The 71,051-nt window shown below is 50.1% G+C and overlaps 1 protein-coding gene across 1 annotated transcript; it reads left to right on the top strand.

Moving 5' to 3' along the window:
* Window positions 1-23,271: 23,271 nt before the first annotated feature.
* FAIM2 (Fas apoptotic inhibitory molecule 2) lies at window positions 23,272-57,453 on the top strand. Its single transcript, XM_030322555.1, has 12 exons — window positions 23,272-23,583; window positions 27,195-27,390; window positions 30,074-30,174; window positions 30,624-30,688; window positions 31,115-31,168; window positions 36,889-36,939; window positions 37,279-37,318; window positions 37,834-37,871; window positions 38,350-38,437; window positions 38,714-38,809; window positions 40,528-40,581; window positions 53,879-57,453. Exons 1-12 carry the CDS (start codon window positions 23,569-23,571, stop codon window positions 54,026-54,028), a joined length of 948 nt encoding a protein of 315 aa, XP_030178415.1. The 5' UTR covers window positions 23,272-23,568; the 3' UTR covers window positions 54,029-57,453.
* Window positions 57,454-71,051: the final 13,598 nt, after the last annotated feature.

The raw sequence follows: 71,051 nt of genomic DNA, 5'->3' as shown, positions 1-71,051 counted from the left end.
GCCTGCCCGGACGCGGTTTCTCAACATGGGTTGCCCGTCAGTCCAGGAAATCTGGGTCAGAAGGCCTTGCCCAGGCCCTAGCTGTCTTTTTACACATCTCCACAGAGGTTGCTCAGGGAAAGAGTCAGGTGGGGAGCCAGGGGGAGAGGGTGTTGGTCAGGGGGGCGGGGCACCCAATGGGAAACCAGCTCCACGTCTGGCATTGTAGGAAATGGCATGACAGAGGAAGCCCTGTCCCCTTCACCTCATCTGCATGGTCCCGCTTGACCTCCTTGCGATGTCTCACATTTTTGCCTCCCAGCCCAGAGGGAAGGGTAGGAAGTGGCAGAAAAGTGACTCTGTCAACCTCTGCTGTCCCCTCTGCTCAACATATCAGTTGAGTGTCACAAGGACAGAGAAAGCCATGACCTTGGGTCCTCCTCTTCCTCCACCTCCTCCTCCTCATCACCAGTTACCACTACTGGGTGCTACACAAGGTTCAAAAGGTGATGCCATTTCCTACCCCTGAGGCATCTCAGAGCCAGGAGACTAGGAGGTCAGACATGCCAGCCTCCACCCAGGGTGAAACTCGAAAAGATTTGGAAGCTGATTGGCCCAAGCAGAAGGGCTGAGGCAGAAGGGTGGAGATAAAGGCAGAGTTGGGTTGTGAGGCAGACTGACTGTTCTGGGTCCCAGCCTGGAGAGGCCTGAGTGATGGAGGCCCTAGGGTGTGGCAGGGAGAGGTCAGAGGCTGAAGCCATGCCCATTGCTAATTCAGTCCTCATGGGCATCTGCTACCTGCCAGACTTTGTTCCGTGCAAAAGTGGTCTCTTTCCTCACAGCCCTCATGTTCCTTTCAATTAAGAAATACATTTATCGAGCACCTACCATATACCTGGCTCAGAGTGGGCCATCAGGGTCTCAAAGATAAATACAGTTCTAAAGAGCTTACAATAGAGTGTCAGAATCACCTGGGCACAGGGGTGCCTGGATGGCTCAGTTGGTTAAGCGTCTGACTTCGGCTCAGGTCATGATCTCGAAGTTTGTGAGTTCGAGCCCCGCGTCTGGCTCTGTGCTGACCGCTCGGAGGCTGGAGCCTGCTGGGGTTAAGAAGTCAGATGTCAACCACCCTAGTTATGTTGTTGCTGTAATGGGCCATAAAATATGGCGCTGAGCTTCCCAGTAGCCAAGGCAAAGAGAGAAACAGAAAGGCTCATAAATTTACCATTATCTTGTAAAATAAAACATATCAGGTTTCCAGGAGAGATCATTTTTTTTTTCCTGGTAGTAAATAATAAACATAATTTGCTGTGTGGGTCCTTCCTTCCATCAGTAGTATAGATGACCAGAGTAGATAATGCCTTCAGGGGTAGTTTTTCCAGGACAAAACAATGTAGTGATTTTTATATGGTCCTTTCTTCTGCCAAACATCAACGATGTCAAGAGTGTAACGTTAAACTGGAACTGGGCCGAAGGCATTTTTGCGTATGGTCAGCTATGCTAACATGGCTCAATTGTACAGTTTTCTGCTGCCATGAAGTGATACAAAGATAGAGCTCAGACTATGTAGAGGAACGGTTACGGACTAGGACCCTTCCCCACCCCATCAGAACTTGAGTACTGACAAATGTTGCCAACCAGAGCAAAAGTGGCATCTAAATTCTCGCTTGACTTTGTATTTCTTCACTTACGAGTGACACCAAGCATCCTTCAAAATGTTTATTGGCTTTATTTATATTAAGTAAGTATACCTATATTCTTACTGATTTTGATACACCTTTTTCTGTAAACTGCTTGTCTATATTGTTTGACTCTCTTTTTGTTTTTTCCTGAAGAAAGCATTTAATGATGAACCAAATATAGAGTCCATATTCTTTATACTTTTAGGAAAGTTGAGCTGGTTAGGCCCACTTAAAAAAAGAGCAACAAAAGAATTAGTAAAAACATAAAACTTAATGTGAGTATGTATACTTGTGAATTCATTCAACAAACATATCTGATCATGTATAATCTTCTTCCAAACCATTTCTCACATGATGGGTAAACTCAAGGCAAATAAAAGATCACTTCCCAAGCCCCACATAGAAGAAAATACTCAGGCTCATCTTTCTCTCTATGTAATTTGAGAAATTACATTGTTGTGCATTATGCAATGGCTGTGTTTATTTTTCATTGGCTTCTAGGAACCTGTAGTAGGGAAATTTGCTTTGGCTTTGACTATCTATCATCTGTCATCTTTTTATTTATTTTAATATAATTTACTGTCACATTGGCTTAGATACAACACCCAATGCTCATCCCAACAAGTGCCCTCCTCAATGCTCATCACCCATTTTCCCTCTCCTCCACGCCCCCCCCCCCATCCACCTTCAGTGTGTTCTCTGTATTTAAGAGTCTCTTGTGGTTTGCCTCCCTTCCTCTCTGTTTGTAACTATTTTTCCCCCTTCCCTTCCTCCATGGTCTTCTGTTAAGTTTCTCAAGATCCACATATGAGTGAAAACATATGATATCTGTCCTTCTCTGACTGACTTATTTCACTCAGCATAATACCTTCTAGTTCCATCCACGTTGCTGCAAATGGCATGATTTCATTCTTTCTCCTTGCCAAGCAGTACTCCATGGTATATACAAACCACATCTTCTTTGTCATTCATCAATTGATGGACATTTAGGCTTTTCCATAATTTGGCTATCATTTTAATTAATTAATTATTTAATTTATTTATTTTAAATATAATTTATTGTCAAATTGGTTTCCATACAACGCCCAGTAATTTGGCTATTGTTGAAAGCGCTGCTATAAACATTGGGGTACAAGTGCCCCTATGCATCAGACTCCTGTATCCCTTGGGTAAATTCCTAGCAGTGCTATTGCTGGGTCATAGGGTAGATCTATTTTTAATTTTTTGAGGAACCCCCACACTGTTTTCCAGAGGAGCTGCACCAGTTTGCATTTCCACCAACAGTGCAAGAGGGTTCCCATTTCTCCACATCCTCGCCAGCGTCTACAGTCTCCTGATTTGTTCATTTCAGCCACTCTGACGGGTTTGATGTGGTATCTCAGTGTGGCTTTGATTTGTACTTCCCTAATGATGATGAGTGATGTTGAGTATCTTTTCATGTGTCTGTTGGCCATCTGGATGTCTTCTTTAGAAAAGTGTCTATTCACTTTTCCAAAGTCGTCTGCCCATTTCTTCACTGTATTATTTTGTTTTTTGGGTGTTGAGTTTGGTAAGTTCTTTATAGATTTTGGATACTAACCCTCCATCTGATATGTCACTTGCAAATATCTTTTCCCATTCCGTCGGTTGCCTTTTAGTTTTGTTGATTGTTTCCTTTGCAGGGCAGAAGTTTTTTATCTTGATGAGGTCCTAATAGTTCATTTTTGCTTTTAATTCCTTTGCCCCTGGAGATGTTTGACTATCTTTTTAAACTGCTTTCGGGATCTCATCTATAAAGTGGAGATAATAATAGCATCTATCTCATAGAGTTACTCCCTTTGAGAGATTTAAATGAAATAATCTATGTACTTAAATGATAGTAAATGATCGGGTATTAGCTATGATGATGATGATTAGACTTCTTTTTGTTCATTCGTCAGAGTTTCCTTGTAAATGAAGGAAATATCCCTTTGTCATATGTTTTCTTGGTTATTGGAAAAGTATTTTTTTATGGTGGATTTCCAAATAAAAGATTTATTTATTTATTTATTTATTTATTTATTTTTAAGCGTATTTATTTATTTTGAGACAGAAACAGCATGAGCAGGGGAGGGGCAGAGAGAGAGGCAGAGAGAGAATCCCAAGCAGGCTCCACTCTGTCAGTGGAGAGCCTGATGTGGGGCTAGAACCCACGAACTTTGAGATCATGACCTGAGCTGAAACCAAGAATCGGACGCTTAACCGACTGAGCCACCCAGGCACCCCTAGAAGGTTTATTTATGTATTTATTTATTTATGAGAGAGAGCGCTCATAAGTAGGGGAGGGGCAGAGAGAGAGAGAGAGAGAGAGAGAGAGAGAGAGAGAGAATCTTAAGCAGGCTCCATGCTCAGTGCAGAGACTGACATGGAGCCCAATCCCACGACCCTGGGATCATGACCTGAGCTGAAATCAACAGTTGGACACTCAACTAACTGAGCCACCCAGGTGCCCCTCTAATATAGAAGTTTTTTTTTTTTTTTTAATTATTATGTGGTCAAATATATCAAATTTTCCTTTATGACTCCTGGGTATTCCATCTTGATTAGAAAAGCCTTCCCACTCCCAAATTATAAATCGATCCACCCACACTTTCTTGTGGAACATCTATGGTTTTATTTATTGCACTAAAATCTTGTGGAACATCTATGGTTTTATTTATTGCACTTAAATCTTTGATCCATGTAGAACTTGTGTGGGCTACATCTTTATTATCCAGCCCCCACCCCCGACAATAATCCAGGTATCCCAACACTGTTTCTTGAACATTCTCTTTTCCCCATTGATTTCAGTGGAAATGCTTACACCTTTCAGTAGCATTCCCAGCCCTTTCCCTAACCTAAAGTTCCTTTTGGTCCTACTATGGCAGGATGGATGCCACTGGAAGAGACAGGCGTGGATACGAGCAGCGGAGAGCACTGGACCAGGAGGCAGACAACTTGGGTTCTCAGTCTCCATTAGCTTGATGAGGAATCCTAACAATTCATTTCTGCCTTCTGGGCTTCCGTTCCTCTCACTATAGAATGAGGAGGTAAGACTAGATGGTTCCTAAAGTCTCCCAGCTACAATACTGTTTGGTTCCAGGGATTACAGAGAAAGTGCGTGCATGAGAGAGTGAGTGAGAGCTGGAGATGGAGATATCCGTGGTGTGAGTCAGCCTCTTCAGTGCCAACCCTGCCCCCTCTCACCATCCATGCCCCCATGTCCTCTGCCCAAGGCCCAAAAGCCTGGGAACCAACTGTCTGCCATTGCTAGAGATACTAGCATGGAAGGCAAGGCCCAAGAGAAGCTGCCGATTGGGGGTCAGTGGGCAGATGGCACCAGCCCCCGAGAAGGCCAGCCGTGGGTGAGCACCACTGGAGTGTGCCCATCTCTAAGGCCCTGAATCCATCCCAAGAGAGGAAGGCCTGTAGAGAACTGGAACACCCTCCTCTGAAGGTTAGAAGTGACCATGCACGAGCATGCACACACGTCATTCCACAATGCACACGCACAAAGGAGGGCAAAATTATTTAGCCTTTGAGGTGAGGCAGACCTGGGTTCAAATCCCTGCTCCACTACTTAAACCCTGTGAACTTGGGCAAGGTACTTAGCTTTTAGGGTGTCCTAGAGTATGAACTTCACAAGATTTATTTTTCAGTGTTTATTTATTTTTGAGAGACAGAGCGCAAGCTGGGGAAGGGCAGAGAGAGAAAGAGACAGAGGATCTGAAGTGGGCTCTGTGCTGACAGCAGACAGCCTGATGTGGGGCTCGAACTCACAAACTGTGAGATCATGATCTGAGCCGAAGTGGGACACAACCGATTGAGCCACAGAATTTCACAAGATTTTTGTGACAACTCAATGAACTCTAACACAGTGCCTGGGACACAGTGGGAGGCCACTTCGGGATACTCCTGCTCCTTCCCTCACCATCCTGGATGCTCAAGTCTTTTGAATAGGCCATAGCATGGTGCAATGAAGAGACAGCTGGGCTTTGTGAGCTCACATCCCTAGAGCACCCAGCATGACACCTGGCCCTCAGTGAGCACACAATAAGTGTATTAATGTTACCATTCATTACATCCTCGGTGAGCCAGGGAGCTCAACCAGGGCAGCATCCAGGTAGGCGACAGAAGGACGGGACACCCAGACCTGGGGGGAAGAGAGACTGACTGGGAACCCCAAGCAGGCCTGAGTCTGAGGGACTCACTGACAGATAATGGCATAAGGCCATCATGCAGCAACCATCCCCAGTGGGAGTCTTGACACACATCCTCACATTTGATTCAGTTCTAGACAGCCTCTGCAGAGCTGATTCCTAGCCCCACATCCCAGTCATCCCCCGCCAGCCAATAAACTGTCATCAATAAGGTTTCCAGATAAAATCCAGGATGCACGGTTACATTCGAATTTCAGATAAGCAAGTAATATTTTTTTAAATATATTAAAAAAAATTTTTTTATGTTTTTATTTATTTTTGAGACAGAGAGACACAGAGCATGAGCAGGGGAGGGGCAGAGAGAGAGGGAGACACAGAATCTGAAGCAGCCTCCAGGCTCTGAGCTGTCAGCACAGAGCCCGACGTGGGGCTCGAACTCATGGACTGTGAGATCATGACCTGAGCTGAAGTTGGTCGCTCAACCGACTGAGCCATCCAGGCGCCCCTACAAATAATATTTTTGTATAAATACGTCCTGAAGCATGACAGAATATGCCACTCCCAAAGATGCCACTTTGACATGAAGATTATTTTGAGCTAAAGGCACTTGAAAAACAGCAGATGTAAGAAGAGCAGCCTCATCTGCCTTTTCTTCCTGGAAACAAGAGGCAATAACTCCTGTGTGACAGATGCCCTCCCTGTACCAGGGAAAAAAAAGAAACATTCTCTAAATGTGAGCCAAAGCCAAGAGACTTCTGTGCAAACAGACCTCGTTAAATAAGTTAGTCAACTTAGCTTAGTTAGTCCTTAGCTTCCGATATTTTGGTTTGGTCACTTTTCCACATTTGCTTCTCTTTGTTCAACCCAGTACGAGAGCATGTGGTTTCACCGTTTCTTCAGGTCTTCATTCCCTTATGAGGGTTCCTGTGTCTTGTAAAACTTAACATAAATGTGCGTGCTTTTCTCCCGCTCATCTGTCTTATGTCAGTTTCATTCTCAGGCCCAGCCAAACAACCCTACGAGGCAAGAGGTAAAATTCTGCCTCCCCTGCAGCCCCAAATATTGTGTGGGACATGTGTAGACTAAAGAAAAAAAGTTGTTTATCCGATATTCAAATTTAACTGGGTGACCTGGATTTTTATTTGCTAAAGTTGGCTACCCTAGCCATTGATCGGCCATCACAATGAAGTCCATTATGGCCATCACAACTTAATATTTGTAGAACATTTTAGCGACCATTGCATCAGCTGTGTGCTGCCCTTTGCAGTCAAAGTCATATCCAATAGCTGGTATGATCTTCCTTTCATCAGATATCACCTGGTGGCGCACTGGACACCACAGTAGGGGGACGTGCAGGTGCTGCTGAGGGGAGGGCCAGAGGCTAAGGAAAGGAGAGTGAACTTGGAAGTGGGCGGAGGCTGGCTCTGGGTGCCCTCATTCAACAATATTATTATAACTTCCATTTACATGCAAGGAAACTGAAGTGCAAGCATTTAAAAATATGGATATGGATAGAGCTCAGGGTGCTTGGGTGGCTCAGTCAGTTAAGTGTCTGACTTCGGCTCATGTCATGATCTCATGGTCTGTGAGTTCGAACCCCGTGGCGGACTCTGTGCTGACCGCCAGTCAGCGCAGAGTCCGCTTTGGATCCTCCGTCTCCCTCTCTCTCTGCCCCACCCCTGCTCACGCTCTCTCTCTCTCTCAAAAACGAGTATTTAAAAACTAAATAAATGATATAAAAATTTGGAAAGAGCTCCGTGCTTTCCAAGCCCTGGGAGGAGAAGTTAACAGATTTGCACAGGGTCCCCTGGTTGGTAGATAACGGCTAACTGAACTCTGTAACCTTGGGGGTCGCCCATCTTTCCTCCCTCTCAGCCACTGGATTCCGCTGTACGTGAATTGGAGTTTTCTGTGTGTTTGTCTCCCCTACCCAGCGTCACCCCTCCTACCCACCCCAGGCTGGGCCCCCAGAGGGCCCAGACAGTCTTATTCACCTGGAGATTCTCAGTCTGGAGCTGGGAGTTGGTGCTCAGTAAATGTGTATTCCCAGGAAAGGTTACTCACAGGGGTCCTTTCTGTCCTGGATGCTATCTCTGAAGCCACTGCTTCCTTGGGACAATGAGGATGACACTGGCCACAACTCTCCAGCTACTCTGCTCCCCTACCTCCAGGCCACAAAGACCTGGGGCCCCTTGAAGGAGTCAGGAAAGGAAGGGCAGGTACCCGGGTGAGACAGAAGACTAGGCGAGGTTGAAGACACTCAGGGTTCTGAGGAGGTAAAATACCAAACGCATACCTAGGTACATGACATTATTTCTGATTTAGCAGTTGTGGCATTTATGGGATGGGTAGGTCCCTTAAATTAAAGTTCAGTGGGGGAGAGGTAAGGGCAGGGATAGGTTCAGGGTCAAGATCAGGATTAATATACTCAGGCAGTGCTGAATATGTTTTAGCATGTCGGAGCAGCAAACCATGGCTGCCCTCTTCCCCACGCAGCCCCAACTCTTGCCCCCACCCCCCGGGCCAGACATACTGGCTACCGTTCGTGCATGCTTCCGAGGCAAGGCCTTTGCTCTAGCTGTTGAGTCTTCAGAATGCCCTTCCCCCAGATGTCCACCCAGCTACACCTTGTCGCCTTCAAGCCACCTTCTCAGTGCCGCTGGCCCTTGCTCGTGCTTCCAAATGGTGTAACTTCTCCTCAGACTGGCACCCCTCATCACCCTTACCCGGTTTTGTTCGCTAATGTACCCCAAACCTGCAGAATATCGCCTCGCATCATGGGTGCTCAATAAACGTGTGGGGTACTGAACTTGCTGAACTGGATTTGGAAGGGACCTTGATAATCTAGTTATTTCTATTTCAGAGTTTCTCATGGAGCTCATTAAAATACCCCAACCAGAGTCCCTTCCCTGAACCTTCTGAGTCAGCGTGAGATGTTCCCCAAGACTTCTGATGTAAAAGCTCCTTCTCTGGTGCAGTCCCCTCACTCAGCAAAGCAGGATCCCAGCAGGGCCTGCCTCGGTCAAAGTCAAAGCGTAGTTAGGGCCTCAGCCAGCAATCCAGAAATTCTCTCCCACTGGGGCCCTTTCTAACTCTCTTTAGGCAGACCTGGGGCACCTCCTACTCCTTTGTGGGGACCCTCAGGTCAGAATATTAGTTATCAGAGTCCCTGGGGGTATTGATCTCTGTCTAGATTTCTCCTAACCTAGCTAACCTAGCACATAGTTGGAACTCAGTGAATTGGTTCTTATTACTTACTGCCGTAGTCTTAGCAGCAATGCCTGGGACCTAGGCATCAACCCAGTCGATCTTCATTTTACACTCCCCAACGAGGCTGAGCAGGAGCAGGGCTGGAGGACTCAGGAGCTGAAGGATGCCTCTGCCTCTTTCTTTCATTATGCACTGAGTTTAGGAGCAATGTCTTATGGTGGCTAGAGCCCTGGGCTTGGAGCCAGCTGCTAATTGCCTTGTGGCCCGAGCACATACCATAACCATTCTGAGTCTGTTTGTTAATCTGTAAAATGGGCTAACTTCCAGGATTGACATGAAGCTTCCATCTGATAATATACCTCTGGAAGCTCCTTGTAAACCACAGATTATCACATGAACCCAAATTATTAGGCATCAGCCCTCTTGCTCCGTGCCTCCCCTGGCCCCCCAACCTTCCGAGAGCAAAGTTCCGGGGCCTTGTCCAGAAAGCTGAGGTTCTTCTACCTAGCACCCCCCAAACCCCAGCTCCATGTGTTGCCACTCCTCCTTACACACCCTTCACCCTGGCCAGAGTTAGTCACCACCCTTCCACGCCTACACACCTTTGCACAAACCGTTCTTCCTGCCGGGAATGCCCCCCTCCTTTGCTACTGGGAGAATTCCAGCCTCACCTGCTTCCCTGTCTCCCTATGCCTGATGTGGAGTCAGGCAGTCTGGGTTAGATTGTTGGCTCTGCCACCTACCGGCTGAGTGACCTCGGGCAAAGTTCCTTAACCTCTCCCGCGTCGGTTTGCTCATCTGCAAAATAGAGACAATAACAAGACCCACCTCTTTGGGGCACTGTGAGGATGCACGGAGATAACACAGAGCCTGACCCCGGCCTGGCACACGCCAGGTGCTCAGGAAATGATAGCTAACATCACTACTCTTAGTGTGATTATCAATAGCTCCCCTGTCCCAGCTGACCCAGGATCTCTGCACTCCCCACCACCCTGGGAGGTCCTGGCCTGTCCTCAAAGAACACCCAAGGGAAGTCTTTGGGAAAGTGAGGGAACTTTCCTGCCCTTACTGATTAACAAGGCAATTAGGACGAGAGCCAAATGACAGTAGAAATAGAACTCGCCAAGAAGAGCTGCGTTCTTAGAGAAGAGAGCTGCATCTCAGCGGGGGAGGGGAGCCCAGGGAGGGAGAGACCACAGCTGCAATAGGAGATTAGCCATGTGACCATCCTCCATTTTGGAGGGGAAGGGCCAAGGGACGGACAGCTCTGCTTGAACTCTGAGCCCTGCCCAGGCTCTTCCACTTGCCAGGGCCTGCCTTTTTTTCTGGTCAGCTCCTCACCCCATCCCTCATTCTAATGGTGGCTACTTCCACAACCACCGATAATTCTCGCTAATTATGCAAATACAGGCCAGCACTGTGAAAATAGGGTACCAACTAAGAGCGTGGGCTTTGGAGGCAGGCCAAGTATCTGGCATATAATGAATGATCACCATCATCCTCTCACATCTTCACAATAACCACTAGATGACAGTGAGCTTTGGAGCCAGACTGCCCCGGGGTTCAGTCCCTGCTCCACCACTTTCTAGGTGTGTAAAGCCTGATAAACTGCTCAACCACTCTGCTTCAGTTTCTTCCTCATCTCTGAGATGGGGATGACAAAAATAGCGCCTACCTCACTGAGCTCATTTGCAGATGAAATGGCATCGTGTCTTTGAAGCACTTAGCACAATGCTTGCAAGATGGGAAGCACTTGATAAATGTTAGTTACTGTGAACCACTTCTCAATTTGGGGCATGACGAAACAGAAGGAAAGAGAAATAAAGTAACTTGACCGAGGTCACCAAGATTGTCAACGGTGAAGCCAAGATTCCACCCTGAGCTGTTTGACTCCAAAGTCAGAGTTCCCTTGGCTCTTCTACGTTGTCCCATATTTTTATTACCCTCATTAAATACACTTAAGCCAGAAAACAATTTAAAAATATATACTAGCTATAATGACAATGGGTTGAAACCCTCCAAATATACTTAAATCCATGAGTTTATGATTAAAAAAAATTAATCACCTTTGGAGATGCTAAGAAAGTAACTCATTATTGTGAAAACTGTAAATAAAGGGAAAGGAATCAAGCACTGATATGTTTTTCCTGTGTGGCTCGTAAAAGTTCACTCAGGTTAACTATGTAGTGAAGAGAGGGAGGTTTCTGTTAGTAAAGGTGTTTCAGCTGTCAGATGCAGGAAGAATGACAGAATATCACTATTTTGCAACCCCTAATGAAATAATGGATCCAAGCATTGATTATCCACAGCTACTTACGATGTATCTCTCTTGATAGAAGAACACACCCGGGGAGTAATCTTCCCAGATGTTGAACCTGAATCACATCAAGCTTCTACATATAGAGATGCAACCAAACTCCAGGCTGTGGGAAACTCTACAAGACAAATGACCTTGTTTCTTCAACAAATAAATTGCTAGGTGGGGGGAAAGAGAAAAGGAGGTAATGGTAGTTTAAAAAACGCTTAAGCAACACCAATCATGTGCATTATAGAGACTGTATCTGGATCCCAATTTAAACAAATTACTTTAGAAATGAGACCATTGGAGAATTCGAACAGATATTTGATATTAACACATTGCTGTTAATTCTATAGGACTATTTTTTAAGTCCTTATCTCTTAGAGATGTGTACTGAAATATTTACAGATGAAATGATGTAATATCTGAGATTTGCTTCAAAAGAACCCCGGGGTAGGGTAGGCCTGCAGATGAAACTCAGTGGGCCATGAGTTGATAATCATTGAAGTGGGGTAACGAGTACACAGGAGTTTGCTATATTATTCTTTCCACTTTTGTATGTTTGAAATCTTCCATAATAAAAACTACAAGAAAAAAACAAATGAGGGGAGGACCAGAGTAAGAAGGAGAAAGAGAAAATCCCAAGCAGGCTTCGCACTGTCAGCTTAGAGCCCGATGTGGGGTTCCATCCCACGAACCGTGAAACCATGACCTGAGCAGAAACCAAGAGTCGGACACTTAACTGAGACACCCAGGCGCCCCTAGACTGTTTCTAACGCTGCATGTCTGCCATGTGCCAGGCACAGTTTTAGGTCCTTGATTTGTTCTCAGTCATTGAATCTCTGAGCCACCATAAGGTCAGGGAACCTGTATTGTGCCCATTTTAGAGGTAAGGATGCAAAGGTCTAAAGAGGTTAGTTAACTTGTTCCAGGTCACAAACAGCAAGTGGAGAATCTGAGATCTGAGCTCAGACATTCCAGCTCCAGAGCCCAGGTGCTTAATTAAGTTCTACTATAGGCCCAACATGCAGTGCTAATCATCCATCCACCTGAGCCTCTCTGGGGTCCTTTCTGCATTCACAGGCGCTCCCTGACCCTCCTGCATCCCTACCTCGCCCGCTGCCAGGCAGAAGAGGGCGGGGGGCTGTGGGAACCTGCCAGTGGGACCCCACCTCGAGAGTTGAGGTGCGTGAGAAGAGCACTCCTGAGAGTCTCTGACCCATGAATTTTGGGCAAGGACGGAGCCCTGGCTTGAGGTAGGGGCAGAGCTGTGCCAGGCAGGAGCAGCTGAACATTTCCTCCTTGTACTCGCAGCCCTTCCTGTCTTGCACTGAGTGTGGCAAGGCCTGATGGGCCCTCACCCAGGTGTGTGTGCCCACGGGGAGGACCAGCCGAGCCAGCAGGCTGACTGCAGGAATGGGAAGAATCTTCTCTGAGAGGGGGAAAGAGGCAAGAGGCCGCACACAATGACATCGAGGTGTCCTCATGGCCTGTTCCCAATTGTCTTCCAGCTACCGAGAAGCGATATGAGTTTGGCCTCCTGGTTCTCTGGAGATTACAATCTAAAGGATTTGAGGATTAAAATCTCCAAATATTCTGAATGCTTGTAGCCACCCCGGCAGGCCGGCACCCTGTCGGCATAGTTTTCTGCTATTTGAATCTTCTCCCCATCCTCTCCCTCACCTCATTCATTTTTTAAAAAATTGTTAATGTTTATTTTTGAGAGAAAGAGACAGAGAGACAGTGTGTGAGTCAGGGAGGGGCAGAGAGAGAGGGAGACACAGAATTTGAAGCAGGCTCCAGGCTCTGAGCTGTCAGCAGGGCCCTATGGCAGGGCTCGAACTCGTGAACTGTGAGATCATGACCTGAGCCGGATGCTCAACCCACTGAGACACCCCTCCTTCACCTCATTCATTGATTCGGCACTTACTCCATGGCAGGCACTGTGCCTGGCACTGAGGATATAAGGGTGGATAAAACAAGGTTTTATTTATCTCAGGAAGCTCACAGTATGCTAAGGAGGCAGACACAGGAACAGAGAAATTCGAGGGTGGAAGAGAAAATACCTGCTCCTCACTCCCTCTCCCCAGGAGCCCTGTGGGGCTTAGCTCCCCATCTCTGGCCTAGTCTGGGTGGGTCACAATCCCTCTGTGAGTCTCCCTTCCCTATACCTTCTTGTGGGCTTTCCTTTAAAAGAGTGGGGAAGATAGAACGGTTCAGTCTAGACAGACCAGCATAGTTGAACAGAAAGAAATATGTGAGACACAAGTGTGTGTCATGTAAGTAATTTAACTTGTTTTCATATCCACGTGAAAAAAAGCGAAAAGAACAAGAACTAATTTTAAAAAAAATTTGTTTGCATTTATTTCTTTTTGAGAGACAGAGTGAGACAAAGCATGAGTGGGGGAGGGGCAAAGAGAGGAGACATAGCATCTGAAGCAGGCTCCTGGCTCTGAGCAAGCGGTCAGCACAGATCCTGACACGGGGCTCGAACCCACAAGCCGTGAGATCATGACCTGAGGCAAAGTCATCGTGACCTGAGGCAACGTCGGATGCTCAACAGACTGAGCCACCCAGGCGCCCCACAAGGAGAACCAATTTTAATAATATGTCTTATGTAACCCAACATACCCCAAATATTATCACTTCAACCTGGAGTCAATACAAAAAATGTGAATAAGATATATTACATTAGATTTTCACGCTTGGAAAGGCAGTGTGTGTTTTACACTTACAGTATATCTCAGTTTTGACTCTTCACATATTAAGTGTTTGGCAGCTACCCGCGGCTAGTGGCTACTCCATTGGACAGCACACATCCAGATGATCAGTTTGGGATTTGGTCGGCCCTGGCCAATTTTGGAGCTGGAAACTCAACTCCATCACCCAAGAAACAGGCTGTGTCTACTGTGCCAGGAAGAAGGGCAACCGCAGCCTCATGTTCCTGCCCAGAACACAGACCCCCTGGGGGGGCCAGGCAGGAAAATGGGCTGAGGCTGCGCCCTGGGTGTGGCCCATTAGCCAATCAGAGAGCTAAGGGCTAAGGGGTGGGGGGAAGGGAGCCCCCTTCGTTGGGGCTCTGACAACCCCAATGTGGGCACAGAGAGAGCTCAGAGACACCGTGCCCTTATTCTGTGGTCTCCTCCTTGTCACATGACTTTCCATTCCTTCCTCCAGCTGCGTCTGCCAAAGTGCTACCTTCAAGATGTAGGGACAAAATCAAGGGAAAAAAGAAGGCAGACCAGAAGAAAACACACCAATATTTTAACCATGATTTTTCTCCAGGTTATGGAAGTAGATAACTATTTTTTTCTTCCCATTTTACCACATTTGCTTAAAATTTTTTAAATTATGAACACACTTTAATTATGTAACCGGAAAAGGAAATCTGTATAGATTTTGAAAATCGTGCTTGGTGTTCAAAGACCGGTTTAAATGCCAACTCCCTTGAAGGATTCCCAGGCCTCCCTCTGTGTCACTTTCCTCTGTTATGGTTCTTACTATACAGCCCTGAGGGTCCCGAGTTTAACCGTGGGCTTGTCTTCTCTCCTCTCCAGCATCTTGAGGGTGGCTTCTGCATCTTGCCATCACCATAAGGCCTGCCTCCGTGTCTTCTAGCCAGTAGGGGCTCTCTACATGTTGTGGAATGGATGACTGAGGCAAGCTGGAGCCTGCAAGGCTCCAATTGGGCTGGATGCCTTAGGGTTCAACAGAGTCCTGCTATTCCTTCTTCTTCCAGCCAAGCTGCTCTGCTCCCTGACTTCCATTTCCCAATGTATAAAATCACAAAGTCCACAGGTGGCAGGGGACACACCTTGAGAGTTCATACTGTCCAGTCTGGGTCATACTCTTCCTTCCTCTCCTCTCCCTGTTTCTTGATAGGTTATGTGCTTTATCCACTTGAGCCCAACCTGGTTGTGAACATGTCAGAATTTAAAGTCCCCTAGTGCCAAAAGAAATTGGATTGCCTAGAAGGAATGGATAAATTCCTAGAAACGCACAACTTTCCAAGACTGAATCATGAAGAAATAGAAAATCTGAAGAGACTGTAACTAGTAAGGAGAATGAATCAGTAATCAAAAACCACCCATCGAAGAAAACCCCAGGACTATATGGCTTCACTGGTGAATTCTACCAAGCTTTTCAAGAATTCACTCCAATCCTTGTCAAAATCTTCCCAAAAATTGAAAGAAGGGAACACTTCCAAATTCATTTTATCACACCCTCAGTATTCTGATATCAAAGCCAGACGATGCTATCACAAGAAAAGAAAACTACTAGGTGTTTATATCCTGATGAACATAGATGCCAAAGTCCTTAACAAAATACTAGCAAACCGAATTCAACACATGTAAAGGATCACACACCATGTCCAAGGAGGATTTATCCCTGGATGCAAAGACAGTTCAACAAACAGAAATCAATTAAAGAAATACATCCATGAACAGAATGAAAGATTTTTAAAAAATCACATTAGCATCTCAGTAGATGCATTTGACAAAATTCAGCATCTTTTCATGATAAAACTCAACGAACCAGGGATAGAAGGAAATTACCTCAACATAATAAAGGCAATATGTGAAAATCTTGTCACTAATATCATACTGAATGTTGAAAAACTGAGAGCTTTTCCTCTAAAGCTACTTTCTCTCTTGCCACTTCTATTCAACACGGTACTGGAAGTTCCAGCAAGAACAATTAGCAAGAAAAAAGAATAAAAGGCATCCACATTGGAAAGGAAGAAGTAAAAATATCAGCTTGCAGATGATATGATCTCATAGGTAGAAAACCCCCCAGAGATTCCAGAAAACCCCATCAGAATAAATGAATTCAGTAAAGTTATGGGATACAAAATCAACATACAAACCAGTTGGAGGGACGGATAAAGAAGTATAGTGTACACACAATGGAATATTATTCAACCTTAAAAAAGAGGGAAACCCTGCCTTTGGGATAACACGGATGAAACTTGAGGACATTATAAGTAAAATAAGCCAGTCACGAAAGGAGAGAAACGCTGTATGATTCCACTTTCATGAGGTATCTCAAGGAGACAAACTCATAGAAGCAGAGAGTTGAATGGTGGTTTCCAGGGGCGGGGGGAGGAGGAGGAAATGGAGAGTTGTTGTTTAATTAGTATAAAGTTTCAGCTACGCAGGATGAATAAGTCCTAGAGATCTGCTGTACGGCATCGTGCTTGTAGTTAACAATATTGGATTGCACACTTAAAAATATAAAAGCGTATATCTCATGGTAAATGCTCTTATCACAACAAAATGTTTCTTTAAAAAAAAAAAAAAAAAAAAGGAGGAAGAAGAAGAAGAATTCAAAGGCAACAGGCCCGGTCAACTTGTCCTCAATTCTAGCTCCAGCCCTGGCGGTAGAGGCACAGCCACTTTCTCTTGTTTTCTTTCCTGGGCTTCCTTCCGGGACCCCTAGTGTGACAGAGCCCTTGCCCGGCCCAGTTGATGGCTTGGGGCTGTGTTGGGGGTGGAGGAGCTCATGCCTGGTTGTCAGGCCTTGGCCACGGTCTCTTTTGTGAGATGCAACTCTCTGCTGGTTCATGTTCTGGCCTCTTTCCAGAAAAAGTGCAAATCTGTCTCACGCCAGTGACTGTCAACAATTCCGGGAAAAATTTTTTTTTTTTTTTTTTTAACATGAGGCTGATCAAACACTTGTAACGGGCCTGAGACATCTCCCAGACCTCACTGTCACGAGTGCTGCAGAGAACAGTCTTCACAGCCTCAACCACACAGACGCCACTGAAATATTTACAAGGTTCCTGGCTCATGAAACGGAGCTTTCCGCTTAGGAGAAAGGGAAGGGATGTGGTGCGTGCGAAGTATCTACAACGTGTCGCACTGTCGCACCACTCAGGGAGTTTCACTTTCGTGGTTTGTTTCTGTGAGGGACCTCCTGGAAGCTGACGCTTGCTCAAGGAAATGAACTTCTAATGGTGGCATTCTGAGCCTGGTGTAGTCTTGCTCGAGGGTAGAGGGCTAGGAAAGGGGTCTCTCCAACCCGCCTCTTGGAGAGTTGTCTCCTGTGCTTGTGAATTCAGCTGCCTCGCCTAGACTAACCTCCACCCTCACCGTGGACTAGGTCATCTTGGGATTAGGCACACAATTGGCGCCTCCTGTTTTCCTTCCTCCAAGCACTTATTTTTGTGCCCTTCTGGTCCCTTGAAGGGCCTCCCTTCCTATCTCTGCCACCACTCTCTGTCTGTGGAATCCTACTCTTTTCTTTCAGATGCTGTTCAAAAGCCACCTCCTCCAGATCCTTTCTGTCCCCCAACCAAATATAACCGCTCCTTTTTTGGAACCTCCTGAAAGCACATCAATCATGTGTGACTTAGTCTGTGGGGTACCAGGGGATAAACACCTGTCATGTCACACCTACTAGAATTTTATGGCTCTTTGTAGCACACGCTACAGACTGGTGCTAGTTATAAGCTTCTGAACAATGACGAGGGTAGTGCCCATTCAACACACATTAGGGGCATTAAACTGAGTTCCCCGAGGGTGTGGATAGCCATTCCACATCTTTGTCTCCTCAGCACCTAGCACGGAGCTGGCACACAGTAAGCTCTTGATAAGTGGCCCTGAATGGATGTTTACAACAGCTCTAACCTGTCAGGCCTATCACATCAGGCCCTGTGCGAAGCTTGTTCCTAATTAGCTCATCGAGTCCTCCCAATCACTCTTTGAGACAGGCACTAAGGTTCCCCACTAAAAAGCAAGGCCCACAGGGCAGGGATTTGTGTCTTTTGTGTTAGATGCTGTATCTGCGTGATTGCCTGAGATGTAGCAGGCCCTCGGTGAATATTGGTTGAATGAGTGAATTAATGAATGAATATCCATTTTACAGATGAAAAAACTAAGCTTGGAGAGGTTTAATGACTTGCCTAAGTGGTAAGATCAAAATCTGCACCCAGATAGACCTAATCCAAAACCTACCTGTATTCTTCTTTATCAGTGAGCTCTACCCGGTGGAAGAGGAGTGGGGGCTGGAAGGATAGTCTTACTTTTTTTTTTTAATGTTTATTTATTTTTTGAGAGAGAGAGGGAGATGGAGCGTGAACAAGGGAGGGAGGAGAGAGAGGGAGACAGAATCTGAAGCAGGCTCTAGGCTCTGAGCTGTCAGCATAGAGCCCGATGCGGGGCTCAAACTCACGGACCATGAGATCGTGACCTGAGCTGAAGTTGGATGCTTAACCGACTGAGCCACCCAGGCGTCCTGATCGAGTCCAGCCTTTAAGGATCTTTCCATCTGGTAGAGAAGCAGACGTGCACATATAAAAATCTCAACAGAACCCGTGGCCATGCTAGGAATCAGGGAGGGCCAGCCCCAACAGCAAGACCCAGGGGACAGAAATGACTTATCAAGGGTCTGGACACTGCTAAGAGCAACAGAGCAGATGGGGCTGGGTGTGAAGAGCCTGGAAACCTCAGCTCCTGCACTTGGCTCCCCCTGCCCCAGCTCCCAGCAAACGCCCAGAAGTTGGGGGGTGGGGAGGAGAGAGGGGGACTGGAATGTGGTTTCACACCTGTAAGCAGTCCCTGCAGCTGGGAAGAGGCTTCATGTCCCTGTGCTGTGGAGACATATCTGGGGAGGCCTCTTGTCACGGGGGAGGGGGTGAGGAGGTAGAATAGAAACCCTAGCATAGAGAAGTTGTGTCACCAGGCTGTGGCTGGCCACTCCGGGAGGTCAGGTTCTTTGTGGCAGGGCTGCTGGAGGGGGAGGTAGGAAGGGCCTGTAAGGACAGCAGTGAGAGGGGCAGGGGGCCAGGGACCAGGAGGACAATTTGTAGGAAGGCAGCCACTGCTGTAGCCCAGGTAAAGCCAGGAGGGCACATTGGTATGCCTGAGCTCACCTGGACCTCCACCTCTCATAGCCCACCCTAGGAAACCTGCTTGCTGTGAGGACCGGAGCTCTAGCCACTGCCTCGGCCCTTCCCTCTTACTGACTTCAAATGTGCAGGTTCTCTCTTCATCCCTGGGGGACAGGGGCTGTTGCGGGTTGGGGGGGGCAGTTATGGGTAAGGATCTGGGAAGAGGTACCCGGAAAGCTCTGCTTTTGCCCATCTAGGGTGCCGGAAAACCCCCAGCTCCCCCCACCACACCCCGACCAAGTGCTGTCACTGAAACACTCTTGGCCTGTTGGTCCTGGAGATGGGGTCACATCCACTCTTCTCATCTCAGCTTGACCCCCAACATGTCATGTAACTTTGGGTTTGTCACTCACCCTCTTTGGCCTCTTGCTTCTATGGCTGTAGAAAGAGAAACCTCGCCTCTGTCCACACCTCCGCCCCCCTGTCCCCCGTCCCACCTCCCAGGCGCTTGCTGCAAACAGAGCTGGCTGAGAAGCGGAGCAGAACAAGGATGGGGATGGGCTGCCTTGCTTGCGTTGGCCTGAAAGGAGGGGAAAGGAAACGTGGGGGCCCACACCCTCCCCTGCTCTGAGGAGCGGCCCCGGCCACACGGACTGGTGGTCTCTGAGTCTGTCCCTCTTACCTCAGCCTGGTCATTGAAGACGGTGAGGGGGTTCTGGGAGAGAGGGAAGAACTTTCTTCTGACTCTCCACCCCCCTCCAGGTGCTGCTCTGGGCCTCTTCCCTCCTTGGCCTCGCTCTGCAGGATGTCGTCATGTATTCCATGATTCAGCCACTGTCCACATGCTAACGACCAAGGAGCCCCAAACCTCCGAATCCAGACCAGTCCCAGCTGCCGCACTGCTCGACTTGATGAGGCCCCAGAGCTGGACTCCAGGGTGGGAAAGGGCATGACATTCCCCTAAAATACAATGCAAGGTGCCCCCTGAGCTATGTAAGGAAGGCACTGCCTAGACATCTCTTCTGGGCACCAGGAGCCTCTCTAGCTAACTGCCTAGGAGACATCTCTACCTAGATATCCCAGGAGCACCACAAACTCAACCTGACACCCCCCCCACCCCCCACCAAACACATCAGCCCCATCCTCCCTCTTACTAATGGCACCATTCTCCCAGGGTCTCAGCCTGCAAATCCCTCTGTCTTCAGCCTCTTCCCAAGTCCTGTCAATCCTGCCCCAAGCTGTCTGCCTCTCTCCATCTTTTCTGCCCCTGGATCATTTGTCTTATTTTTAAATTAGCAAACATGCATGGGGCACTTGTTATATGCCTGGCTCTGCTCTGAGTGCTTTACTAATACTAACTCAGTGAGGAAACAGAGGCACAGAGAAGCAAAGCATCTTGCCCAGGGCCGGGATTTGAGCCCAGGCAGACCGCTCTGCAGTCTGGGCTCCAGGCCGCCACAAGAACTCACAGAGTCTGCATTCTCATCAGCGTTGCCCTCCTTCAGGCCCTCCCCACCGTTCCTCACAGGCTGACCCTTCTTCCCTTCTTGTTCAAGAGAATGCTTTAACGACAAATATCACTACAGCAGTTTGGTCTTTCTGAAGCATGATTTCAAACCTATTCCCCTGCTTGAAAACCCTTGGAACTTCCCCCCGCCCCCACTTCTGATGCTAACAGAATAAAGCCCATTCTCTGGGCTAGAGAGTCAGAGATGTGACCCCAACAAGCTCCCGGCTCCCTGGGGAACCTCTCACTGTGCCTGGCACCCCTTTCTTTAGCGATCCTGCCCGAGCCTGCTTCCCGCCCTGGCAGTGCGCAGGGGTGAGCTCTGAACGGACCTTTTCCCGCCGAAGAAAGGCTGCATGTCTGAGTCCCCTTTGAACCACCAAAGCTTCTACCACAGTGTGTCACATAGAGCTAGGCGCGACACACGTGATGAAGGAATAACAGCGGAACTGAGCTGCCTTATGAGGGTGGAAATTATTTCATTAAACAACATCTATGGAATCCTTGAGGCTAATACTAACAGCTGACGCTGAGAGCTTAGAAGAGAAAGAGGGACCAAAAGTCTAAACACAAGATATGTGTCAGAGGTCACAATTGCCAAGAAAATAAAATAAAGCTGGGGCAGGAAAGAGACTGCCCGATGAACTGGGTGGTGGTACATTGGTGGCATTCCTACTTATATAGGATCAGGAAGACCTTCCCAAGAAGGTGATGTGTGAGCAGAGCCGTGAAATGAGTGAGGGAGTGACCCATACAGCAATCTGTAGACATTCCAGGCAGAGGATGTAGCAAGTGCAAGGGCCCTGAGCTAACAGTATACTTAGCCTGTCAAGGAACAGCCAAGAGGCCTGTGTGGTAGGAGTGGAGTAAACAGGGAGAGAAGGAGCAACTGAGATTCACAAATACATGAAAATGCTGAGGCCTACATAAATTCAGGCTCTGTGTAACACCATATGTCTGGGTAATAGTCACAGCTAGGATTTATCGAGTACATTCCACATGCCTGCCACAGTTCTCAGCCCTGCCAACGTGGAAACTGCTAGACAGGTTCTCTCAGAATCTACCAGGGAGACAAAGAAACTCCACAGTGTCATGTGATGGGTGCTAGGAAACTACAGAAAAAAGCACCAATCCCAGACCAGGGGCCAGGGAGGCTTCCTGGAGGAGGTGGCCACTAGAGCTGTCACGCAGGAGGAGAAAACTGCTCCAGAACACAGATTCTGGGGGGGGGGTGTGGGGGGGTGTGGGGGGGGGGGGGGGGGGCAGTGGTGGCGTGCAGGCCAGGCAGACCTTGGGCAGCAGTGGGGGTGGGGGGAACTATGCCAACAGTTTGCAGGAGGAAGGGGGCAGGAGAAGGGCTGGGAAGGACAGCGAGGGCTGAGAGAACCTCTAGACAGGGACACCCCGGCTTAAGCAAGCATGTAGGCAGTTGGTAGCTAGGGGGCGGGACACAAAGGGTGAACAGAGTTGGAGTCACAACTCAATAATCTAGCTGCACACTAAGCGCCCTGCTCTCTCACCGTCATTGGGTGGGTCTAGCTGAGAGACGACAGAGAAGCAGACGGTAAGGGGCCATCCCTGCATTGGGACTTGGTTTCTCATCTTATCCTAGGAAGTTCAGATCCTTTTAGGCAGATCTCAGAGTCCTCACCCTGGAGCGGCCCAAGACACTAATTCCTCAGCTAATAATGACTCACATGCTGGCTGCACTTTGTGGTCTTCAGTGCGCTTCCACCGCCATAACCTGTGTGCCTCACAGTCAATCTAGCATGGACAGAGCTCTTTCTTTCCATAGGAGACGCTGCAGCTCACAGAGATCAAGGCCTTGCCAAAGTCACAAGGCCAGAGGGTGATCAAGTTGGGAATCCAGCCCAGCTCGTGAGATTGCAAACTCCGGGGCAACACTGCAGCAGCTTTGGAAAACTGGGCCTGGCGATGGCCAATTCCCAAGGACAAGCCTGGGAGAGGGAAGGGAACAGGCTCTGGAAGGGGGCAGGGGTGATGGAGGCAGGAGTGGAGGCAGAAAGGAAGCAGCATCTTGGGAATGGGGATGGGAGTTGGAGACGCTTTGAGACAGAGCTAGAAGCCTCTCCAGAAAGGCCTGGTTAGATGGTCCAGCAGGGCTGAAAAAACAAAAACAAAAACAAAAACAAAAACACCAGCACCTGCATCCTCCCACACCAGGCCTCTGCGACAAGGCAGGGAGGGGCCCATTGCTCCCATTTCACAGGTGGGAAAATGGAGGCAAAGGAGAGGTGCCTATATGGCTTGCCTAAGGCCCATAGGAACTGAGGGCCCAAGGGGCCCTATTAGAAGCCAGGGAGGGTACATGAGCCAGCCGTGGGAGACTTTCCCCACTCTGCCGTGGATGATGAAACAGATGAGAGGGGAGGTGGAAATGGAGACAGAAATCTGGGACGCATCCAGAGGCAGGGAAGGGGGAGGCTGAGGCTTGAACAGAAAGAACCTGTCAGCGGCAGAGATGGTGGAGCGATAAGGCCCTGACACCCAGCTCCAGTTACAGGCAGGCAGCATCAGCTGGTCGGGTGTCACGGAGTCCCCGCGCCTCCTCCCGCCCTGCGGACCCATCCACTTGGGTGGCTCTGCAGCATGCGCTCCCTAGTCCCGGGATGAGGGTTCAGGGTGGAGGGGACGGGGGAGGGGGCGGCGCGCCTCCTCCTCCCTACGGGCTTGTAAATACGCAGCGGCCTCCGCAGCAGCCTCCCAGCCCGCCCCCAGGCCCCCTCCTCCTCCTGCGCCTGAATGGTACATTCCGGTCCGCCTGGCCCGGCTGCAGTGGATGTTGCTAGAACCCACGCGGAGGAAGGCAGAGACGCAGGCAGGCTGCGGTGACCCAAGCGGCCGCCCCTGCCTCAGGGACCCCTTCCCGGAGAGACGGCACCATGACACAAGGAAAGGTACCGGCATCTCCCCCACCTGCACCATCATCCTTCATCCTTCGGCTCCCCGCTCCCCGTCATCCCGAGCAAACTCTCTGGACCACTATAAGCATCCTTTCCCGGCGCTTGTGCGAAGGTCCTCTGTGGTCCTTGTTGCAGTCAGAGGACCAAAAGGCGCATTTCAAGTGATAGGTCAGGGCCTCTTCCTGCCCAACAGGCCCTCTCACCCCAGGGGCTTTGGCATCTCAGTACCCTTCACAGGTACCCAGTTACCCTTAAGGAATCAACCTGGGTGTCCAGGGTGTGGTGGGGGGACTAGAGGGGGGCACCTGGGTGAGCCCCAAGGAGTGGTGCCTATCCTGCCCCAACCACATTATGCTCATCTTTCCCACCTCCACAGAAACCCCCACCCCCACCCCCCAGCCAACTCATTCCACATCTGGACACATGCTTTGGGGGGGGGAAGGGGATTACTATGGCAACCCTGCATCAGGATGCTTTAATTTGTGTTTTTGTTTTGGCTCGACATGGGACTAGATGGAACCAGATAAAACGTCGTCTCTTTTTTTCTAGTTTTAGGCCTGAAATGGAGGGGAAGGGCTGGGGCAGAGACTTGGCTGGCCTAGTGTGGTTACATAACATCAACAGCCTGTGGAATTATACAACAATCAGGGCCTGGGGCAAAGGGGGAGGGTCCTCTGGCCCTCTGTTTTGGGGGTGCCAAGGATTGGGCAGAGAAAACAGAAGAGGAGCCTCCCCTACACTCCCCCTTCCTTTCTCCAAGATAAGCCTCAAAGCCAATGGCATCCTTCCCTGGGCTCTCAGACCCTCCTCTCTGTTTTTAAGCTCCTGAGACCTCAAAATGATGTCACTGGTGATACCACCTCCTGCCATTGGGCAGACCTCACTTGGGAATGAGGGTGTGTGTGTGTGTGTGTGTGTGTGTATGTGTGTGTGTGTGTATGGGGGGGGGCAGGGCCCAGGAGGCTCTGGGGCTGATCGGCAGGGTGGGGGTTGGGAGGAGGGCCCATTCGTGACAGGGCTGAAGTCAGAGGTGATAATTCTTTTCCTGGGTCTGGTTTCAAAGGACCTTGGTTCTGGTGGGCTGAAATGGGTTTTCCTGGATGTGAGCCTTCTGGTCTAAATGAGGAAGGAGGTTGGGGAGTGGGAGGGCAGCAGGTGAACCAGGGCCGCATTCTCACAGGCCTAGGCTCCTCAAGGCCCTTCCCTAAGGAGGCCTGGGGGGTGTTCACCGTGATGAAAATGAAAAGCCCCCTCCCCACACCTACTGCTGATTCCACCCCCCCCCCCCACCCCAGTCACTTTGCTGACATCGCCTCCTGTCCTCAATGAATGTAGCACATCGCCCCGCCTCCTCTGCCTCTGACCCCCAGCTGGCTCACAGGCTTTCTGAGGATGGAAAAGAACTTTCCAGTTCAGTGGTCCTTAGGGCTGAGTGGAGACAGAGATGTTCTGGTGCTCGCTTCCCTCGGGGCTGCCTCAGCTGGACGCAACCTACAAAGAATGAACTCAGCGGCCTTCTTCTGCGGCCCTTCGGGTTTAACACATTCTTTCTGAAGCCAGAACTAAATCCCATTCATTTTCTGAGGCTTAGTCTTTTTGTTGCCAGTCAGTTTTCATACACCCCCTCCCCCACAGTCTTCCCTTCCCTGGCGGCAGCACTCAGGCCCTTCCAGCTCACATCCTCTCCCCAAAGCTTAAGTGGACCCTCTGGGGCCTGGGGCAGAGCTGAGTGTAAATGGGCTTGAGTTTTCAACCTGCCATGGCACAATTCCCTCTGGGCCTCAGTTTCCTCATCTGCCAAATGAAGGAAAGGGTTGAGCTAGATACCTTCTGAGATCCCTTCCAACAGTGAAGGTCTGTGATTCTGTTCTGGTTTGGGAGAGAGGCTGAGGTTCACAACAGGATGAGGCCAAAACAGGACCCTTCACCAGGGACCTCTTGCCCTTTCCCCACTCTATGGTCCCCTTTCTTCCTCATATCTCCCCTCACCCCTCTCTGTTTCCCTGCTCGCCCATCCCCACCTTCCTAGTGTCATCTCCAGCCCAACAGAAGGAGGCCAGTCCCAGTGGATGGGGCCTGGGCTCTGCAGCCCAATGGGCTATGTGTGGCTCTGTGACCTTGCACAAGTCATCCTTCCTCTCTGAGCCTCAGTTCCCTCATTTTAAAACAGGGATCAGGGGTGCCTGGGTGGCTCAGTTGGTTGGGCATCCAACTTCAACTTAGGTCATGATTTCATGGTTTGTGAGTTCAAGCCCCTCATTGGGTTCTCTGCTGTCAGCACAGAGCCCACTTCAGATCCTCTCTCCTCCCCTCTCTCTCTCTGCTCCTCCCCTGCTCTCTCTTTCTCTCTCTCTCTTTCAAAAATAAACATTAAAAAAAAAAAAAACAACCCAGGGGTCAAAATATAACCACCAACGTAGCAGGGAGATTAAATGAAAGAATCTTTCATTCAATAATATTCTTGAGGGCCTACTCTGTGCCAGGCCCTTCCCTGAACCCCAGGGAGACAGTGGAACCATACACACCCCTTCTCTGCCCCAGGGACAGCCCCATGGTGGCTTCTCCTAAGAACTTCTCCTTCCTCAGTTATTTTTTAAACTTTTCTTAAAAGTTTATTTATTTTGAGAGAGAGAGAGGGCATGCATGTGCATACAGGAAGGCAGGGAGAGAGAGAGAGAGAGAGAGAATCCCAAGCAGGCTCAACCCTGCTGAGCCCAACACCTGAGCCCAACACAGAGCTTGATGTCATGATTTGTGAGATCATGACGTGAGCCAAAATCACGAGCCGGACGCTTCACCGACCGAATCACTCAGTTTTTTTCCCCTCTCCTTCCTCAGTTTTTATTCCAGCTTCAGTGTGTGCCTCTGGCCAGCCCTGACCCTCCTGGAGCTCAGTTCTCCCATCTATAAAAAAAAAAAAAAAAAAAAAAAAAAAAAAAAGGGAGGGGAGAGAGTCTTCCTCCGCCACCATCTTTATTGGGGTATAATTGACAAATGGTAATTGTATATATTTAAGGTACACGACCTGAATGTTTTGATATACATGTATATTGTGAAATGATCACAATCAAGTCAGTTAACATCACTTCACATAGTTACCTTTCTTTGTGTGTGATGAGAACACTTAAGATCCACCCTCTCAGCAGATTTCGAGTATACAATAAAGTATTGTTAACTATAATCACCATGCTGTACATTAGATCTCCAGAACTTATTCATCTAGCACAATGGAAACTTTGTGCCCTTTGACCAACACCTTCCCATTTCCCCCACCCCCCAACCCCTGGCAACCACCATTCTACTCTGTGCTTCTATGAGTTTGGCTATTTTCGATTCCCAATATAATTGGTGTCACGCAGTTTTTGTCTTTCTGTGTTTGGCTTATTTCCCTGAGCCTTGTTGCAAATGGAAGGATCTCCTTCTTTCTTAAGGCTGAATAATATTCCATATCCCGTGTAAAATAGGGAAATTATTGTCTGCACCCCCACCCTTCCTAGTGCAGGTGAGAAAGTACCCATGGAAGTTCCAGATATTGGGGGCTGGTGGGGAGGACTTGGAAGGCACCCTTTCCCTGGTGACTGTCTCTCTTCGCCTCTATTCCACAGATCTCCGTGGCTAACAAGGCCCCCGGGACAGAGGGGCAGCAGCAGGCCAATGGTGAGAAGAAGGAGACTCCAGCAGTGCCCTCGGCCCCGCCCTCCTATGAGGAGGCCACCTCTGGAGAGGGGTTGAAGGCAGGGGCCTTCCCCCCAGCCCCGTCGGCTGTGCCTCTCCATCCCAGCTGGGCCTATGTGGATCCTAGTAAGTCTCTCAGCTCCTGGAGGCTGGAACATCATGGGGAGTGGTAGGCCCAGAGGAAAAACTTGGGTAGGAGGAAGTTGCCCATAAATAGATGCATTGTATGGTTGTTATATGAGGCTCTGTTGTCAAAGGCTTGGGATTTGGAGGGCTATTCCAAGGGTAGGTCAAGGAGGACTCCATGAAAAGGGAGAGACACAATATTTTCTGTCATTATAGTACTCTTGGATGGGGAAGAGGGGATTCTTTTCAAGTCACCAAGCTAGGGCAAATAGAGGGAGTAAATAGGGGGAGGGGGTGGATCAGGGGCTATTCTAGAAAGGCTTTCCTCAAAGGGGTACATTAAAAGGGTGGAGAGAGGTCAGAGTAGACACAGGAAAGGGCAGCATTAAGCTGTGGCTGGCTCCCTGTGAGTGGAGGTGTCGTGTTTACATGTGGGCTGATCCAAAACTTCCCTCTGAAGGCCCCAGGGATGTTGGGGGCCAGGGGTCTGAGGATCACTTCACCCTCACTTTCCTTACCTCTCTTCCCTTCTCCAGGCCTTTGTTGGGGACAGGAGGACATGACCTGGGGAAGGTATATGGATGCCAGCCTTAGTGCCCCTCATGGCCAGGCATAATTCATAGGCACACTTACCCAGGCGAATGCCAGCTCCCTGTAGACCAAAAATCACAGCCCGTGGGAGCCCCTCTGTTAGATTGAGCAGCTTGTGGGAGCTTTGCCTTGGGGCTGGGAACATACAGCTCCCCACATGCTAAGGAAGGGCCCCTTCTCAAATCTTCCTCAGCCCCGGCAGCCTCCCTAAGCGGCCCCTCAACCCCCCTCCCCCATCTTATATACTCCCACCCTCCTCAGCAGAATTCTAGAAGGAATCCCAGGAACAATGCCTCAGACAGAACCTCTACTCACCGGGAGTGGCCACCATGGTCCACACCCTTTACCACAAACCCTCTCAGCCCAGAGCCAAGCAGACCTACCACACCGTGACCTACTGGAGAGCCAATGAAGGTCTGGTGTTTGTGTGAGCTCGTCTCACTGCCCCAGACACCCACAGGACTTTCTCTGTCCTCATCGCCTGCTCAGTGGTCTGGCCATTTGGGCTTTGGCAGGAGATGTAGACCGCACATGAAAGTGGAAGACAAAAGGGTGAGGGCCTCCAGGCCCCAGGTTTGCAGTGGGTTCCCCTCTCTCCCCCTTCTTCATTTTCCATATCCAGGTTGCCAGAGCTAGCTGCCTTAAATAGTGTTTTCCAGGGAACTGTCAGGGCAGGACGGAAGCTCATTTTAGTCAACATGCGACAAACATTTCTAAGTGTGTGTCAAGCACTGTGACCAGTGGTGCTAAATTTCTAGTGATGCATGGATTTGCAAGACTTGTTGCCCCCACGGGCCTGACTGTATAGACAAGTAAACAGACAACTAACCACACAATGAAAGAGATGCAGTGATAGAGGCCTAGGCAGCTTACCTAATCTGTGTGGCAGTCAGGGAAGACTTCCTGGACAAAGGGGTATCCACATTGAGTCCTGAAGACTCAATGAGTTAGCCTGGTGAAGAGGCGGGGAAATGAGTGTTCAGGCTGAAAGAATATAATGTGCAGAGGCAAGAAAGCACGTGGCCGAAAAAATATCGTCAGGCTGGAGAAAAGTAGGAGGGAACAGTGTGCATTGGGGCTGAGAGCTCGGGGAGGCTGTGGAAGCTTTGTTAAAGAACTTGAACTTGAGTAAAAGGCAGTGGGGAGCCATCAAAGAGCTTGATGCAGGGTCAGCTTTGAAAGACCAAGACTGACGCTTTTGCTGTGGAGGGAGGGTAAGATCGTGGAGAAATGGCAAGAATTAAAAGGACAGTGGAAGAGAACAGAGCAGAGGCCTCAGGAATGGCCCAGATGAGGGGTGCAAAGGAGAGGGCAGCATAGTCCCCACCAGGCACAGAGCCATCGGCTCTCGCTTTCATCTAGTTTTGTCCCCAGGAGGTGAGTGTCACGGACCCATATCGCAGACGACACTCCAAGATGGCTGATAGTCAGTCTGAGAAGAGGGAGCCACATGTGGGTCTGTTTGACTGTGGATCCTATACTCTTTCACAGGCCTGATATCTGGTTTCTCAGTTCTGGGACCAGGCCCCCAAACTTCATCCCCAGCCATACCCCATTCCTTGCCCTTGTCTGGCTTTACTTCCCCCTCCAGTTTCCCCCTGCCCTGCTTCCCAGCTGGAGCACCAGAAGGTTCTCTCATCCAACTAGTCCCTGGTTCTCACCCCAAGGGCCTCAGAGCAGGCAGGGGTAGGACCTTAGACCCTGAGATGTGCTAGGTGGCCTTGGGAGAGTGGCTGTCTCTCTCTGATTCTTAGCCACTAAAGGGAGCCAGCGTGTTTAGGGAAGAGAGTGGGGGACACAAGAGAAAAGGGCCACATTTGTATGGCAGGGATTGGCCCCCAGGGAGCCCCAGTCAGCATGCAAGGAAGGGGTAGGGAGATGACAGTGTAGTCTCAGGACTCAGGAGAAGCAGCTGGGGGAAAAGGTCTGAGGGTGGGATGGGGTGAGGTGGGAGGTTTGAGAACGGAACTAGAGAAAAAAGCTTCCCCAGTCCAGAGAGCCAGTTTGACAAAAGTCAGCTCTGAACAGGTGGCCATTGGGGGCAGCATTTATATACATGGGAGCCCTCATGGCCCTCCCCATGTCCATATAGGCAGCTCCAGCTATGAGAACGGATTCCCCGCCGGAGACCATGAGCTCTTCACCACCTTCAGTTGGGACGACCAGAAAGTTCGCCGAGTCTTCATCAGAAAGGTAACCACCTCCTCCCAACTCTCCAGGACTGGGGGACTGGGGGGAGGACAGGGTGTCCCTTGAGAAGGCCCTGGCCCAGCCCTCTGTCTACAGAGGCCATCCCTGTGTCCCCTTCTCTAGTGACCCCAGCTGATAGCACCTGCTGGGAAGTGCTTCACCCCACTGCCCCCTGCTATACCCAAACTCAATGTCTCAACCTGTCTCCAGATACATGGGGCCCCTTGTCCTGTGGGGGTGGGCTCTGGAGCAAAGTTGCTTGTCTTTCACCTTGTCCTGGGTCCATTCTAGTGACCCCTAGGAAAGAAAGGGGAGGGTATAGGATGTAGGTCTGGAGAGTAGATTGAGTCACTGGGAAGCTGGGGTACTCGCTGAGCCTCACTGGGGGCCTGAGCCTCCCTAGCCTCCAGTGGGGGCTCCCCAAGCTGACCGGAATTCCCTCCCAAACCTAGGTCTATACAATCCTACTGATCCAGCTGCTGGTGACGTTGGGTGTCGTGGCTCTCTTTACCTTCTGGTGAGTTGGTTGTGTGAACCAGCATCTTCTAGGGGCAGCCATGGCAAGGCCTGGGGCGGGGGTCCCTGAGTCAGACTGTTTTTGGAATGTTTGCCTGAAAAGATTTGTGTGGGGCAGTGGAGGCCCTCACATTGGGGAGGAATCTTAGGGAGTGCCCACAGAGGAGTCCTCTATCCAGCAGGGGTGGACCCGGTACCTTCTGGGCCTGCTGGTGCCTGGGAAGTGGTCATTCCTCTCAGATCTTCCAGCCCCACAGCCGGGTACCTCCATGTCCCAGCCGGGGACTGTGGCTGGGGCTCCCTATGTCACCAGGATCCCTTCTTCCTTTCTTCTTCGCAAGTCCTGGGAACCGTGGTGGGGCAGGTGCAGACGTGGAAATGGAGACATAGGGGAGATTCTGATTCTCTCCCCCTCCTTTCTCTGCAGTGACCCCGTTAAGGACTATGTCCAGGCCAACCCAGGATGGTACTGGGCATCCTAGTGAGTATACCCCAGGCCTCCAGGCCCCTTCCCAGAGAACCCTCAGTGGCACAGGGTGGGAAGTCTCCACGGACAGAATCCAAGCCCATGACTCTCTCCGCCCCAAAGGAAGACTGTCCTCACAAGAGCATGACCAGACGGACCCTTTGGATCTGAGAGGGAGGGAAGAAGACAGACATAGGTTCTGGTGCTTGCACAAAGAGGGGAGGTGGGCTGGGGCCCTGGCTGGAGAGACCCAGACCTTGGCCCTGAGGGGGAGGGGGGGGGCTGGAACACCTTGGCCCACACTAATGATAATGTTGCTACTCTTATTAACATTGTTGTTATTAATGCCTATGAATTATTAATCATAGTAACTACCACTTACAGAATGCCTAATAAGGGCTGGGCCTTGTTCTGTGCGCTGGATATACAGTATTGCATTCGATCCTCGAGTCTACTGGGTATGATTATCTCAGAAAACTAAGGCTCAGAGAGGTTGAGTAATTTGCCCAAGGTCACACAGCTAGTCTGTGGCGGAGCTGGGATTCAAATCCAGGATTCAGGTTGAGGCTTGTGCTCTTAATCACTCCACTTGGCAGGCTCCCTTCTTCTCAAGGCACTTGGCTCCTGTTTGCCCTCTATTCTTTAAAGAACATGGCAGGTAACTTAAGAGAAGTTGGGTGGCTTAGGTGATCCTTGACCCTCCTGTCCGAGCAATTAGGGGTCATTTGGGGGTAATTCCAGGCCAGAACTACCCTGGGCTCAGAGCAATACCGCTCTCACCGCTCTCTCCTCCAGCGCCATACTGGGCACTGGGGCTACTGGGGAGGAGACCTCTGTAGGGAAAGGTAGTGAGTGGCACAAAGCAGCACGGGAGTGAGCACCACTCAGAGGAGGGGAGGCGGGAGGGCTGAGCCTGAGACATCCAAGACCTCAGTCCACTTGAGAGGGTGCACCTCAACAGATGCAGACTGAAGTGGCTCAAGCAAAAGCGTGGGAGTGGGGCTGCACGTGGTACATGTGGTAAATACGAGACAAGACCGGCAGGGGGCTGGAAGGCTCCATGTAAGGGAATGTGACACATCTCAGAGAGCAGGGGGGCCTTCTGGGGTGGGAGCTCTGAATGCCCGGCAAGGAGCTTGCGCACTCCAGCTGTCCCATCCCAGGCCCACTCCTGGGTAGAGGTATGGTGGAGATGTGGGTTCAGCCCAAAGCCTCCTGAACCATCCCGAGCCCAGAACAGTCCGAGTGGGCCTTGAATTAATACAAGCCAACCATAGGCTGACAGGAAGGAGGCCCATCCTGGCCTCGGTGGCTCCTCGGAGGAGCGGAGTGGAGGGGAGGCTCAGTCAAGTTGGGAGTCCCAGGGGAGGAGACATTCACGCCTAGAGCCTTTCTTAGGGCATAGAACAGAGGACCCGTCTGCAGACCAGGCAAGGAGGCATGCATCTTGGGGAACTGGGGGCACTGTATGATAAAGCTAATGAGGCCCCAGGGACGGCCACCCTGGCCAACACACATGGCAGGTTGGCATGGCTCCCAGTACGTCAGCACCCCCTGGCAGACTCAGGTGCCCTGAGGACTCTGGAATGGAGTCCCCAGGCCCCTCACCAGGACTTCTGTGGGAGGGTCTGCAGGACTCCAGGTCCTGAGCAGATGGCGACAGGGAGACAGCCCGGGAATGAGCAGGCTCAGAAGTGGGGCAGAGTCCACCCCACTGAGGGCAGGCATGAGACTCTGGCCCGTGAATGGTGAGGTTTAACAATGCTCCTCCTCAACATCTCCAGACAGAAAGCAGAGATGCTCTCCCTGGCTCAGGGGTGGGGGTGGGGGAGGAGGAGAGAAATCAGGAGTGGACCTGGACCCTGTGCTTTTAAGGGGCACCACAGAGCCTTAGAGGTGCTTGGGAATCCCAGCACCAAGATGCTGCTTTTTTGTCCAGAAAGCCACCCTGTGGCTCTGTCCTGCCCAGTCCCCTCCCCATCCCTCAACTCTATCCACTTTGCCCCCTGAATTTGCTTCTGGGTCTGAGACCAAGTGGGTCTCACCTCCTTCAACGTACCAAGCCCTTAACAGCAATAAGAACAAAACCACTCTTTTTCTATGTGTGAGACACGGTGCTGAGTGCTTTACGGGTATTTGTCATTTGATCCTTATAAACAACCCTACCAGGCAGACACTATGATTATCCCCATTTTACGGATGAGGAAATGAGGCTCAGAGAGAAGGTATCACTTGCTAAGCAGCACAGTCTTGTGCACTTCCCCTACATGTTCTGCTGCTTCCCCTGCTGGTCCAGGATCGGCCCTAGAATGGGATACGTTGGGGGAGGACACTGGGTTTAGACCGGCTTCCACCTGAGCCTCCCTCCCCTGTTCTGACACTCTGTAAACAGACCAGGGCTCCAGCCCAGGCCTGGGGCCCAGGCTCTGACATGCCAGTGAGTCTCTCCTTCACGTCTGTGATTCATTCTCTGCCCCCTGGGATGGCAGCCTGCCAGCCCCCGCCTTCCACTCACCGCTGTCTCAAGGCCCCCGTCATCTCCCTCGGTGGGCTCTTACCTTATTGTCTGATTGCTCCCTCGGAGCCCTGGCGGCGGGGAAGGAGTCAGGGCTGTGGGGCGGGGGTGGGGAAGCAGGCGGAGGAGGAAACTGTGAGGCCCAGAGCTGGGAGAGGTGGGTCGGAGCCTCTCCAGGAGGCTGCCAGTCCCATTATACTAACAACTCCCATTCTCAAGTCCTTACCCTGTACCAGGGCCTGTCCACGCTTGACCTGTGCGCCCTCAAGTCAATCCTGCTACAGCCCCTGTGAGCCGGTACCAGTGCTCCTGTTTCACAAAGGAGGGAAACGGAGCTCTGCAATTAAGTAACTTATTTAAGCTCACACAATAAGAGTGCAGAGCTGGGCTATGAATGCGAATGTCAGGCTCCAAAGCTGCCCTGTAACCCCCAGGTCATGTCCCTCTGCCCTTCCTGTGACCTCTGGTCTTGAGGGTTGAGGAGCTGTGGACCAGAGAGGAAAGGAGACGGGGCCCTTGCCCTTTGGAAGCTCCCAGTCTGGCGGGGAGACAGGACCCACACCCAGGACACACATAGACAAGGCTATTATCGTTATTATTATTGCCCAAGTGACTGACCAATGACTCAAGTGAGACCAGAAGAGAGCAGATGCTGGAGTGTTTCTCAACTGGGGCAGGATGTTTCCACTGTCCTTCGCTGGCCCCCGACACTAAGAACCCCTCAATCACTGTGACAACTGTTCCACATCACTCGAGAGCCACTGAAGAATAGGAGAAGGTGAAAATGGAGGCGTCCTATTTGCCAAATCCAGTAGGCTTATCTCCACCCCTCCATCCCTTATTCTTTTGCATTTCATCCAGAAGTATTTAAAGGCCACCTAGCCATTGCCAGGCTCCCGCTTAGTGGTAGGAATGCAAAATGAGTAGGTTGCTCCAGATGCCATATCCGGGTGGGGGTTCAGATTAACAGGCCTGGAGGGTGTGAGGGTGCAGGCCTTGGTTGAGGAATGTTCGTGGTGCGTGGAGGGAGCCCCTCTAACCCAGGCATCAGGCTTCCCTGCCAGTCAGTCCTTTCCAGCAGGAGCAGAGTGTGGCAGGCACGTTGTGAGGGTGCAGAGAGGAGGAGGAGCGGAGTGCAGGGAAGGGTGGGCCAGGGAGGTAGGTTCAGGGAGGCACATGAAGCAGGGCCTTGCCAGGTCTTTGGTAATTTTAAACAAGGGAGTCTCATGGTTGGATCTGCCTGTAGCTTGGAGGGTGGAAGGCAGGGGTGGCAGCAGGACCAGAGGTGGCCCCACCTAAAAGGGTGGTATTGGGCATGGAGAGAAGGTGACAGATCTGAGAGCTGCCTGGGTAGGAGGATTGGCAGGTCCAGGTGATTAATCGGGCGAGGCTGGGTGAGAGTCCAGGATGCTGAGCTCTCTGTTTGGGCGACTTGGACGTGCATGATGTCCTCTGCAATAGGAGACACGGGAGCAGGGGCAGGGAGGAGGGCAAGTTCACTCCTAACCTGTTGGGTTTGGAGCGTTTCTGAATGGCCATGTCTGCTTAGTAGGCAGTTGCATATTCAGGTCTGGGGTTGAGAAGGAACACGTAGATCAGAAACGAGGGTGTGGGAGCCATGAGCATTTGCCTGCTAGAGGGAGTCCTGTGGATGAGCGAGCCCCCAGTGAGAGCATGAAGGGAGACAGCCTGATGGGACTCTGTGTCAAAGGGACTGCGCAAATTTAGATACTCTGAAGGAGATTGGGAAGGAGTGGCCAAGGAGGTAGGAGGGGACCCGAGAGTGTCATCTTGGAACCGGGGGAATAATGGGAGGGATCCGATGTTGAAAAGTTAGGCAAGACAGGGACTGACAAGTATCGCTTGGACTCAACAAGGCCACAGGGATGTGGCAAAGCCAGCTGTCATTAAGTGGGGCTGGGGCTGAGTTTGTGGGGTTGGGGAGCAATGAGGAGATGAAGAAGGAGACAGTGAGTGAGGACGACTTTTTCAAGCACCTTGTCTGTGAGGGTGGATAAAATGGAAGTAGCTGGAACTGGGGAAGACATTGGGTTGAAGATGGAGAGCAGTTAAGGAGGTTCGTGTAGGAGGAGAGGTGCGGGTAGATGCTAAAGGTGATGCTATAGAGATAGACATGGAGGGGCAGTTGAGGGTGTGGGGCCCAGAGTCCAGGCTGGGGCGATTGGCCTGGGATGGAAGGACAGAAGAAAGGGATACTACGTTTGCCAGTGGCAGGCAGGGGGCCAAGGGAGCTCCACGCCATCTCAAATCTTTCTGGGACACACCAGGCCAGACCTTGCAGGAGCGAGGCAGCCCGGGAGGTTTGCAAATGAGGGAGGATGGTTGGAATTGCTGCTCTGGGGGATAGGTGACAAACTGAGAAGGGAGATGGGCGAGGATGGCAGGTGCCATGTTCAGGGTCCACCGGGGGCTGGAGACCATGCATTGGTGGTGGCATCCATGTAGGTAGGAGTGAGCGTGCCCCTTGGGTCCTCAGCCCCTCATCTTCTACCTCCCGGACTGGCCGTCACTTCCACTGCTCTCTAGAAAATCCTCAATCTTCAATCCCTGTCTCTGGGGTTGTGCCTGAGTTCCCTTCCAGTCTTCCACTGGACATGGCCATCTGATCCAGAAATTCATACCACAGGTACCTCCTGCCTGTGCCAGGCGCTGGCAGGACAGATGAGGGCCCTTCACCTGATTCACTTGCAGCCTAGTAGGGTAGACCAACAATAAAGTAACAAGGTTATTACAAGTAGTGAGAAAGGTGGGAGGGGACTGAAGGAGGCAGCGTGGGGCAGTGGTGATAAATTAGTACTCTGGAGCAAGAAGGTGTGAGGATTATATTAGTCTTCATAAAGCACCTGGCACTCTGTCTGGCACCTAGAAAACACCGTATACGAGCTTTCTGTATGAAGTATTGGGAGTGTCTGGGAAGGCCACTTTGGATTGGGTGGTCAGCTGTCCATGACACCCAAGACTCCATGTTTCCAGAAGCAGGTTCACCCAATTCCCATTCCTGGCTTTTGGAATTGTACCACCATCCTGCCTGTTGCCAGGTTCTAGGACGACCAAGGTCTTAAACACCGTTCCCCCGACCCAATCATACTACCTGGTGCCTGTGGACGGCAGGGTGGGGGGTGCAGAGAGTGGAATGAGCAGGGGACTGGGTGGAGGGGCATCAGGGGGCACAGGCTGACTGCCCATCTGTTTCTCACAGTGCTGTGTTCTTCGCCACCTATCTGACCCTGGCCTGCTGTTCTGGACCTAGGTATGTGATGGCTTGAGGAACAACTTGTGGGAACATGAGAAGGATCTCGAAAGCCCTGGCCCCAGTCCTGCCTGCTGCCAGTGTGCTGTGAACTTCTGAGAGGGCTCTACCCTCTGGGCTCCATCAAGCCTGCCCCTCCCTCCTTCCCTTGGCGCCTCTCAGGTGGCAACAGGGTGGTGTGGACCGACAGATGGGGGCACCTGGGGGTGTGGCTGAAGGAGGAGGCTCCAAGGAGTGGGGATGGGGTTAGGCAGAGGCCCCCCCTCCCAGCTGCAGTGACCCAGCCCGTGGCTGCCGGCACCCCCCAATCTCCTCTGAACTCGGTGGTTTGCCTTACAGGAGGCATTTCCCCTGGAACCTGATTCTCCTGACCATCTTCGTAAGTGACCTGGGGGTGGCTGGGGACAGATGCTGAGTGCACATAGTGGGAGGAGGAAGCGGGGGGGGGGGTGCTTCCAGGGCCAGGAAGTCTGGGCTGCGGATGTCCAATGGGAGGTGACCGGTGGAGGCCGGGGTATTTTCACCCCCCTTCTACCACAAAGACATCCCACCCTCTCTTTCCAAATAGGCTTAGTCTCCCCCACCCTTGACTCCAGCCATTGTCTCTTTTCTTTGTGATGTGGTTTTTAAGAGGTTTGAATGTGGCATCCTAGAGCAATGGATAAAGAAGAGTAGGTCATAGAGAGGAGGGAAGAGCAGGGCTGCAAAAGGAAGAAGGGAACACAGCTAGTGCAGGCCCGTCAGGACGCTCCTCACCAGGCCTGAGTTGTGGAAGTGAATGTGTGGAGGTGAGGCCGATGCAGAGTTGAGGGGTGCGCCCAAGGAGTGGAGGCCCAGACTGGGCCCCCAAAGGCTGGATTCTGGAGCATTCCCTCATCCTGCTTCTCCTTCCAGACCCTGTCCATGGCCTACCTCACTGGGATGCTGTCCAGGTAAAGGGGACAGGTGGAAGGGGACGGGCCACTCTCTGAGGGGAGCTGCCCCTGAACACACCCCTTCAGAGAGCGTCCAGGGAGGGTGGAGGTCCAGGCAGGCCGGAAACACTGGCCTGGAGCCCTCTTCTCGCACAGTCCGTTGAACAGTGACGGCAGGACCTGGCCAGGTCGGGGGGTGGAGGTGGGGAATGGAGGAGAGCAAGATGACCTCTCTCAAACTGCAGCTTGAGAGACCCCAGCCTGGGTGGTCACACCACTCCTTGTAAACCTCCCTGGTACCAGCACAAACCCCTCTCCATTCTCTGCAAAGAGGAGTTTGAGTCTAAGCATGCTGGGGAGGGCAGAACCCAGGAGAGAGGCTGGGGCCAGAGGTTGAGGGATCGGGTCCCCGCAGAAGGCGGTGGGCCTGGGAGGAGGGCCAGGGGAAACCAGGACCCCTGCCTGAAGCTGAGCCCCCCGGCCCTGTGTCCCGCAGCTACTACAACACGACATCTGTGCTGCTGTGTCTGGGTATCACGGCTCTCGTCTGCCTCTCAGTCACCGTCTTTAGCTTCCAGACTAAGGTCAGCTCTGGGGCTTATGGGTGGGACAAGGCCTATGGGATGGGGGCTCAAAGCTTGGGTCCCTGGCTAGGGAGGGGGAAAGGGGTGTGTAAAGTCTGGGAGGCCACTTGAAGGAGGGGAGGAAGGGGGATGCCAGGTTCTAGGTAGGGAGCATAAGACAGCAGCCCGCTGTTTAGGGCTCAGCCTTCTGGCCAGCACACCACCCAGCAGGGGTCCCCAGGAGTGCCAAGCCACTCTGTGCTGGCCCAATGGCTCACACCTGTCCCATCCCTGCAGTTTGACTTCACCTCCTGCCAGGGTGTGATCTTCGTGCTGCTCATGACTCTTTTCTTCAGTGGACTCATCCTGGCCATCCTCCTGCCCTTCCAATACGTGAGTCCCCGGGTCTCCCAGTGGGGCCCCTGGGGAGGGAGGGAGAGCCCCACCTCGCCCAAGGGTGCCGTTTCCTCCCCACCTTCCAGGGAAGGCCCAGAGCCAAAGGCCCACAGCTTGTCATCCTGTCCAGCCCTCCTGGCACCTTCCCTGAGCTGGTTGGCAGTGTAAGCAAACAAACAAGGAGGTTTTTCTTGGCAGGCGTGGGCATCTGCTCACACCATGAGCCACATCCGGCTTCACCTTTCTCATCCTCCCCTCTAAGGGGGAGGTGAGGCCGAGGGAGAAGCCACAGCACATTTAAACCCTGGGCAGGGACCCGAGCGCACGAGCTCCATAGCGCCACCAAGCCCAGAAGGGCCCTGAAGAAGGACCTCCTGGGGCCCCTGAGGGATCAGCCAAGTCCAGAGGGCCAGAATCTGGCTGGCCAGGCAGGCAGGAGGTGGGGCAGTGGGGGTCTGAGCATACCCCACCCCATTACGGTGTCCATGGGGCCAGCCAAATCTCAGCTGTCCAGCCTGCCCTGGGAAATGCAGCTCGGACAGCACAGGGCTCAGGGGTGACTGAGGCAGTCAGGGTGCTGCAGGTGGAGAAGGAGCAGACCGAGGGCATCACAGGAGGGGCTTGAGGTTTAATCCTGGGAACCCAGAGGATGAAGCTATTAGACTCCTGCTAAGGGCTCAGTGCTTGTACCCCCACCCAGGACTCCTCTTAACCACGTCTGGTGCATGGTCCCCCCACTGCCCCTTTTCTGCCAGGCTAGAAGCGGCATTCCCCACTCCTCCTTCCCCCCACCCCATCCTGCCCAGCCCCAGTCCGCAGGGTATTGGCTCCAAGTCCAGGACATCAGGATTGGTTCTGGCATTTCCTTGGCAATTCCCAGGATCCTGTTGACGAAGGGAGGGGCCGGAGCTGGTCTGGGGGCCCTCTGTGTATCTAGGATGGGGGAGAGGCAGTTATAGGAAGTGGCTTCCAAACTTCAAAGAACCGTTTATTGATCCAGGTCAGGCTACTGGGATGCCTTTGTTTCCAAGAATCTTCTGGGGGAAGGCCCCGTGGAGGGAGGCATGGCTGAAACCTGCAGGGTTTCCACACCCAGCTGGGTGCCCCTGAGACCTAGGGGTGGCCAAGGTTGGGAAGGGGCGCTGCAAGCAATCGCATCATGAACGGCTGGCAGGGATTCCGTAGGATCCCCCCATCCCCCCACCACACACACACAGACCTCTGAGCCCCTTACGCCTCCAGGCAAAGCTAGGGAATTCCCCTACAGAGGAACAGACAGACCCCACGCAGGACAGGGATGAGTGTGTCTGCGGCGGGGGGGGGGGGGGGGGGGGGGGGGGGGGGGGGGGAGGGAGCGGCCTGAGGCCAGACTCAGGCAGGGAAGATGGCAGGGGTTCAACAGGTTGAGTCTCCCTCGACCAGCCTGAGTCTGGGGCTGTGTATGGAGGGAACACCAAGTACATGTCAGCTGGGAACTCCCCTGCCGGTCCCTCCCTGATCACTGTTATCCTGGGGCTCCCCAGACGCACCCTGAGCACACAGAGAATCAAGGACCCCTCTCTGTCCTGGGGCGTCTTCAGGACTGCTGGGGAGGGTTGGGGGTTGCTGTGAGAGAGGGAACCCACCAGGGAGGTCTGTGCTACATCCCCCGGTCTCTGGACTGAGCCCTCCTTTGCCGCCTGTCACCCTATACCCATTTTGTGTCTGCTCCACAGGTGCCCTGGCTCCACGCTGTGTATGCCGCTCTGGGAGCAGGCGTGTTTACGTTGGTGAGTGTGGCTCCCCGGGGGCCCCGCCTTCTCAGCCTCTGATCACCTCCCCAAGCCCCTTCACTATCCCCGTCTTCCTCATGGACCTCCTCCCTGACACCTTGTAAAGCTCCTGTGGGCAGGTCAAGGCTCAGCGCTGCTTTCAGGGAATGCTCTCTGGTTTCTGAGATACACCAGCTTATCTGGGCAGGGGAGGAAGAAGGTGGTAACAGGATTGGAGCGTTAGACACAGCTGGGAAGAGGCACCCCTAGCTCCTGGGGAGGGCCAGTGCTGCTTGCAGGGGTGAGAGAATGAGGGTGCCCTGGCCACGGGGACTAAGCTAGTCATTGCTCTCCTAGGGAAAATCTGGGAAGGCTTCTTGGAGCAAGGGAGATCCCCAGTGGTCGTGGTTGTTGTCACCAAACTGAGAGTGTTGATGGTGATGATGATGACGGTATTTATTGAACGCCTCCCCCCACCAACAAGCTCTCCATGTGCATTTAACCCTCACCATGACTCTGTGAAATAGCTTCTGCTGTGATCAGGTTAAGATGAGGAACCCGAAGCTCAGAGCCTAAACGACTTGCCCAAGTTCACACAGCATCCTAGGAAGCAGGGGACCAGAGTGACAACCTGGATGGCCTGGCTGCAGAGCCCCGTTCTGGGTATGAGGCTACGTGGGGAGGAGCTCGGGACGGCCGCAGGGAGATGCCCAGGAGACAGGAGGTAGCCAGGGACAGACATCTGCCTGGAAGAGCCCAATACAGGCCCTTTGCTCAGGTGGGCACCTGAATGTGATGGTGTTCCGGGACCCGCCCAGGTGGGCAAGCTCATCTCGGTGACCTCTTCTCAGGGGGCACACAAGGTAAACACCAACACCAGCAGGAGAAGTGACCAGACCCTCCTGTCCCTCGTTGGAATGTTTTAGTGCTGAAGGCACTAAAAAGGGATCTAGTGAAACTCCAAGCCCTTCCTCTCATAGATGAGAAAACTGGACCACAAAGAAGTTAAATGGTTTGTCCCGTTTCCTGGCAAGATGATGGCATATCAACTAAGTGTGGCCTTGGTCAAGGCTAGGCTGACCAGTTTCTCCCAGTTTACCCAGAACTTTGCCAGTTTGAGCACTGAAAGTCCCACTGCTTGAGGGAACCCCTACATCTCGGGCAAACCAGAAAGGTCACCATGCAGCACTAACTTCTCTTGGCTCCCGCACCAATACTCTCTTTCCTCCAGGCAGGACCTACTTAAAATAAGTTCCAATGAGGGGCACCTGGGTGGTTCAGTCAGTTGCGCCATGGACCCTTGGTTTTGGTTTAGGCCATGATCTTGCGGTTTGTGGGTTTGAGCCCCGCGTCGGGCTCCGTGCTGACAGTGCAGAGTCTGCTTGGTATTCTCTCTCTCTCCCTCTGCCCCTCCCCCTGCTCGCTCGCTCTCTCTCTCTCTCTCTCTCTCAAAATAAATAAACATTAAAAAGTTCTTTCAATGAAAAGGAAGGGGTGGGGAATAAGACCAAGAGGAAAGAAAAATGCAGGGTCACATGGGGGGAAGTGAACCCAGGAGGCTTCAGAGGACAGTGTTTGCCAGGGACAAATGGAAGAAGAGGGGTCAATGTGCAGGGCAGAGGGGGAGCACGGCAAGCATCAGTGGAGAGTAGGGGAGTTTACTTGGCTTCCTGTGGATCAGATCACAGCCAGTATGTCAGCTAAGCAGGAAGGCTGTACATACAAGGAAGGCTGGATGAATAGTAATCCCTTAAATTTGTTTAATAATCCCTTGTGTTGTTAGAATAGTAAAAATAATCCCAGCCATCTGTTCCACCCTTTACATTTTAGAAAACACTTTCACACCTATTACCTCATTGGATCTCCACCACAACCCAGGGAAGGAGGCAGCACTGATGTTATAAGACCTGCTTTCCCCATGGGTGTTAAGAGTTGGCAGATGTGGGATAGGACCCAGGTGTCCTGTGCCCAGCCTGGTGCCACTTCCAGCACCCCTGTGGTCCCCCTCAAAGAAGACAACTCCTATTAGCTTGGATTTGGGAAGAGGCTGGAAGTTCTTTCCAGCAAACCCCCTGTTCCACCCCTGCCCCGCCCCCATCAGTATTGGCCTTTCTACTGGACTATTCTCATTAGCATGGAAACAGGCTATAATTTCTTCTATCTGGAAACACACACACACACGCACACACACACACACACACACACACACCACTCTTGACCCACATCCCTTTGCAGCACCCCCATTTAGAGCAAAAATCCTTATAAGGGAATCTACACTGATGATAAGCTTCCCCCAAAAGTAATGCATTCTTATGAAACCTTTGTAAGCTGAAATGGTATAAGCGAAGAAGCAACTAATGTCTATGGAAAAATTTTTGAGTATCCCAGCCCCCCCTCCAAAATAACCTCTCTTAGGTTTTTCTGCTACCTTAGGACATATCTTGCTGACATGATGCACAAAATAAATAGAGATAAAACACAGATGCTCACAGACACTGCTCAAAACTGTGGCGGCTTGATGCCCAGATGCTGGGTGTAGTTCCCAGGGAAGGAGCTCGGGGGTGCCACTCGTTGTCTGGGGTGCATGCTGCCTCTATCATATAACAGCTCACTGCAAAGCAAATACTGAATGCTATCCCCCCCTCCACCATTTTTTTTGTAAAAGTGAAAATCCTCTTTGGATTTCTTTTGGCTAGCGAAATCAGGTACTACAGGTCTTTGGTAAAAATGAAACAATGGAACTCAAACTTTCAGAAAGCAAGGGATACCTGTATTTCCAATTTGTCTCCTCCTTTCTCTCCTCCCAGTCCTTCTCGAATTCTCTCAACCCTGTTAATGCTCTCAGCAGGATCAGCAGTGGTCATTTCTCAGCCCTCATCTTGCCAGACCCTCAGCCTGTTTGATACAGTTGCTCATTCCTCCACCCAGAAGCATCTTCTTCCCTGGGCATCTTGGCCACCAGCTGTCCTGTCTTTCTCCTGTCCCCCTGCTCACACCGAGGGCCATAGGGCCACCAACTCCTCTCTTTCTACGCTCACTCTCTACAGGATCTTTCAAGTCAGGATCCTCTCAAGGCTTTGAATACCATCGTTTATGCTGATGGCCCTACAGTTGATCTCCAGCCCAGAATTCCAGATTCGAATTTCCTATTGTCCGCTCAGTATCCGCATTTGGAAACCTAATAGGCACCCCAAACCTAATACGTCTGAAACTGAGCGCCTGCTCTCGCTGAACCCCTGCTTCTCCCACAGCCTTTTCTCCATCTCTGTAAATGGCAACTCTGTCCTTCCAGTCATTCAAGTCAAACGCCCTGCTGACATCCTCCACTCCTCCGCTCTCCTCACACCCCACTTCTGGCCCTATAGCAAATTCTATCGGCCCCACCTTCTAGGCAGAATTTGACCACTTGTCTCCACCTTCATGGCTACTCCCTGATCCCCCTCTTGAATTGCCGCCGTGGCCTCCCACTGGCGTGGCCCCCACAGTGTGTGCTCAGTGCAGCAGCTCGGGTTGATCCTGTTAAGTGTGAATGAGGTCACATGGTTCCGCTGCTGGGCCTCCAGGGATGACTTCCTGGGCCTGCAGGTCCTCCCTGACCTCACCTCCTCCCATGCCCCCCACCGCCCACTCTGGTGCAGCCATGTGCACCTCCTTGCTGCCCCTGAGCACGGCAGGCTCACTCCCAGCCCGGGGCCTCTCCACCTGCAGATGCCTCCATCTGTCCCCTCGGATCCACTCACAGCTCCCTGTGTCCCCTCCTTCAAGTGTTCGCTTGATTTACAATCCTGTGTGACTGAGCACACACGCACGCACACACTGCCTACTCCTCCTCCCTGCTTTATTTCTCGCCACAGCACTGTTCATCCTTTTTTTCTGACTTGTTAGTTGATGGTCTCCCTCCAGCAGAATGTAAGTTCCTTGAGGGCAGGGGTTTTTGTCTAGCTTGTTACTTCACTGCATCCCCAGTGCCTGGCACCCCTTTGATGTTTATGGAACGAATAGGTGCCTGAGAGGCGTGTCCGAGGGGCCAGGACTAGCCGAGATGCTGGTCAGAGCAGGGAAAGAAAGCCTCAGTTGCTCGGTGAGTCACAGGGGAGGAGGAACCACAGTGCCTAATTAGCTGTTAATGTCTCATTAGGGCTCCTCCTCCAGATTATGTAAACAATGGCAGGTGTGAATCCCCCAGCTCCACCTCCTGACCTTGTTCACCTGGGCCAAAGGAGGGAAGACATGCACAGGTTCCCTGGGGCCCCTGGGGTAGGGGAGAGCCGAGGAGGGCCCTGGATTCACTGCCCTCCCTCCTCTGAGTTTTAGGTGGACAGAGGCCATCAGAGGCCCAGCCCCACAAGAACAGTCTCCGGGCCTTTCCATGAACCCCAACTCAGAAGGCCATTGACCTCAATCTGACCCTGCTTCCTGCATCAGTTCTGTCCTGTGGAAGCTGTGGTCCCCTAGCTCCAACCCATCCCGAGCACCCAGCACGCCCAGTCTCTTCATCTGCCCATCCCGGCATCTCCCACCCTAGCCTGTGGAGAATTCTCAGCACCATGAGGGGCCCTCCCAGCGACGCACTCAGAGCATCCCTGCCCAGCTGCCACAAGGAGGGTGGGTGAGAAAGGGGAGAAGCCTCAGAGGAGACCCCAGACCTCCAGCGAGGACCCACCCAATGCTCCCAGCCTGGGCCTTGGAAGGGCTGTTAGAATTCAAATGGTTTTTCTCTCCTAGATACCTTAGCCCCTCTCTGACCGTCTCTACCATCTGTGAGGGCAGGGCCACTGAGCTGGACTAGGCCGAGATCAGGGGTGGGGAGCCCAGGCTTCTTAGGGCCGAGGTCCAGCCTTGAGGAAGAGGCCCCTCCTAGGCCTCACCCATCCAGCCTTGGTGCATTCTCAAGAGGCTTTGGGTTTTCTGCCTCACCCCTATCTCATACCCCTCACTGGGCACCAGACCCAAATGCCAGTAGAAGTGGGTGAGTCAGCCCGCAGGTACCTCAGGGCTTATCCTCCTGACCCCACTAGTGCCCTCTCCTTCGGTGCTTTTTTTTATAGTGGCTCATGGAAAGTCAGGCGGGGGAGTATGAGGGCTTGGCTGGGTGAGATGATGGGGCAAAGTGGAGGGGCTGGGACAGAGCAGGAGGGTTGGGGCAGGGAGAGAGAGCGGGTTGGGCCAAGGGCTTGGCCAGCAGGTTTCCCGCTGTGGCTGAGCCTCCGTACTTGTGTGGCTCTACCTCAGAGCTAGTCCTTCTTTGGGGAAGCTAGGATCTCCCGGCCACCTAAACCGGGAAGCCAAGCCAGGAGACTTAGGAAAGAAACTAAGCATGGGACTTTGGAAATTAGGCGACAAGCCCAATACGAACAGAACTGTCCCCTGCCTGGCCTGGATGGATTGGAGACCTGAGAAAACATCACAGTCTGTGTGTGTGTGTGTGTGTGTGTGTGTGTGTGTGTTTTAATGTTTATTTGTTTTTGAGAGACTGAGCATGAGCCGGGGAGGGGCAGAGAGAGAGGGAGACACAGAATCCGAAGTAGGCTCCAGGCTCCAAGCTGTCAGCACAGAGCCCGACGTGGGGCTCGAACTCACAAACCACGAGATCATGACCTGAGCCGAAGTCAGACGCTTAACCGACTGAGCCACCCAGGGGCTCCTCACGGTCTCTGTGTTTTAAGGAAGATTAGCCAGAAGCTGTGTGGGTAGGCCAGAGCCTGAGAGACCAGTTAAAAGACCACTGCAGGCAGAGTGCCAGAGTTGGGGACAGGGCGGCAGGAAGAACAGGTATGTTGGTCAGTACTGGATGCTTCAGGGCCCGATGGTGTTTGGATGAGTGAAGCTGAGGTAGGAAGATGCTTTGTAGGTGTTGGCCCCTGCCCATGGGGAAGATACATGCAGCCCTCTGTCCTCAGTCCCTGCAAGAAAGGAGGGTTGAGGTGAGTCCTTAGTGCTGGCAGGGACCTATTTGCACTGAGGCCCTGAGACAGCATGCTCCCCACCCCACACGCACCGTCATAAACCACACACACACACACACACACACACACACACCAGTGTTAGCTGCCAAGCTGGATGAAAGCCCCATTTTCCTGACTCTCAGTCCAGCTATTCTTTCGACTCTATCTCCCTGTCCCATTTCACAGGTGGGAAAATAGAGGCCAGAGAGTTCCTGCTGCTTGACTCCCTGCACAGCAGAAGAACCCAGGGAGGCTTTCTCAACCTTTGAGATCAGGCTTTCAGCAGTTACTTCCATCCAACCCCAGCAGAGAATCTGTGTCCCTGATGTTCCCCTGACTGGCCTAGGCCAGCCCCACAGCATCTGGAGGGTTCTGGAAAGAGACTCCTGTTTGCCCCTGCCCCTGCTTTTTTACTCAGGTCTGTGATATATGCCCTACCTTCTTCACAATTAGAGAAACACTTTGAAAAGCAAAAATGGCTACCCAAACCCAAGGCAGGGGTATCATTTTATTTTAGACTTACCTTTATTTCATTCAGAGCTCAGAGGCTCTTTCGCCTCAGTTTTTTACGTGAGCCTGAAAGATCTAGTGAGAACCTTCTCTGTTCTGCTACCCACCCTCCACCACTAAAACAGCCCTGACACCTCACCTGCGGCCTCATCTGAACCCTCCGAAGTTGAGCGCTCTCCTCTGAGGGCAGCAGCAGGGAGCATGGATTGACGGGTAATTGCTCCTTCAGGGGGAAAGTGCACTAGGTGTCCCCCTCCCAGGACCCACCTCGGTTTCACTTCCTGAGGCAGTCCTCCTCAGGAACCCATGCCCTGCCCAAACCAAGCCCTTCAAACCAATACCTTGACCTGGAGACAGTGAAAGGAGTCCTCCTCCCAGCTCCACCCCCTCCACCACCAGGGGTGGGGGACTGAGGGAGGGACGGTTCAGAGTCCCTGTAAGGAGCTGGGCAGAGGAGTGTCTAACTGGCATGCTGGGGCAGGGAGGGCAGGAGTCACTGCTCTCAGATGCAGAGCAGAACCAGGAAGAGGTGCTATGAGAAGGGCCAGGGGAGCCCTCCAGGTGGCCACATGCACCCCCACCCAAATGACTTTCAAGATCTAGCTCATCCTCTTACCACTGTGACCTTGGGCAGGTTACTTGACTCCTCTGTGCCTCACCTGCTTCGTCTTTAAAATGGGCCTAATATGAACTATTCCACAAAGTCGTGGCCGTAATTAAATAAGATAATACATGAAAGGAAAAAAGAAAACAGCCTGGCACTTGGAACTTGATAGTTTCTCAACTACCATGGTAACTTTTACCCTTATCGTAAATGTTAACCTTGTAACTCAGAGCACCAAATTTTGGAGCAGAGTACTTGGGTTCAAATCCATGCTCTGCCGTATTCTAGCTGTGTGAACTGATAAAATCATATAACCTCCCTGTGCTTCCGTTTCCTTATCTCTAAAATGCAGGTAATGATAGTACCCACCATGTAGGTTGTTGTAACTTGAAAGTGAATTGACATATGCAAAGCACTTAACAAAGTGACTGGTGCATCATTAGTAATCGATGATATTGCCTGTTAGTGGTAGTCAGTTGCAAGATTTGAACCCAGGTCTGTGTGACTATCTATGTTCTTTTTTTTTTAATGTTTATTTATTTTTGAGAGAGAGAGAGAGGGAGAATGAGTGGGGGAGGGGCAGAGAAAGAGGGAGACACAGAATCCGACGCAGGCTCCGGGCTCTGAGTTGTCAGAACGGAGCCCGACAAGGGGCTTGAACCCCCAGACTATGAGATCATGACCTGAGCTGAAGTCGGATGCTTAACCAACCAAGCCACCCAGGCATGCCTCCCCAGTCCATGTTCTTTTTTTTTTGTTTTTAATTTTTTTTAATGTTTATTTATTTTTGAGAAAGAGAGAGACAGAGCGTGAGCAGGGGAGGGGCAGAAAGAGAGGGAGACACAGAATCTGAAGCAGGCTCCAGGCTCTGAGCTGTCAGCACAGAGCCCGACGTGGGGCTCGAACCCACAAACCGTGAGATCATGACCTGAGCCGAAGTTGGATGCTTAACCGACTGAGCCACCCACGTGCCCCTCCCCAGTCCATGTTCTTAAGCACCGTATTACACTCATGCCCTACCTCAGAGGACCACACATGGGCTTTTCCACATACTTCCATACGCTGCTCCCCTTTTATCCTGGGGCAGGCCTTCTGGCTCACACACCTGCCAGACCCTGTTCCTTCAGTGGCTGCCTAGAGGTGCTCCCGAAGATGTAAGCTTCGTGCAGACGTTGTCTGCACCATTTAAACTTTTGACACTCAGGTCAGTGAAGACAAGAGAAATAACTTCTGTTGGTACCAGGCCACAAATGGACCCAGGTCTCCACTCAGTGCCTCTCCTCTGCTCCCCTACTCCCTTACCCTGTCCTGTATCCCAGCCTTTAAAGGCACAGGGCTTGAGGCTGGCAGCCTCTTCCCACAGAATCCTCGAAGCCCAGGCTCACCCTCTAGCCCAGAAAGTGGTGGCAGGGCCAGATGGGCCCAGTGCTCCCTGTAGCCCCCCAGGAAGCCTCAGCTAGCCTTGAGCTCTGTGCTTCTCTTTCCACCTCTTCCAGCCTTCTACACACACACACACACACACACACACACACACACCCCGGATCCCAGAGCAATGTCACATGCTGGAAGGAGAACGGGATTTGAGGTCAGAAGATCTGAGCTGTCCTCTTGGCTGTGTGAGGTGGGCAAGTCCCTCACACTCTTTGTGCCCCAGATTCCTCAGAAGGTTCAGCAACTTTTTTGTATGTTACTTTAATCTCTCTTTTAAAAATTTCTTATTAGGGGTGCCTGGGTGGCTCAGTAGTTTGAGCGTCCGACTCCTGATTTCGGCTCAGGTCATGATCCCAGGATTGTGGGATCGAGCCCTGTGTCGGGCTCCCATGCTGAGCAGGGAGCCTGCTTGAAACTCTCTCTCTCCTTCTGCCCCTCTTCCCCTGCTCATGCTTTCTCTTTCTCTAAAAATAGAAAACGAAATAAAAATAAAACTTTTAATTAAATAAAATATGAAGACATGTGTTCACATATTTCAGTTTTTAAAATCTTACAGTATGCAGATAAAGCAAATGCTATTTGCTTGTCCTTCGCTGCCTTGCCCAGTGGTAAGTGCTGCGATCAGTTGTCTCCTTCTGGACCTTTCTACATGCATTTTATAGGTATTTGCTATATAGGCTTGTATGACATATAGTTTTGTGAGTTTTTTGTTGTTGTTATTACAGAAAGGGGATCGTATGAGGCAGATTTTTGTGCAGCTTGTTCTTTTCTAATAATAGCGTATATCAGAGATGTTTCTGCCTTGGTGCTGCTACCCGTAGTTTATTTAACCATTTCCTAGTTGAGAGTTTAGGGTTTCCAGTATTTCACTGTTAGAACCAGCGCTGCTGTAAATGGCCTTGGGCGTGCTGTTTTGCACACTCATGCTGGCATTTCTGTAGGATGGACATGGTCCACGAGCTATTTTTTTATGCTGACTCAACACATTGTAAGGCCAGCATTTTGCATCCGGTGCCTGTTTGTTGCTGGCTCTGAGCTGGCCTCTCCATGGCGTGGCTCCCCCAGCCTCACCTCTGGGAGGACAAGAGACATAAGCCCAGGTCCTGGACACAGAAGGGTCAGGCCAAGTGTGTGGCCAGGGGGCCCAGCCAACAGGGTGAGCCAGGAAAGTTTGCCTTTGGCTCCTCTGCCCTCTGTGCATGCCCCCTCCCCCTGCAAGCCCACTCTGCCTGCTTCTCTATCAGAGTAGGAGACAGATGGTCACTACCTCGCCCAGCGTCCCAGAGCTAGTGAGGAGCGGAGTTGAGGCTGCAATCCAGGTCAGGCGGACTTCCAAGCCCGTGCTCATAATCGCCCCCATCTCCATCTCTCCACCTTTGAGGGGGTCATGCCTTGATGTCCCCCGGCACGGAAGAAAAATGACCATCAGCAAGCCACTCACTGGCTCTGAGACTCCTTTCCTTGTATGTAAAATAGTGATAGTAATTCCCACCTCCCAGGGCATATTGGGTGACAGAAATGAGATAAAGGATTAGTGTGTGAAAGGGCAACTCAGATGTAAATTAATAGCCTCCTAGACCCACTCCTGCCTCTTGCCCCTAACCCATGCTCCTCCTCCCACATGCTCCTCCTCTTGTGTTCAGCTGGCCACCAACTCTAGGAAGTACCCGTGTCCTTTCAGATGTCAGCGGTCAAACCAGCTGAGATCTTAGCTGCCAGATGTCAACTATTACCAAGATATCCACTCCCAACCAAAACGTTAGTTAACGATGCTTACCAACACCCAAGATTATCGGGCTACTTGCCCCTGTAATGAATGCAAGCTCATAATGTAATCTCTGATAATTTGCTTTCATTAGACTGTCAATTCTCTGAAGGCAAGCTCCTTGGAACATAGTAGGTGCTCAATAAATATTGGTGGGACTAAATGAGGGAAAGCCTGCAGCTGACCTGCAGGCATGAGGTTGCAGCGACAGGTGCAATGGTATTGGAATCTGGGGCAGGCTATCCCAGAGAGCACCACGTAGATAAGCATCCGTGGCTATAGGCCAAGGGCAGGGGCGGAAATCACTTCATTCCTCTTCCTTCCAAGAGCAAAGCCTGCTGGCTGCTGTAGGAGGCCTCCTGGGTGGGTGCTCCATGGAGGAGCCACCCCCAGACCTGGTTGGGTCCGAGCCTTCTAGGTTGAGAGAGTCAATTTCATTAGCTCACCCAGGGGTGACCAGGCTCTGAGAAATCAACCAAGCAAGCCACTGATTGATAAGCCAGATCAGCAATTTATTAACTTATGCTGGCAGCATGACTGCTAAGCAGCCTGTAGCATTCAAGTCGGTCCCTCTCCTTGTGCGTTCTCTCTTTAGAGGGCAAATTTATGTGAGAATCCGAATCCTATTCAGAAGGAGCCGAGTAGAATGAAGTGACAGGATACGAAAGAACAATAAACATTGAGGCCGCATACATCTACTTACCCTCAAAACCATGCCATAGTGTGGTCATTATTACTGTCCCACTTGGTAGAGGAGGACACTGAGGTCAAGTGGGTGATGGTTACTGAGGGGTGGAACCGGCACTCAAACCCGAGCGGTCCGACTCCAGTCCTGCAGTCTCATGCACCGTTCCCTCAACGCTGCTGAGCTCAGGGAGCCTGACGTGCCTGGCACAACCCCCCTCAGCCCTGGCTGTGGCTCTCTGCGTTCCTTCTGTTAAGGCTGCGTAGCGTCCCCTAGTAACATTTCCACCTCCTGGATGAGCTGTTGGAGACACCTGGCTCTCAGCAGCAGCATACACATGTTCTCAAGGGGGCACCCCTCCTTCTGCATGTAACAACTATAAAGCCACATTAATAGCTCACGTCCATTAAGTTCGTACCACGTGTCAGGCACCATGCCAGCCACTTGGTGTGCATTATCTTATTCTCACGGCCTCAGGAGGCAAGCACACTCAACTCCCTTTTACAGACCTGGGCTCAGGGAGGCTGCCTTGCCCAGGGTCCCAGAGCTGGTGAGGAGCAGAGTTGAGGCTGCAGTCCAGGTCGGGCAGACTTCCAAGCCCGTGCTCATAATCACCCCCCGTCCCCACCTTTGAGGGGGTCATGCCTTGATGTCCCCCCATGCTGGAGCTGTTCCGTATTGGAGCCTCTGGCCCTTGAGCTCTAGTCCCTTTCTCTCTGTCCCTTTGCCCCACTGCTTCTGCCACACCGAATTCCTCACTTTTCATACCATGGCCCGCGCCTCCCCATGCCTTCTCTGTGTAGCAAACACCTACTCATCCTTCGAGGCCCAGGCAAAATGTCACTTCTCCTGGGCTACCTTCCTCCTGCTCAAGCAGCCCTAATAATGGAATTTACCAAGGTTTCTTTTTTTTTTTTTTAATGTTTATGAATTTAGTTTGAGAGAGAGAGAGTAAGGGGGGGAGCAGAGAGAGAGAGAGAGAGAGCATCTCTGTACTGACAGCACAGAGACGGATGCGGGGCTCGATCCCACAAGCCATGAGATTATGACCTGTGCTGAAATCAAGAGTCTGACGCTCAACTGACTGAGCCACCCCAGGTGCCCTCTGAGTTTTACTGCAATCGTCTGGAAGTGTTCCCCACTAAGCGGTGAGCCCGGAAGGCAGACATGGTGTTGTCTCTGCCAGCAAATCGCTTGCACCAACTCTTGCCCTACACGTATTTATTGCCTAATGAACGTTCCAGAGGACCCAAGGAACACAGGTCTTCCACACACAAGTTACGGAAGAGCCGGGCACAGCCCGGTTAACAAGAATGTGAATGCATTTTAAGAATCCCAATCCCAGGTCGACCAGTGGCTCATAACCTTTGGGTTGCTAGTGGAACTTTTTGGCTTCATTCTCCCAGAAAACTACACCATGCCTGGGAAGTGTCATATGCCATTTCTAGCGGCTGTTCTGCTTCCTGTTCTTGGACCCCAGAGAATAGCTAAGTGGGAGGAGTAAGAATCAGTGTCGACAGTAGGAAGGTCTGGTAAGGGGGCAGCAGGGTAGCAGAGAGGAGCTGCCTCTAAGGGAATAACTGTTCCTGGTCCATGAGGCCAAGAAGGTGCCCTGGGGAGAAAGTGTTTCCTGGCAGGAGACACATTAACCCCTGGTGCTGCCCATGAACAGTGGAACAGAATGGCTAAGCGTGGGGGCCCTGGTGCCGGCCTGCTCAGGTTCAAATCCTCGCTTTGCTACTTCCCAGCTGTGTAACCTCAGGCGAGAACTTAATACCTTTGGGCCTCGATTTCCTCTGGGAATAATCCCTACTCAAGGAACGTTATTAGGACTAAGTGGGCTAATTTCTGCAAAACACAGAAGAAGTACCTGTTTTCTCCTCACTGTTACATGAAGCATTCACTCATCTTCTAAGGGCAGGGCTCTGAAGCAATGGTGAGAAGACTAGGCCTCAGCTTGAAGGTCCCCTCCTCCAGGAAGCCTTCCCAAGCTCACTGTCAAACTCACACGGGTCGGGTTCCTCTTTACCGGCCACCCCCCTGTGGCACTTCGCATTTCTCTTTGGTTACACTCATACTAATAACTAGTTCCCCTCCAGACTCTAAGCTCTATGAGGTCGGGGATCTTGTCTGTCTTGTTCTTTACTATTTCCCTGTGCTTGGCACATAGTAGGTGCTTGGGAAACAGGTGTTAATTAGAGATGGAAGGTGTTGGGAAAGTTCCAGATTCGGGCTGTTTCAGGAGGGTCACTGAGTGGCCAAACCGTATATGATGGTAACAAAATCGGAGAGGGCCTGGGTGGGGACACTGGGCCCCCTTGGTCAGTGTCAGAGTGATGGACTTTCTGACTTCTCTCTTTTCCCCCTTCCCTCAGTTCCTGGCATTTGACACCCAGTTGCTGATGGGTAACCGACGCCACTCACTGAGCCCTGAGGAGTATATTTTTGGAGCCCTCAACATTTACCTAGACATCATCTACATCTTCACCTTCTTCCTGCAGCTTTTTGGCACCAACCGGGAATGAGGAGCCCTTCCTTCCTTCCTTCCTTCAAAGAATGTCCCCTTGCTGGTCCTCTGACCCTCCCTGTGCTCCTGCAAGCCCAGATATAAAACTAGCTGCCAGCCCATCCTGTGGCCTCCCCTCAGCCCGACACTCACACCCTCACCCTCTACAGCTTGTACCCAACCACCAGGGGCCCTGTGGAACTGAGGTCACACCATCCCCTGTGCTGCCCCTTCCCCCCAGTTACATCTCCCAAAGTGGACAGTCAAGGCTGGAGGCTCCCCTGGGTTTGAGGACCCACAGAACGAGTGGGAGGAGCCCGGCAGGATTCCAGATGTGGGAAAGGGACCCCAGGAAGCCTGACTGAGGCCTGCACCCCACCAGAGTTCCTCCTAAGACTGCCACAGCTGTGTGACCTTGGGGCACACTGTCCTGTGTCCAATCCACTCCTCCCTTCTTTCCTTCCAGATCAGGCACTGACCCTTGTAAGGAAGGGGATGGGAGGACAGCTGGGCAACGAGGCGAGGCTGCTCTGCAGGGTGGGGGGATGTGGGGGGACCAAATGGTTGTCCCAGACTGCCAGTCCTCTCTGAGCTTTGGGACTAGCAGCTTGTTCTCGGCACTTGAGCCCTGGGGCCAAGAGCAATGGGAGAGGGACAGGATACCAGCGCCATCTGCAGTTGCCTTGGTTTAGTTTCCTGGGCCATGATGGAGCACTGTTGGGGCAGGAGGTGGGGACAGGGGGCTCTGCTCCTAAGTGGGGACCTACCTGTCCTGGGGCTGTAAGGGAGGTGGGAGTCGGCAGCCTGCCGAGAGGCGCGGGCTCTGTAGTAGCACCCATTCACCCAGACCTTCATCTCCCTGGGGGTGTTTGAGGTTGGCAGGACTGAGACCCATATTCCCACATCCTCTTCTCTTGATCCCCTGGCCTGCCCCCGACCCCACGCCTGAGGCTGAGTGGAGTGCTTGGGCCCTAGAGGATCGGATGTTCCTGGAGAGGGAGGGTTATTCTAGCTGCTGAACAAGCCTCCGTGGGAGGGAATCCTGCCTTGCCCCACGGCCTTTGTGCGCTTCTTATTTCCTAAACTCTCCCCCATCTGCTGCCAGGCCTCCTGAGGCCTCAGCTGGCAGTGCCCCCATGTCCCTCCCCCTGGCTTCTCCGGCCATTCAGCCCGGAGTCCTAAGCCCGCTCCATTCCTTATCTCCTCATCTCTCCAATCTGGAAGCTGTTCAGCTGATGCTAACAGCCATGGCCAGTCCCTCCAGCTGGTCCCATGTGATGAAGTCGGGTCTCCTTATCAGCCTCCAGGCGGCTGAGATCTCCGGCAGGGTGTGCGTCAGCCACCCGGCCCCCTGCAGGCCCTGCTGGGGAGGAGACCAGGGGGCCACACCTGGGGGAAGTGTGTAGCCGGCACCCAGCAGCCGACTCTGGGCCAGTGGAAAGTTACTGGGTGGAGTCAGGGAGGCTCAGATACCTGCACCTTCCCTTGGCCTCTCCCTCCAGGGCTCGCCTCTCTCCCCTGTGCTGGGGGCTCTGTTTGCTCTTGGAGGGAGTGACTAGGTATGTTACCTGTCTGTTTTGACTCTTCCCTCTCCGCCCTTCCTGTTGCCAGCTTCCAAAACACACTGCAGAAGCATTTGAAATTTTGTTCCACCTTGGGTATTTGAGGACAGAGGGAACCAAGAACAGATGGTGGTGTTGGTGGATGAGACAAAGGCAACTGGGAGCATGGCTGGGATGCCTACTCTGTGCTGGTCTAAGTCAGTCCGTGAAAACAATCCTATAAAGGGAGTAGCCTGCATATACCGACTGCAGAGGGAAAAGCTGAGGCGATTGCGGGGACTGGTAACGAGTCCAAGGTCATACAGCTGACAGACAAGGTTGGGGCTGGAATGAGACTGGGCAGTCAGGCCTTGACAGCTCTGGAGATTTGTTGGCCTCAGTGCCACCCCTGGCCTCCCCCTCCCCCCACTACCACCACCAAATTTTGTACTTTGTAGTTGCCACCTTCTGGGCACAAGATGGGAAACTGGAATCTGGTTTCTGATTCACGGCCTCACTGCCGATGGGCTCATGGTATTAAGCTGTGATTAGTTTCGTATCAGCAAGATGGAAGACCATGGCCAGAGAGGTGCCAGAACACTTACTTGCACTGACTTCCTTATGCAGTTGCTACCTTTCTTCACTTCCTCTCCTGAGCTCTGGTCCTAGCTCCAGAGGCACCACTCCCCCACTCCTTGGCTGCTATTCTCAGCCTGGGCCTTGGTCATGTTTCCCAGAATCCTCCTGTCCAAGTCCTCCTCTTCCTGGGACAGTTTTTGCAGAAATAGGATTGAGAAGCTTATCCAAGGCTGGGCTCCAAAAGCTTGGAGGAGGAGGTAAGCCCTCAGCAGCAAACAACACGACTGGGCAACTTGGCATTCTCAAAGCAGCGTGTGCTGTCCAGTCTCCCGCTCCGGGTCCTGGGAGGGATCCGGGACACAGTGAGCTGGCAGCAGAGTCAGGGCTCGGTGCCCTCGTCCCGCTGCATCAAGGCCAGAAAGAGCCCCAAGAACACCTGGATGGGCCTTGGAAGGAGGAAGGGGGTGGGGGAAGGTGTTACAGGAATGTGGGATTAGGAGAAACCTGAGCTGACCAGGTGCCACAAGCTGCAGAGAGGAGAGACCGCTGGCCCCATACATTTTTGGCAGGGGTGGGGCTGGGCCCAGGAAGGGGTAGTTGGATTTTACAGAGCTGGAGGCAGCCAGGAATCTGACCATCTGTGATGAAGTTGGAGGAAGACAGATCAAGAGATCTTCTCCTGGGATTGTAGCTGGGCGCCTGGGAGGCACAGGGAATTCCCCGGACTCCTGCCCCAATTCCCAGGTGCATGTGTGGCTCCTGTGTTGCCCGTGGAAGCCCAGGAATCTCAGGGGAGTCAAGATCCAACAGATACCCGTATGTTAAAAGGCTCTGCCTCTTGCTCCCTCAGCCTCCTGGGGACAAGTCCAGGAGCTATCAGCTCGCCCGGTGGGAGGGGGGGGGGGGGGCTGGATTTCACACAAGCCCTTTGCTGCCCCTCGGTGGCCGCCTGAGGAAAAGCAGGGTCTGGTTCTGCAGGGAAGAAGCATAAGGGCTGTGTGTGGCCTGTTTCAGGCAGGATTTGGTTTTCACTCTCGGCTCTTCTCAGACCTCTCTCCTCTTCGGCCTCCGACTCATCCCTTTAGTCCAAGCATCGTCACACCTCTGGGACACTGTTCACCTGTCTGCTGGAAACCACCCTGCACCACCCGGCAGCCAGAGCTTTCTCCCAAGTGACTGAGGGCAGACATACCGCCAGACACAGTCCTTTTGGCCTCAGCTCCTCCAAGTTTCCCAGGGTCCGCGCCTGTTCCCTTCCCTGGCCTCACCTTCCTGGTCCGTGACTGACAGGAGATAAGAATAAAATTATGACACCTGAACCATTTCCTCGGCCTGCCTTTTGCTTGTCGCCTCAGATGGCCGGGGAGTCTGTGTGTGAGGTTTAACTCAGATTCAATGTGAAAAGTTCACACCAGAGCTGTTTCTCCCAGCATAGCTAAGTGTGAATTAAATCTCCACATTTATCTTGATGTGGAAAAAGAAACACTGATCTTCCTGTCCGTATATACCCTTTGCAGAGGCTCTTGGGATCCCTGGACCCGTCACAGCCCTACCAGAGGTGCCTCCAGATAGGGAACCTTCCAGGGAAGCCTTTGTGCATCGTTCTGTTAGAAGATGCTTCCTTATTTTGACCCAAAATCTGTTCCTCTAGAAGGAGGGCCTATGTTGTAGCTGGAAGGATCCCCAGGAGCAGTAGCTTTAAGAGTCACCCCTCCTGTGGAGCCTTTCTCAGTCCTTCCCCCAGGTACCCTCACTCACCCCTCCTAGGAGCCCCCCTGCCCTGTACCACCCTGGTTACATTTTAATCGCTCTTTCTATCTCCTTCTATGACACTTGAGCTCCTTGAAGGCATGAACTGTGTCTTGTTCACCCTTGAATCCACAGGACTTATGGCCAATAGTCTCAATAATGCCTTTTGGATGAACAGAGGGATGAATGAATCTGCGCCAACCCGTTGGTTTTACTGAGGAGGAAACTAAGGAGCAGAAGGTGCAGTGATTTGTCCAAGTTTATACACGAGTTAGTGACTGCGAGTGGGACCAGAAGGCACGTGGGGTGGAGATTACACTGCCGAGTTCCTTCAGGGAACTTGGGGCCGAGGGTGCCGTGTGGGAGGGGGACACACCACACTGAAGCAGTGGGAGACAGTCTCCTCCTCTGTGACAAGGTTTTGGTATAAATTCAGCTCTAGCAGGGAAACGAGCAGGGCAACATTGAGGGGACCCTGAAGAGAGAATGAACAACACGTATTAAGCACTCGCTGTGTACTAAGCACTTCCATAGACAACAAAGATAGGAGAGGGAGAAAACAGTGTTGCAGAACAGAAGACGTAGACGACAGCTCCTGACTACTCAGCTGATGGTCCCAAGGAAACGCTCTTTACAGCATCCCTGGCAGGGAAGCAGGTGCTGAGATGTGGAACAGTGAGGGGAGTGGGGTTCTGAGTCAGGGTCTAGAGTGTATGAAAGGCTGAGCCTTGCAGACTGGTAGAAAGGGAGGGAGGGCCGGCTACATAGGCGGGGTCGGCAACACGGGCTCCCTCAGCTCTTCCAGCTTCCAGCCAGCCCTTCAGCCCCACTGGGTCTGTCTTCGGCCCACTCATTCTTCTTCCTTCGTTTCCTAGGGCTGCAGTAACAGATGACCACAAACTGGTCGCTGAAAACAACAGAAGTGAGTTATCCTCACACAGTTGTGGAGGCTAGAAGCCTGAAATCAAGGGATCAGTAGGGTTGGTTCCTTTTGGAGGCTCTGGGGGAGAACACATTGCATGCCTCTCTTCTAGCTTCAGGCGACTCCTAGCAATCATTTCCTTGGCTTGTGGCTGCCCTCCCATCTCCACCTTTGTCTTCACATGACCTTTGCTCCTGTGTGTCTGCGTCTTGAATCTCCCTCTCCTTTCTCTTATAAAGCTACCTGTCCTGGATTTAGGGCCCACCCTACGTTCAGGATGATGATCTCTTCTCAAGGTCTTGAATTACGGCTACAAAGACCCTATTTCTGAAAAAGGTCACTTTCCCAGATACCGGGGTGTTAGAACTTGGACATCTCTGCTTGGATATCACTATACAATCCACTATACCATCTGCTCCCTTCTGGCAACTACTGTCTCAAGCGGTGGCCTTCAAGCACATCCGTCACCCACACCCCCTGGGTGTGGTCCTCACACCAAGGCTCTTCATTCACATTCCCAGGCTCCTAAGTTAGGCTGGAGAAATGACAGAGCTGAGCTGACCTGGTTCACTTCACATATGTCATCTGCTCTCACTCAAGCCTGGCTACTCCCAGCAAACTTATGTTTGTCCTCTTGCTGATTACATACACACACACACACACACACACACAAACACCTACCTACATACAGACACTCATACACACAAAGATCCTTTCTGCCCAGCCTACTAACCCCAAACCTTCTCCAAGATCTCTGGTTTCTTTTCTGGGAAAACTTTGCCAAAAGAAGTGAGCCTTATCCTGTCCCTCCAGAGCTCTATGCCTCTTTATTAGCTCCTTTTTCTCCATGCTAAGGAGGCTAGATGCTCTAGCCCAGAGACCCAGCTGGTCCAGTCTTCCAGCCATGCCCATCAAGTGGCAGCCATTTGAGGGAAGAAGCCATTTTGGAAGTAGATCCCCTAACTTTGGCTATTTCAGCCCCTAGCCATTTGAGTTTTCCAAGCTGAGGCCCAAGACATCACGGAGCATAGACAAACCATCCCCTGTATGCCTCATCCCAATTCCTAATCCACATAAACCACGAGCATAATAGTTAATGCCACTAAGTTCAAAGTAGTTTGCTCTGCAGCAACATAGTTTGGTTGCTGGAAGGGAGACGCTGCCATAGGAAAACTTAAAACATCTGCCATTTCTTGGGCATTCCAGGTAATAGGAGACACCGGCCAGACCTCAATGAGTCTGTTGGGAAGGCTAGACGGGCTTCAAGGAGAAGGAGACTGCAGGTGAAAGTTCAAGGGAAAGTTGAGAAAAATGTACTTGGAAGCTGGAGGAACAAAGACCCTTGTGTCATGGTAGAAACTTCCGCAAGACTTTTAGCTGCACTAACTTGAAAAATAGAAAAATACCTGACAAACTGATGTCGCTAGCTAGAAAGATTTCCAGGCGGAGCGTTGAAAGCGTCAACTGTCTTATTTTGGCTTCGTATCATAAGAAACAGATAGTGAGAGGAAAGCTAAAGAAGAAATTGTTCTGTTTTTGAGCAGAATTTGGAGGAGGTATAAAAAGGCCATGACAGTCTTTCGAGCTAGCTAAGAATTCTCAAAATAATAAAGGGCCCCATGGCAAAGATCAAACCCAGGACACTGTCAGGAAAACACAGTCTCCTGGAGAAGACGAGGCCGGAAGTATGATTGTAAGGTCCTCTTAAACCCTCAGCGGGGCGCCTCGGTGGCTCCGTGGGTCAAGCATTTGAGTCTTGATTTCAGCTCAGGTCACCGTTTCATGGCCAAGGGATTGAGCCCCGCCTTGGGCTCTGCACTGGGCATGGAGCTGCTTGAGATCCTCTCTCCCTATCTCTCTGCCCCCACCCCCTGCTCACATATACACTCCCTCTCTTGAAATAAATACATTTAATTTTTTTAAAAAAGCCCTCAGAAAGATCTAAAACGGTGCCTCCATGGAATCTTTCAAACAGACAGAAGTACTCCTAGAGTCTTCAAGGCATTCGTCGCACAGCCGCTCTGCTTCTAAAGATCTTGAAGAGGGGCGCCTGGGTGGCGCAGTCGGTTAAGCGTCCGACTTCAGCCAGGTCACGATCTCGCGGTCTGGGAGTTCGAGCCCCGTGTCAGGCTCTGGGCTGATGGCTCAGAGCCTGGAGCCTGTTTCCGATTCTGTGTCTCCCTCTCTCTCTGCCCCTCCCCTGTTCATGCTCTGTCTCTCTCTGTCCCAAAAATAAATAAACGTTGAAAAAAAAAATAAATAAAGATCTTGAAGAGACTCCCTCGGCAGCCTCACTGGGGGCCCAAGACAGGGGGGGCCTTGTCTCAGAGAGACTTATGAGTGCAAGTTGTCTGATGAAGTGAACTCCAGTGAGATTCATAGCAAAAAGACAGAATGTATAAGACTTGTATTGGTTGAAGCACCACCAGCTCAGCCTGCAAAGGAGAGAAATAATACAAAGTGAAAAGCGGCCTTTGGACTCTTGGACTTCTAAGGGCAGGAAGCAGGCTGAGAAAACTACTCAGCTGTAATATGGGCTATTTCCTATAGAAAAGAAAGTGACTCCAAAGGCAAAACCAGGAGGCCAGAGGGTAGAGTTAAGAGCCACAGGTGATCATTGCCAAGGAGCAATACTGGGCCCTAGTCAAGGAACTGGTAACAGGTAGCCAGCTGGAGTTCAGAATTGCTATAACCAATGTCTGCGGTGGACCTCACCTTTCTCCCTTTTGAGCCAGAGCCTCTATTATAGTTGTCCTACGCCTGTCCAGCTCCTGTACGTTGTGTGTGTGTGTAGGTGGGTGGGGGTAAATAACTTGTCTTTAGTTCAGATTAAGAACACCCTTACCTAAGGAACCAAATGTGAGGAGCTTCACATGCGCATAGATTTGATTTAGATGTGATTCTGGACCTCAAACCTAAGCCTGATGTTGTAGTGGGAAGAAACTTTGGGAGGCCTCGGGAGGGACATGAGGCCAGAGGGTAGAACAGAGCAGTTTAAAACAATGACCACAGTTCTTTGACCAATGGAATGTGATGGAAGTGCTCTTGTGTGAGTTCTGTGAGTTCCCTGGCCAGCAGCTGTGGCAGAAGCCCTGGTTGAGCCCGACGGGACCTCCTTGGTTCAGAAGCTCTTCACTGGACCAGTCCCTATGGCACTGGGATGGAATGTACTGAGTGACCGGCCCCGGAACATATATTCATCCCTGAGCTGCACTCACTGATGGGGATGGGGACTATGAGGGATATTTCCCCAAAGGATAATCAGAGTGTGGCTCCCAGAGAATGTTGAATGCCAATCGGCCCAAAACGGCACATGTCTACCACCTTAAGACAGAGAGTCTGTCCTCAGGGAACTCAGCATAGTGGTATGGAGGTGACAGGAAAGTGACTGTAATGTGGTAGGTGCCACGCTAGCATAGTTAGATGAAGAGTTAGAAAAGTCTTCTTGGAGAACTTTGAGCTGGATCTTAAAGGATGAGTCCATTTTATTCAAGCAGGCAAGAGAAAAGAGGGCCTTTCAGACAAAAGATACAGCTTGAACAAGGGCCTGGTGTGTGTGTGTGTGTGTGTGTGTGTGTGTGTGTGTTTGAAGGGCCCAATAACTGACATTGTGTGCCTCTTCTAGCATGATGTATTATCAAGGACGCATTCTACTTATGTAATTTCTACCAAAAAACTCAAAGCCTGAATCTGATACACGAGGAAACGCTAGACAAAACCAATCAAGGGATATTCCACAAACTAACTAGCTTGTATTCCTTACAAATGTTCTGCAATGAACAAGTGATAAAGAGCACACTTAACACAATGAGCCCTGAGTAATATATAGAATTGATGAATCACTATACCATATACCTGGTACTGGTATAACACTGTTAACTATACTGGAATTAAAATGTTTAATTTTAATACAAAAGAGATCTAAAATTTTTTAAAATGTTCTGAAATGTAGGCTTTCGGTGTTATCTCCAAAAGAGACTATAGCTCCATTGAAGCTCAGTGGGTAATACATAAAACATTAATTTGCTTAATATTGATCAAATATACAGATACACACATATATTTTATGTATGCTTACGAAGAAGAAAAAAATCTAGGTGGATATACGTTAAAATGTTCATTGTGGTCATCTCCAGGTGATGAATAAGACTTCGGGTCTTTTCTGGTGGCTTATCTAGATTTACCAATTTTTCTGTATTGAAAAATTACATAACTCAGATAATAAAATATACTATAGGGGTGCCTACGTGGCTAAGTCGGTTATGTGTCGGACTTCGGCTCAAGTCATGATCTCACAGTTTGTGAGTTCAAGCCCTGCTTTGAGTAAGCACGACCCAATTGCTCTCTCTCCCCCTCTCTCTCTCCCTCTTTCCCCTTTGTGGGATTCTCTCTCTCTCTCCCTCTCTCTCTGTCCCTCATTCACTTGCACCCTCTCTCTCAAAAAAAATACATTTATACTATAAAGAAAAATTCAAAGAATAAATAGACAACAAAGAGGGAAGAATGATAGGAAAGAAGGAAAGGAGGAAGGGAAGGCAGATGGAAAGGAAATTGGCAGTGTGACAGTGACAAAGTATCACCTACTTGGTGCATGAAGTATCCTTTCCCGAGTCTTACTTTGTTCGTCCTCTTGGTACAACTGTACATTGTTGAGAACCTATTCCTTCTTTATAAACCAAGCATTCATTCAGGTAGGTGGCATTTATTTAGCTGCCAGCACCATGCAGTTGGGGATGCAAAGACAGGACATGGTCACTTCCTTCAGTAAGTTCCGAGTAACTGAAAAAAATTGCAATGTTGTATGATAAAGGCAGTAACAGACTCATGTAGGTAGAGGGAGGGAAATACTCTTTCTGAAGAAGAGCGTGTGGTGCTGTCCCACAAAAGAGGACACACATGAGCTGGGTCTCAGAAAAGTAGGAATTGCCGGGGTACGGGGGGGTAGATGCCAGGAATAGGGAACAGCATGTGCAAGGACATGGAGCTCCCACCCAGCCTATTCAGGGACTATTAGTGGTTCAGCGTGGCTGGAATAGAGATGTTAGAATGGGGAGGGGAGTGGGCGGAGGAGATGAAGCTGGAGAAACAGGCCAGTGTTTAGAGGACCTTGTGGATCATCTTTGCCACTCAAGGCCGCTCCGTGGGCCAGCAGCCTTGGCATTACTTGGGAGCCTGTCAGAAGTCCAGACCCCAGAACTCCTGAATCAGGATCTGCATTTTAACAAGAGGTTCAGGTGAGTCACGTGCATATTCATGTTTCAGAAGCCCTTTGGACTTCATCCTGTAGATACCAGGGAGCCTGACAGATCTGTCTTCCCTTCATGTCCTTAGTAAGGGAAAGCGTGGGGTTCTTCATCTTCTCTTCTAGGTTTCTTCACCAGCTCCTCTGCCTCCGCTAACCCCAGAACATTCCAGGCCTCCACCCCACTGTTCCCTTCACAGACCTTGCCTCAGCCACATTATCGTCAACATGCCTTACAAAATTCTTGAATGTAGGGAATCCCTTGGGTTTGAAAGATGTAAATGGAAAGGGTAGGATTCTATGATTCTATGGAAGGATACTTTGCATAGTAGGGTGACCTTATGAAACTCATTATGCCCAGGCAGTGGTACATGCTGAAAATGTAAGTAGGTTCAAATAACATTTAGAAAAATTTACAGATGCTAAGTCTGTAGTGAATTCAGAAGGGGAAATGAGGATGCTTGGAGACATCATTCCTAACCTTTTCTTCGTAATAAGCTGTGTTGGGGGGGGTTTCTTTTCTGACTATAAAATTAATATGTGTGCATTATTGAAAGCATGGGAAATACATTAGAAGAAGAAAATAAAATGGCAGTCAGAGGGAAAAACAAACTGGGAGAGAGATGGAAATCAAGGGCATGAATGTGTGCGCAGACACAAACACACACACACACACAAACACACACACACACACACACACACACACACATTCTCTTCCACCCACTCCCTGGCTCCTTTTGATCTGGTTGTCAATAATTGTGAATTAATCAATATTCAACGTTTACCTTATTAAGACTACAAACCCTGTTGACGCTGAACTATGTAGTATACGGTTTCCTTTCTTGCACAATGTTTTGCTTTTCTGGAGGTTAATCGGTTATTGTGGCTAATTGTCCATTTGCTTAATTTCCTATGTCCTTATTAATAACTTATCTTTACTACTTACGTGGGTAAATATCCTCTCAATATGTCCAAATATTTTAGATGTTCTATCAGTTTTATCTTGTTGACACCTTATTATCTTTCCAAATCTTCTGACTTCTCTAACCTGCACTGGTTGCTCCGAATATCTGTTGTTCAGCTGTTATACAGGAATCCTTGGGCCTCCCCATTCCGGGGAATACCCTTCACCACTCTCCTCTATTAGAAACATGCATTCTAGACTCTATGGATTTCTTGGTTCTTACCTCATTTTGGTGGAAAACCTTTCCCAACGGCTTCCTCAGGAAGAGTTGATGGGAAAACATGTTTTTGGCTTCTCGCATGTCTGGAAGTGTCATCATTTTGTGTTCACACTTGATTAATCATTTGGCTGTGTATCAAATGAAAGATTGGAAATAAATTTCCTTCAGAATTTTCAAAACATTGTTTCATTGCCTTCTAGCTGCCAGTGTTGCTGTTGAGAAATCCACTATTATGATTCTTGAACCCTTCCATGAAATCTTCCTAAGAACATGTAGGGTTTCCTCTTCTTCCTCAATGTTCTCAAAATTTACCATGTTGTATCATGATGGGGAACTGTCTTTATCCATTATACTTCATACCTGATCAGCCCTTCAGCTCTGGGAAATTTTCTTGAATTAGTTCTTTGATAGTTCTTTAATAGATTGATGGTTCCATTCTCTCTGCTTTGTCTTTCTGGAACTCCTATTATTCGGATATCAGACCTTTGGGTCTGGACTCTATTTTTTGTCTTCTATTTTCTATTCCTGCCTTCTTTGCTCTACTCTCTGGAAGACTGCCTCAATGTCATCTTCTAACTTTTCTATAGAGTGTTTCATTTCTGCTATTATATTTTTAATTCCCAAGACTTCTTTTTGTTCTTTAAATGTTCTTTTCACCCAATATTTTATTATGAAAGTTTCCAAACATGTAGAAAAGTTGGAAGAATTTTATGGTAAATATCCATTTAACCACCACCTAGATTCTTTTTATAGCTTGTTTCATGGATGCACTATCTCTCTTATTTCTTAGAGGATGTTAATATTTAATATGAATATTTCATTATTTTTTATGCTTTCTTCTCCCTGCATAGTCTTTGCTCCTCTGTTTCTAGGCTGTTTGGACTCTTTCATATTAGAGACTTGCTTCGAATGTCTGATGAGCCAGGGTCACCCATCCTATTTTAAGAATAGTCCCCCCGATGGGATGTAGTAGGAAGAGTACATCCTCATCTAGGTAGTTTTCCTGCTCAAAACCAAATCTGAATCTGATTAAGACTCTAGAGCTAACCAACAATTCATATAGAATACAAAGTTCAAGAAACTTACTAAATGATTTCTACAATTCAGAATATCGGAAACTCTATAGGAGAATATATCTAATTTTTTCAACAAATAAGCTGTTAGGCTAAAGAAACAAAACCAAAAACATGCACACAAAAGAGGGAGTCACTACAGATTGAAAGACATATCAATCAAATGCCAGGTGTGGACCAACTGTAAAAATAGATATATTTATGAAACAATCAGGAAAATCTTATCACTTACTAAACACATTTGATAGTAAGAAATTATTACCTTTTCCTTTTTAAAATTTTTTTAATGTTTATTTATTTTTGAGAGAGAGATAGAGTCAAGCAGGGGAAGGGCAGAGAGAGATGGAGATATAGAATCGAAAGCAGGCGCCAGGCTCTGAGCTGTCAGCACAGAGCCCGATGCGGGGCTTGAACCCATGAACCGTGAGATCATGACCAGAGCCAAAGTCAGACACTTAACCGACTGAGCCCCCCAGGCGCCCCAAGAAATTATTATTAAATTGTTGTAGGTAATATGTGGCTGTATTAAAAAAAAAAGTCCTTACCTTTAGAAAGATCTGTGTATTTACAGGTAAAATATGACCTCTAGGATTTGCTTCAAGACTTAGAGTGGAGGCACAGTGGGTAGAGGTATGCAAGAAAGAAGATTGGCTCTCTGTTAGTAATTGTTGGAGCTGGGTAGCAGGTGCATGGAGATTATTATACCATTCTCTCTACTTCCACATATGTATGAAATTTTCCATTAAAAAAAATGAGTGGGGCACTAGGAAGCTGATCATAAACTCTGAGCTGGTGGAGAGGCTTGTCTCTATGGGCTTCACTGGCTGGTGTTCTGGCTGGCCCATTTCCCTAGAGAACTCCTCCAAGAAGCCTCTTCAACCCTCCCAGTCAAGGGGTACAATCCTGGATGTCAGTTATCTAGAAAGTGATAGGTCAGGAAATCTGAGGTTTTCAACATTCAATGTATACATGTTTACTTAAGCTTGCCATGGGGTTATCCTTGCCACCAGTGGGCTGGTGTTCCCTAGACCAGAGATCCTCTATTTTACCTTTTCCGCTTTCTTCTGGGATTCGTGAGAAGCAGTCAGATGCCTGCATTGGGTGGTTATGAGAGTGGGGGTATAACTGCTTCTTACATCGATTCTCTAGTAATTCCTCTTATTTAAAAAAAAAACTTTTTATTTTGAAATAATTATATGTGCACGCAAAGTCCCAAGATGGTTCAGTGAGGTCCCATATTTCCCTTAAAAGAAACCCTGTATCCATTAACAGTCAGTCCTTACTCTTCCTTTCCACACATCACTGCCCCATTCCTAAGTAACCATTAACTATTTTCTGATTCTAGAATTTTGCCTATTCTGGACATTATATATATGGTATCATATAATATGTGGTCTTTTGCATCTGGCTTCTTTCACTTAGCATATTTTCGAAGGTCATCCATATTTTATTAGTACTTCATCTTTTTTATTGCCAAATAATATAAATATACCACATTACAACATATTGTATTTAGCCCTTCATCAGTTGAAGGACATATGGGTTGTTTCTACTTGTGGGCTACTATTAATAATGCAGCTGAACATTCGTGTATAAACTTTGGTGTAGACACGTGTTTTCATTTACCTTGGATATACACTAGGAGTGTAATTTCTGGGTCATAGCATACTCTACATCTAACTTTTTGAGGAACAGCTAACTATTCTCCATATACGATGTACCATTTTAGATTCTCACCAGCAATGTCTGAGGGTTCTAACTTCTCCACATTCTCATCAATATTTGTTATTATTATCTTTTTCATTTAATTTTTTTAATTTTTTAATGTTTATTTATTTTCGAGAGAGAGAGAAAACAAGAGAGCGGGGGAAGAACAGAGAGAGAGAGAGACAGACGGAATCCAAAGCAGGCTCCAGGCTCTAAGCTGTCAGCACAGAGCCCTACACAGGGTTCAAACTCACAGACTACGAGATCATGACCTGAGCTGAAGTCAGATGCTTAACTGACTGAGCCACCCAGGCACCCCTGTCTTTTTCATTTTAAACATTCTAGTTGGTGTATGCTTAGGAGTTTTTGTTGTTTGTTTGTTTTGTTTGTTGTTTTTTATCTTTATTTATTTTATTTTAAAGATATGTTTTTTTTTTTATTTTTAAGTAATCTCTACACCAAACTTGGGGCTCAAACTGACAACCCCAAGATCAAGAGTTGCATGTTCTACCTACTGAGCCAGTCAGGTACTTTTGTTTGTTGTTTTTTAAAAGGAATCTGCCAAACTATTTTGGCTATGCCATTTGTCATTCTCAACAGCAATATATGAGAATCCAAAATTTCTCTGCATTCAAGCATTTGAACATGTCAGTATGTTTTTTAATTCTCATTGTTCTAATTCGTGTATATGAATATCTCATCGTGGTCTTAGTTTGCATTTCCCTAGTGGCTAGTAATGTTTAACATCTTTTCATGTGTTTATCTGCCACTGGTATATCCTCTTCAGTGAAATGTTTCCAGATCTTTTACATATTTTCTAGTTAGATTGTTTGGGGTTTTTTTACCATAGGATTCTAAGAGTTCTTTACATATTTTATTTTTTTTAATGTTTATTTATATTTGAGAGAGAGAGCATGGGCAGGGGACGAGTAGAGAGAGAAGGAGACAGAGGATCTGAAGCAGGCTCCTCGCTGTCAGTGCAGAGCCTGATGAGGGGCTCAGATCCACGAACTATGAGATCATGACCTTAGCCGATTGGATGCTTAACGGATTGAGCCACACAGGGACCCACAGAGTTGTTTTCATATTTCCGATACAAATCTTTTGTTAGATGTGTAGTTTACTAGTGTCTTTTCCCTATTTGTAGCTTGTCTTTTTACCCTCTTAACCAGCTTTTTCACAAAGTAAAAGTGATTAAGTCCAATTAGCTTTGATTAAGTCCAATTCATTGATTTTCTTCTTTTATAGCTCATGCATTTGGTGTCATATATAAGAATTCTTCATCAAGCCCTTGGTCCTAAAGACACTCTCCTATATTTTCTTCAGAAAATTGTATAGTTCTACACATTACATTTAAGTCTATTATCCTTATGAATTTTTGTATACGGTGTTTAGGTTGGAATTCTTTTTTTCTTTTGTTTTTTGCCTATTGATATCTAATTGTTCGAGCATCATTTATTGAAAGGAATAATTCTTCTGTTTTTGAGACACATCTACTCGCCATGTATCAGAAGCGTTTTTGCCATCAATTCCTGAAATTTCGGGGGACTCCATAGCATGAATTGTGGTTCTTCCTGACTTTCTTTTCCTAATGCCTTAGGAGTGAGCTCTCCCGGTTAGCTCAATCGGTTACATTTGCGATCCACTTTCCAGTGTCCCACATTTTGTTGCTATTGTGCTTTCTCCAATTTTCTTTGTCCTTGAAGGTTTGTGAATTTACTATCATTTTAATGAGGTTTTAGGGGCACCTGGGTGGCTCAGTCGGTTAAACGTCCAACTTTGGCTCAGGTCATGATCTCATTGTTCGTGCATTGCTGACAGCTCAGAGCCTGGAGCCCGCTTCGGGTTCTTTGTCTCCCTCTCTCTCTGCCCCTCCCCCACTCATGCTCGGTGTCTCTCTCTCAAAAATAAATAAACATTAACAAACAAATTTTTTTTTCGATAGAAATAAATAAATAAACCAATGAGCCAACTAATGTACAAAAACCCAGCAGCAATCTTCTGGTCAGTATTCCACAAATATTCACTCCCTTCCTCCTCACTCATTCTTCCTGGACAGAGATCAGTTAGTTTTATCCCAAATTCACGTTTTCTTTTCTTTTTCTTGGGCACATTGCTATATTCTGCATCTCTCTTGCATCCATGTGGGCCACGGACCTGAGTTCTGGCCAATAGAATGTACGTGGGAGTAAAGAATACCTCTTCTGGATCTGGCTCCTAAATTATCCCTTGAGATTGTCCAGGGTCTGTCCTCAGCTGCCAGATATGGAGGACTCACTGGAGGACTCTGAAGCCCCAGGGAAAGGTGGACCTTCTAGATGGGTCCATGAAGTCTCTGAGAAGCAGAGAGCCCTTCCCTCATTGCCCACTGACCCACAATGGACTGTGACAACGAGGAAGAAATAAACTTTTATTATGGTACGGCACTGAGATTTGGGGGCTTTTTATTATTGTATTTAGCGTGCCCTGACTAATTTGGCTCCACCTTTGGAGAAACTGCCTTTACCACCTGGATCTCTGTTTCCTTATCTGAAAATGAAGGGTTCAGAATAGGAGTTCTCTTTGTTGCCTTTCAGCTATAACATTCCATTTATAAATTGCATGGTTATAATTTTCAAGTGATTTAAAATTCTGCAAGGACTAATTATAGAATTTCTCAACTATAATAAAGAGTAAGTTCTCCAGGGATGCCTGGGTGACTCAGTCGGCTGAGTGTCCAACTCAGCTCAGGTCATGATCTCACAGTACGTGAGTTCGAGCCCCACACCGTGCTCTCTGCTGTCAGCGTGGAGCCCACTTCGAATCCCCCGTCTCCCTCTTTCTCTACCCCTCCCCTACTCTCTCTCTCTCAAAAATACATAAACATTAAAAAAAAAAAAAAAGGATAAGTTCTCCATTTACAGATGCAGTGTGTTCCAAAAGTCCAGGCAAGAGTCCCTTGCTGGGGTATTGTTTCTGTAAGGAAATAGATTCAATTTTTAAAAATATACACAGATTCCTACTTAACTCTCAGCTCTGAGGCACCTATGACCCCCAAATGGAGGC

This window comes from Lynx canadensis, chromosome B4 (assembly GCF_007474595.2).
Source record: "Lynx canadensis isolate LIC74 chromosome B4, mLynCan4.pri.v2, whole genome shotgun sequence".
NCBI classification, from domain to species: Eukaryota; Metazoa; Chordata; class Mammalia; order Carnivora; family Felidae; genus Lynx; species Lynx canadensis.
This window is presented reverse-complemented; position numbering and strand designations above follow the sequence as displayed.

What these genes read in the sequence shown, in the direction of transcription:
- FAIM2 (XM_030322555.1), top strand. An exon ending in CTGGGCCTATGTGGATCCTA is followed by an intron (nt 27,391 to 30,073) that starts GTAAGTCTCTCA and finishes ATGTCCATATAG; the next exon opens with GCAGCTCCAGCTATGAGAAC. An exon ending in GTGGCTCTCTTTACCTTCTG is followed by an intron (nt 30,689 to 31,114) that starts GTGAGTTGGTTG and finishes CTTTCTCTGCAG; the next exon opens with TGACCCCGTTAAGGACTATG.